Source organism: Panicum virgatum, chromosome 2K, assembly GCF_016808335.1.
Source record: "Panicum virgatum strain AP13 chromosome 2K, P.virgatum_v5, whole genome shotgun sequence".
Classification (NCBI taxonomy): Eukaryota; Viridiplantae; Streptophyta; class Magnoliopsida; order Poales; family Poaceae; genus Panicum; species Panicum virgatum.
This window is the reverse complement of record NC_053137.1, coordinates 1,131,008-1,192,259: the sequence shown is the minus strand read 5'-3', so window position 1 is coordinate 1,192,259 and position 61,252 is coordinate 1,131,008. Positions and strand designations below refer to the sequence as shown.

At 47.4% G+C, this 61,252-nt stretch overlaps 3 protein-coding genes and 1 long non-coding RNA gene across 4 annotated transcripts; 2 read left to right on the top strand and 2 right to left on the bottom strand.

Annotated features, from left to right (window-relative positions):
• The first annotated feature begins 9,971 nt into the window (after positions 1-9,971).
• LOC120660438 lies at positions 9,972-21,546 on the top strand. Its single transcript, XR_005669599.1, has 2 exons — positions 9,972-10,194; positions 20,160-21,546. It is a non-coding gene; the product is annotated as an uncharacterized LOC120660438 (long non-coding RNA).
• Positions 21,547-23,115: 1,569 nt separating this feature from the next.
• On the top strand, positions 23,116-30,929 carry LOC120660428 (mitogen-activated protein kinase kinase kinase 5-like). Its single transcript, XM_039938968.1, is given in 13 exon segments — positions 23,116-23,165; positions 23,167-23,224; positions 23,227-23,753; positions 24,586-25,233; positions 25,315-25,402; positions 25,792-25,854; positions 25,930-26,093; positions 26,698-26,773; positions 26,847-26,906; positions 29,264-29,383; positions 29,677-29,886; positions 29,971-30,047; positions 30,144-30,929. Coding segments are annotated over 13 exon segments (2,340 nt in total). The 5' UTR covers positions 23,116-23,130; the 3' UTR covers positions 30,358-30,929.
• Positions 30,930-33,263: 2,334 nt separating this feature from the next.
• Positions 33,264-37,501, bottom strand: LOC120660421 (F-box/LRR-repeat protein 13-like). The gene is made up of 3 exons (XM_039938955.1): positions 35,814-37,501; positions 35,501-35,680; positions 33,264-33,758 (listed from the first exon to the last, which is right to left on the bottom strand). Exons 1-3 carry the CDS (start codon positions 36,759-36,761, stop codon positions 33,447-33,449), a joined length of 1,440 nt encoding a protein of 479 aa, XP_039794889.1. The 5' UTR covers positions 36,762-37,501; the 3' UTR covers positions 33,264-33,446.
• A 5,740-nt stretch (positions 37,502-43,241) lies between these two features.
• LOC120660413 (disease resistance protein PIK6-NP-like) lies at positions 43,242-59,084 on the bottom strand. The gene is made up of 3 exons (XM_039938945.1): positions 58,144-59,084; positions 43,717-45,742; positions 43,242-43,589 (listed from the first exon to the last, which is right to left on the bottom strand). The coding sequence occupies exons 1-2, from the start codon at positions 58,971-58,973 to the stop codon at positions 43,768-43,770; spliced, it is 2,805 nt and encodes a 934-aa protein (XP_039794879.1). The 5' UTR covers positions 58,974-59,084; the 3' UTR covers positions 43,242-43,589; positions 43,717-43,767.
• Positions 59,085-61,252: the final 2,168 nt, after the last annotated feature.

Below are 61,252 nucleotides of genomic sequence, written 5' to 3'. Positions count from 1 at the left end.
AGAGAGAGTGGAAATATTCTCTTGGTGTGGACCATACATTGCGAGATGCTTTCTTGGACCTATGCGACGGGTTAGGAATGGGCAGAGGAGAGAAGATTCCGTTTCCGATGGCAATCCTGTGGTTTCGGTGGGAGCCCAGGGGCATCGTCGTCACATTTGAGTGGACACCTCACGCGCACTCGGCTCGCCACGTACCTAAAAGCTAGGGTGTGTTTAGATCCGCGAAAATTTAGTAGAAAAGGTTACATCGGACACTGTAGTATATTGTATCACTTTTCGTTTGTTTGTGATAAATATTATTCTATTATAGGCTAACTAGGCTCAAAATATTCGTCTCGCAACGTATATCAAAACTATGCAATTAATTTTTTTATTTACCTATATTTAGTACTCCATATATGGGTCATTTGCTATATTTAATGTTTCGATGTGATGCAAAGTTTGGAAAGTTTGTGGGAGGTGAACACAGCCCTACTAGCACAGCGCAAGGCCACTTTGCAACTCCGTTCCGTGCACCATGCAGCTACAAGCCTACAACCAAGTGATACTAGCTTGTAGGCCCGTCACGCTACGGGATACAGAGGATATTTCCATTTTCCTCTCCCTAAAATTAGAGCAGAGCGAATGGGCAAAAGTCAAAGATAAAACGATTATTGTGCACGAGGAAAATAGTGCAATAAATTAATAATAAGCTATAAGTACTAGTGTATACTCCATCCTTGCTCGAGTTGCTACAGACATCGAGGAAGTTTCGATAAAGATTTCGAGGAAGTTTCAACATATAGAAATGAAATCCGAGAAATGAATAACTAATGATGAATGAACTCGTAAATAACGGACCGCGCCCTCTAAGTATACTAGATGAATATCCTGCACGTTGCTGCGACATTTTTTAAGCAAAATTTTAAGGTGAAATTTAAAAGTAGAAACAGTAAGGTGATTATTGCATGGCAATATTATTTTTGCAAACGACGTTATACATGAAGACATGTTCATTTTGTTGAGAGAACGGAACGGCTCAATGATTGATCCTCCATGTATTTCTACTGTGAGAATTTTGTAGCGTGTGGTACTCGCAAAGACCAATAAATTATATGCATGGGACCTAGTGGATGGTGATGTGGCGTCTGATGTTACTGGATTCCTATATGACGTGGATAGCTTGTAAGTTGAGAGAAATAGAATTAATGACTCTTAGTTGAGTGCATCTATATAGGTATGAGGCGATTTCTCAATGCAAACCGAACACTCTCTTAGCCGATTCCACAATCCAAGGTCGATTATTGAAGAATATATATATGAAATTAGCAAATAATGAGGCAATTTCTCACACAAGGAATTGGCCGTAGTTATTCGTCGTCGTATATATGTATGGATCGGAGTATATATATCAGTAGCATGTTGCATGTATATGTACGTACGAGCTGAGGGCGGCCGGACGCCCCAGCAGTAGTAGCTACGTATACGTACAGAGTCTGTTGCGAATAAATTAAATGATCCAGCGTCGTACGATGCGATAAGATCACGCATGAGATCTCTTGTCAACTCGGCCCCAGCCCCACTCGTACATTTTTTTTATTATTTTGGATTGGAGGCGTAGCTAGTACAGTACAGATTGTAGTACGAAGTACCTTGTGCATGGCAGGTACGTACGAGGCCATATATTCATCTTCATCACTTCCTGCGTGTCCACCAAATTATATTATATGTCGTTTGTTTTGTTTGACTCTAAGTTTGACCACTCGTTTTATTTAAAAATTTATGCAAAATATTAGTTCTTTATTGTGAGTTGCTTTGCCAATATAAGATCTTCAAGAATGCTTTAAATTTGACAAGTTGCTTTGCCAATATAAGATCTTCAAGAATGCTTTAAATTTGGCAATATTTGCACAAAATTTTTAAATAAGACGAGTGATCAAATTTAAGATCGTAAAAAAAGTCAAATGAGCTATAATTTAGAATAGAGATAGTATTATTATATACATATATACACATACAGTTCGTCCACGCACTACTCCGATCCAGGGCGCCCCCCATCTCGAGGTCATCAAACTTGCAAATAATCCTGCCCATCGCATTCGCAAGGTCAAATTAATTAATTCTGCACACCAGGGCCAAATAATATCATGGGCGGCAAAATTCCGCATAGCTTAGCACGGCGTGCGTTTAAGTCAAGATCCACACATCCTGACGCTGCAACACGCGTTGAACGAGAGGCTACCGTTTTGAGACGGGTGGCGATCTCTCGCATCTCAGTGGTAGTGAGTATGGAGGCAATCCCCCCGCCCCCCAAAAAAACAGAGTATGGAGGCAATTTTCAAAGAGCATCTCCTGCATGATCCTATTTAGCCCATACTCAATAAGTAGGATTTGAGAGAACAAAAATCTACTCCAGCAGGACATCTACTCAGATGCCTAGAGTAGGGAGACACCAAAATCCCCCCTCTCCAGCCTCATGTCCCACATGTGGCCAGGGAGCCCCTACTTTTTCTTAGCCTCGCACGCTCCCGGATGCGGCACCCCCTCTCCCAAGTTTCGGCACCCCCTGCCGCCGTCATCCAGCTCGAGCACTTGTGCCACTGCTCGAGCTACGGCACCACAACGCCACCCTCGAGCTCGAGTACCGCATCACCGCTCCCGAGCTCGATCATAGCACCGCCAATCATGTCTTGACTCCTTGTGCGCCTATTCAAGGAGTATGGAGTCGGGTAGCTAGGCCATGGGCCGCATCGACCTTGGGTCGCACTGGCGCTGCGCATCGGACGCAATCAGCGCCAGGCAGCCGGGAGCGCGGGTCGCAGTCGCGAGCTTGTGGCATCTCGACGGAGGGAGGACGAGAGGAGGAGGGGCAACTGGCTGGAGGAATAGATGAAGGGGGTGGACGAACGGACGGCGGGAGGAATGGAGGAAGGGGCGGCGGCGCACAGGGTCGTCTCAGGGTCAGGGAGGAGCCTGAGCGGCACAAGGAGGAGGAGCGAGGGGAGGGGCCGAGCCGCTAAAGGAAAAAGTAAAAGGAAAATGGAAAAAAGAAAAAAAAGATCACTTACAGGTGGGTCCCACCCGTCATAAATAAAGAAGAGGCCAAGATGTAGGGAGTGTTGCTGGAGTTGTGAATAAAATTTAGAGTTCCAGAAAATTGGGGCAGCCCCGGCTCAGAAAGTAGAGGCAACCCCGACTCAGAAAGTAGGGGCTTTGAAGTAGGGATAATCGATGAAGTTGCTCTAAAACATGCATGCGTCTTAACACATATCCATTTACCTTTTTTTTTGAATCCACCACTGAAGATTACTCCACCTGTCCCCAAAAATTTTAGTTTTATTCCAAGTCATTTCTTTAAATTTAACTGATTTTGTAGAGCAAAGCAGCATCGACCATAATGGCACGGATTAAAAAATGGGTTTTTAACAAGGAAGTATATACGACCTTATGGATTGCTGAAAACTGCCTTGTTCGGCTGGCTGGTTCAGCCAGCCAGCAACAGTGTTTTTCTCTCACGCTAAATCAGCCCAGCCACCAGCCAGCCAGCCATCCAGCAGTGTTTTCCTCTCACGCCAGATCAGCCCAGCCATCAGCCACCAGCCAGCCGAACGAGACGCCACACGGATCATAGAGTATACTGTACTGTTACAGCAATTTATTTGCTCACTCACCAGCAAATATATTTATTCTTCCACACGGAAGTTTAAAAAAAATTGATGACACGATGATGCACTGGTGGCTGGGGGCGTCGGCAACCTATAAATATAATATATAGGTAGCTCGATCGTGCCAGCGTGGCGACACGACGCAGCGCGTGCATCGCCACGACGAGGAAGGAGAGTGTGCGTGTGCATGTGGGCCCTGTGCGATGCGATGCGATGCAATACTGCTGCTGGCGTGGCGCTCCGACCCGGCCCTCGCTCCCACCCTCCGTGACGTGGACGCCGGGGAGGCGCGGGCGTGTCCGGCCAGCGCGGCCACGTGATCCAAGACCAAGAGGGGACGCCGCACCCGCGCAGGGAGCGCGGTTCGCCGCGTCGTCTGTCCTCTTGCTTACCGAGGTGGTTTGCTGCCTGATTGATAGCATCTGCGCATTGGCAGCCTCCTCCCCCTCTCCTTCCCTTACTATCATCCGCCATCCCTCTCCACGGTGGAAGGCTAAATCGGCGGTGAAAATGGGTTTAGTGTCGTCTGTCCTCTTGCTCATGCCGCCCGGACCCAGAGGTACCAATGAGCTACTAGGCAGTGTATATAAAAGTGAACTTAGAAATTAACCTCGCTCGGAAAAGGTTAAACACGCAGATGCCCGCTTTGAGAGTTGATAGCAGATCGACTTGTATAATTATTAGGTGACACGCTTGAGAAAAAATCTATCCTAATTTTACTAGCTCTTTTATTTATTTCCCGCTCATCAGGGAGTGCTCATATATATGATATGATTGAGGCCCGGACAACATCAATCTCCTCATCTCGATCCATCAGACAAGCTTTCCTAATTCCTATAGCTAGCAGCTAGCAGGGATGGTGGGCATCTCACTCCTTCAATGTTCCTCGCTTCATTCTTGAGACAGGTACTTCCTACTAAGAAAGAGAAGGGTCCGGAGGACACGACAGGCCATCATCATGCCTGCACGGCTGCACTGCCTTATCCACACACCCAGGACGACGATGTGGACATTGCTATCATCAATCAGGACATGGTTGCTCAGGTCATACGTGTATGTCATCTTCAAGTAAAAAAAAAAGGGAGAGAGAGATTGCCATGGACCATGGTATTGATGCAAAACTAAGGGGGAAGCGTATATTATTTGCTTTTCAAATAAATAAATAAATATACATTTAATTTAGCATGACAAATAAAGGCGTATATGTTATTGCTTAGAAAAAACAACACACTCTTTTTTTTTATATATATAAAAAACTTTGAGGAAAAATACTGCCCTTACTTTCAACTCACTGTTCTAACAAAGACATGCATGTTCTCCAAAGGACATCGACTGCATTTTATTCTATTGTGCGATTGATTGTAGAAGAAGAAGAGCAAGTTGCCGCCGTGTTGGAATATGGAGTATATATAAACATTAGTACCTCTGTGATTCAAAAATTTGTTTTTAATGTATCCCAGTCTTGAAGTCAATTAATTAAAATCCGATGTGTTCCCATTAAAAAATTCAATGCCACAAAACATGTTGATGAGGGGGGGGGTAAAGAAATTGGAAGGCTACTATTTATGAATTAAAAACCGCAATATTGACCCAGTTTGGGTGTCTCCCAACCAAAAGAGAGAATCCTGGACAAGATGATGGTATCTTTTGCCACCTTTCAAAGTGGTGGATTCTAAGGCAAGCAAGGATGCCAGAGGATATCAGCACTTTAGAAAATGGATGTGTGCACTTGCTGAGGAATCTCTCCCATCCCACCACCCAAAAGGAAGCCATTTGCAAGGAGAAAGCCACCATCAAGCAGCAGGGCACACTGCATATATGCATGTGTGGACTGTGCCCACAGGAAGCAGGCAGGAAAGCAAAAGCAACACACACCATTAGACGAGATAGACTAGTGGTGAATTAGATTCCCACTGCTGGTCAGGATGTAAAAAAGGCACCTTTCCGTGATGCCAGTTGCAGTGGTGCATGGCAGAGGACTGGCTAGGAGCCAGTGGTTTTTTATGCCCTTCCTTCGTGGCGATGGCAACCCCTGGGCTGCACTGGTTGGTGTCTTTGTTGCTGCCAGTGCAGCGGGGGATTCGATCCCCCTGTCTCTTCCACCCACATGCATGATGCTCTGCCTCTCATGCAATGGTGAGGCCAAAGAGACAAACCTGTATGGATTTGTTGCAATTATTGACACTGAATTGATCAGATCTTCCGTCGCAAGCATGTCGCCACTCAACTGATGGATTATTCCAGTCCTGTCCTGATAAAGTATATATACTCCATGGAAACATGTACATTATCATCTATGTGTTGAGTTTGATGCATCGAAGGACAAAAATAAAATTGTGACTTTGACATGATACTGAAATCTTTGAGCGCGGAATAAATTAAAAAAACACTTCATGTATACACGGAAATAGTAAACTGTGTGAATTTTATCCGCGGAGGTGTAGCCCTCGCTCATCTTTTTTCTTTTCTTTTTTCCTTTTTTCTCGAATACGTAGAAAAGCTGTGCATCACTGAGAATAAAATTTTGTTTACAACCCGCAAAGCACAGAGTTCCCGGAACACATTAGGCACTAACCTAGTGCTAAAAAGCAAACACCCTATAGGGCCAACCCATGACAGACTACTCGCACTTAGCCCTCGCACATCCTTAACTTCCAACCGAAAACTTTAATTTGTTCGTGGCGATACTGATTGCACGATGGATTTTTGTTGCCTGATTTTTTTTTAATGCGGGCGATTTTTGTTGCCTGATGGAGAAACATATGGCTCAATACTAACCCAATAATTGAGGCACTGAGGAGCCCCCAGAATTTTTTTTGAAAATAACTTCCCCGGAATATTCATACTGAGTGAATCATTCTTCCTTCACGAGGGACCTCAAAAATAAATATAGAAAATAATCCAAGGAATATTATGCATGGATGCTAGCTGCCAGTCCAGGAGGCGTGGTTGTTGGCAGCTGCACACAGAAACGTTGGGCAGGGCTGGCCGGTCAGGTTAATTAGGTTAGAGGTCCACATGATTATTGCAAACGGCTCCTCGGCGCCTCGAGGAGGCAGAGGTATCTTTGAGTATCTGACCCCTCCACGTCGCCAAAATTGTATCTAGTACGATTTGTACTCATCTCTTTGTTAATTTCTTCTCTCTCTGTCCTCTCTCTCTCTCTCTCCTCGTTTGTCTTGATTGCCTCCTGCATGCGTCGTGTTCCACAATTGAACCACTCTTCCAATGAGATGAGGAGAGAAGATTCTCCTTGACAGCTATAGCTTTGATCATGATAGTTTATTGTTGTTATCACTCTTGCACTCTTTGTTCCAGGACCTAATTAATTACGCCTTTTTGTGATGTACTTTGTAGAAATTTGCAGTTAGAGTACGTACAGATCCCACTTATCATCTAGCTATCGACTCATGTTGCAATCTGTTGGATATTTTTCGATCGCATTTAATATGATAGGAACAAACTCACGATACTCCATCCGAGATTAAAAAAAAAGAACAGAGAATAATAAACATAAAATCAGCTAGTGGTTGTATCATGTTGGGCAACAATATTTTTCCTTAATTTTCTCTTAATTAAGAGAGAAAACACTGAAAATTAATAAAAAATATTTAATAGAGTCGTTTTAACAAAGGCGGACGAGGAGTAAATTTAGTAGTATTTTGCACCTCATCATCGAATTGGTTTGGTTTGACGATTATCAGGGCACTTGGTACTGAATAAGCAATCTTAAGAGGACTAGTAGGTTAGAACTTAAATTAAAGTCTACTTGGCACTGGTTGCTGATTGGCCCCCAGCTGCCCCAGAACCAGAATCCTTAGCTTCCACGTTGGAAGCTACCCATGGGCACATGCTCCGGACGATCCGAGACACAAATGCCTCTTGTGCACTATTTTAGCCCCATCAGCAGCTTGAAGTGGCCTTTAGAAACCATTTGAGTCATTCTCTCTTTGGAATTTCGGATGGTTGTGTTGACCCGGATGCTCGCTGCATTGTTAAACAGATGATCTCGATGCGAGATTCTGCACAGCGACAAGGCGATAATCTAGAATTTTGCGGCCTAGAATCATGGGAATATCTTGTCGAGATTCGACCGATGGCCAGCGAATTTTTATTCATATCGGAGGATGATGATGAAGCATCATGCCTTGTTTATCTGATCAAGAAAGTCTGGCTCTTTGACCAGGCTCCACACATTTTCCTTCTATATACTTCTCGGATCTCTGAACTTGCTAGTACTATGAATGAAAATAAAAAGTAAAAAAAGTTTAGTGGTTAAACCACTCTTGTTAATTGCCTGCCGGTGACACGTGTGAGCATGACCTTTGTTATATTAGCATTTCTTGGTTTCTTCAATTAGATGTCCTTCGGAGATGCGTATCTCCGAAATGATTTCGATTTCTTGATGCGCGAGTGAATACCGAATCAGCAAGGATACATAAATAATTTTTAAGGGCGGCTCTTTTCTGATAAGCTTTGAGTGATGCTACAAATAAATCGGATTATTACCATAAACATGTGTGGTGACCAACTGGGAAGTGGTATACTTAAGGGATAAGCAGGTTGCATGCATCACGTATTTAACCATTTTGCATCCATGTTCATCTCTGTTCCTCTTGTTCGCATCGAACTGAATATACAACTCTAAAGGAGCTTGCAAAAGAGAGCAATGAAAAACACATAATCCTTCCAGCATGGCCACATACGGCCATGTCAACACCTAATTGTTGCACAATGCATGCATATTGCAGTTAATTAGCTGGATTAGTGTAAAAAAACAAAACTAAGGAACAAGGATGCATTCCTCATGAACCTAACCCTCTTTCACATCCATGTTCATCATCGCATCACAAAAAAAAAAAAACCCCTCACCTCCCTTCACAAGGCGCCTGCTACCCTTGTCCTAAACTAGTAGTACCATCTAAACAAAGTTTTTGACCTAGAAACAAAAAGATTTGACTTTGCACAACACACAATTGACTTTGCCTACACTGTCACAATTTTAGTAATTCGTGAACCATCCCCAAGACCCCAACCCAACATTTTACGATCTTCAAAGTCAATTGACTTTGCCTACATTGTCACCAGAATCGAAGTACGTCCATAACAGGCAGTGGCCCTAGCCTGAAAAGTCTGAAGATGAAAAAGAACCGCCCGTTTCTCCTTGTGCTGCAAGTGGAGTGGGGAGGAAACTGAATGAAGGCGCTTCTGTTTTCTTTTCAGACCCCTTTTGATCCAGAGGCTCCCTTTTGGCTTTTGCAGGCCTGAAAACGCCACCAAATCTCCACAGCGCAACCAGAGTACCAGGCCAGAAAGCCGCCACCTTTGTCAGTCATGTCTCATGTGTCCTGCTGAACTGAACTCTCCCAGCTGCTGCTGCCTGCTGCTGCCGCCGTACTAGAAGATATTTACCTACTCCGAGTAGGGAGAGTAGACTCCGACGTGTGACCTTCTCCTCCTACCGCTGAACACGGCCACATCTCACTTTCTAGTTTCTACTATCTGATTGTTTCTTGGGAGGCAGCGGAGGCCTGCTCCTTGGTGTGATGAGTTATTACCAACACGTGGAGTGGACTAACTATGTGTAGTTGTGACTCTGTGGAGATTGCGCCAGTTTTTGGTCTGTGGTGGGCAGGTACACGGATGACGCGGTGGCAGCGAGATGGTTTGGACAAGAGCGAGGCGCGTGCCGATGGACCATGCGGTGGCGTTGCGGTGGCAGGGAGCTCGACGACCATGCGGAGGCGGGAGACCTTGCGGTGGCGTTGGAGGCCCGACCGGATGACTGTGCGGTGGAGAAGGGCAGCCCAGATGCTTGGGCCACTGCTGGGCCGTGTTGCGATCCACTCCTGGCGCCAAGGCGGGACGACGTAGAGTTTGTTGGTAGCTCGGGAAAAACCAACGGCTGGGATGCGTCGACGTCGGCCGAGTCGGAGAGAGATGGCGATGGCGTCAGGGATGACGAAGGCGCTAGGGTTCCGGCGGGAGGTCGGACAAGTGGCGACATCGGGCTTGGCGGGTGTGCCCGGAAACATCGCGCGGGAAGGTTTCGCGGTTCCTCCAAAACCGCCCCGAACTCGGTTTCGGCAGTTTTCCCAAAACTGCCCCTGTGAAGATTCCAGAAGGACGCGTGGCGACATCAGAGGAATTGCGTCGGGTCGAAGCAAACTTCTCCAAGTCGTCGCAGCCGTCGGTTGGTCTTCATTGTATCTTTTCCGTTTTACCCCTAAGGGCCTTCTAGTTTAATTCTAGTACTTAGGGGTAATTTAGTCTTTAGAGAAAGGCTAGGAGGAGAAGCAAAGGGGGGAGGGAGTGGGTGCGCTGCGCGGCTGGCAAAAAGGAGGCGCCCTCCTCCCTGGAGTGGTGGCCCTGGTATTTGGCGCTGAACACAGAGAAAGATACAGCCAGGCGCCCTCCCTCTCTTCTCCCTCCATGTTCTTCCTCCCTCATCTCTTCTAGGTATGATTTTAGCCATGGATTTGTGAGACTCTTGTACTGAATTCACGTGGGAAAGGAGGCCCCTCCCTCCTTGTGCCCTCTGGGAATTTGAGTAAGTTTTCAATCTCATACGCCTCATGCTTTGGTTGTGACGTTTTTTGATTTTGTTTGTTTGATCATGAAGTGTGAGATTGGTGTAGTACTTTGAGCTCTTTGACGTGATTCTACCCCTTCTTGCCTAGTGCAAATCCTCTGGAAATCACGAGCTCGTTAGGATCGTAGTTCTTGAGTTTTTCACGTTTTTGAGAAAACCCCATTCTTGCTCAGTAAACTTGCGATTCCTCCCAAACCATGGAGTGATTCGTCAATTCCTTATGTGGACGTGTTCACAAGCCCTTTGTGATCATGCCTACAAAATTTGGTAAGGTTTGGACTTGATTTGATCCCTTGAACCTTGTGTTTTGGATCGAGCCGAGAGGAAAACAGAGTTTCTGCGCTCGGGCTGAATTTCTACCTAACACCGGTCAAACCGACGCTCGAGTTCGAGGTCGTCGGTTCAACCGGTGAGTTGGTTTCTCGCTCATTGGGGTTTTCTGCGTGTTGTTGGATTGCACCGGTGCTTTCCCTCTCTAGTGCATCGGTTCATCCGGTGTTACTTCTGTGTGTGCCTCTTTGGCTTGTTTAACCGGCGTATCGAATTTTCTTAGCACCGGTTGAACCGGTGTTCTGCACTCGGCTTTGACAGTTGTTGCACGTCGGTTTAACCGGTGCTCACAACACGGTTTTGGTGCGTTTTGTTGCCCCTCTGGACAACTGCACCGACGTCTGGGTGTGATTTTGTCGGTTCATCCGGCGTCTGATCGTCGGTTCAACCGACGCCCTTTGAATTGCATCGTCGGTTCAACCGGTGTTTGCTTCTTACTGCTGCAGGCTCTGTACACCGGTTAGACCGACGCATTGCCCCTGTGCACGTCAGTTCAACCGGTGTATATACCGTGCGTTGCTTTGTGCGCCGTTTTCGTGTGTATGCTTCCGCGCTTGTTCACGTTTATTCCTAGGCTTGTTTTGTGTTAGTGTAGCTCCTTCGTAGCTGCTCTGCACTTCACCTAGGACTTTAGGGTTGGGGTGTGCTTTTGGATCTTGAGCCAAAGCTTTCGATCGCTATAATTTTAAAAGGCTCTCATTCACCCCCCTCTGGTCGCATTTCTCGGTCCTACAATTGGTATCAGAGCCGGGACGGTTTCGCTATAGCCTTCTCCGGTTCGAAACCGTTGTGCGACCATGGGTTCACCGGGCAAACCCCCGATCTTCGATGGATCCGATTACGACTATTGGAAGGTGCACATGCGTGCCTATCTTTTGAGTCTAGGTTCCGAGGTCTGGGAGATTTGCGTGGACCCTGATTATGTGAACCTTGTGGTCCGCACGACCGAGCTTCAGGTTAGGAGACATGAGGTCAATAGCAAGGCGTACAACGCTCTCATAGCCTGTCTCTCTCGTCCTGAGTTCGATCGTGTCAGCGACCTTCTCACAGCCCGGGAGATCTGGACACGGTTGGCCAATTTCCATGAAGGAACCAACCATGTCAAGTTGAGGCTGTATGAGACTCACCGGCGGGAGTACGAGAACTTTTCTCAGTTGCCGGGTGAGAGCATCGACACCATGTTCAGTCGTTTTCAGTCGATTGTGAACAAGGTGCGTGCGAACCAGCCACAGGGCACCCAGGCCTACTCCGATCATGAGAAGGCTATGAAGCTTCTCTATGCTCTTGATCGCAAGGTCTGGGAGGTGAAGGTCCAGACTATCATAGAGTCTGCTAGCTATGAGACCCTCACCGTGGATGAGCTGTTCAGTAAGCTCAAGGCTTCGGAGGTGGAGAAGCTCTCTCGAGCTAAGATGGAAGGCAATCAAGGTGATGCCTCCGCCTCCAAGTCTATGGCCCTGGTAGGCAACTCTGGAGCTAACTCTGACCCCCTCTCTTGGAGGTTTTTGCTTGTCTTCACTTGTGTCTGTGACAGATGAGCAGTTGGAGGTGCTTGGGAACGAGGAGCTTGCATTGATCATCCACAAGTTCCAGCGTGCCTTCAACAACAGACAAGCACGAGCGAAGACCTGCTTCAACTGCGGCAAGACCGGCCACTTCGCCGCCAAGTGCCCCAAGAAGAAGAGTTCCAGGGATGATGATGACCGCTCCAGGCACGAGGAGTACCGCGAGCACCGCCACAAAGCACAAGAGTGGGGACTCCCACAAGAAGAAGGGCGGACACTCCAAGAGGCACCACGAGCGGAAGAAGAAGAACGTCGGCAAGTACAAGAGCAAGCAGGCGTTCATCGCCCAGAGTGAGGATTACTCCTCCACCAGTCAGAGCTCGACGTCTTCGTCTTCATCCAGCTCCAGCGACTCCAACTCACACCACCGCGGCGAGAAGAAGCGGAGCTCCAAGAAGAAGGCCACGGAGGGCTTCACTGGCCTTTGCCTCCACACTAGGAAGGCGGCCGGTTTCTGCACCATGGCCATCGACTCCGACGCCGACGGAACTTCTTCCACCACTGCAGAGCCTGCAACTCAGCCAGAGCCAAGCTCTGAGGTACGTCCTGAGCACCCCACTCCTGAGGAGTTGGAGGATCTTTACACTGCTCTAGATAATCAGGACTTGATCATTAAGGATGCAAAGAGGCAGTTTAGAGCTTTGAGACAGGAGCTGAAGGAAGCTAAGCTAGCTCTTGAAATTGCTCAGTCTGCACCTATTGTGGAGGATTGTGTTGAGGAGGATGAGTGCAGTTAGTGCATCAGGTTGATGTCTGACCTGTCCGAGCTTAGGAGCAAGTATGATGAGAACTTGCTCAAGCTCGAGGAGGGCAAGAAGGCCTTGGACGAGCTCAAGTCTCGGCCTACCCTCTTGGGTGCTTGTAAGGCGTGCCCAGTGTTTAGAGAAGAGCTTAAGGAGAAGAATGCTGCTTTGAGAAAGTTGGAGAAATCCGCAGTCCCTAGCTCTTGCTCTGCTGATTGTACTGTGTGCCCAAGCCTGATCTCTGAGCTTGACGAGGCACGGAAGGACAAGACCCGGATGGAGGAGGAGAACTCCCACCTTCGGGAGATTCTCAGTTGGGTGTCCGCCCGTGAGCCTCAGTTGGGCATGATGGTTCAGCAGTTTAAGCGTCCTGATGGTGTTGGGGTTGGTTTTGCTTTTACTCCTGCTGACTTTGTCCAACCCTATGGCAAGATTGGTGAGATGCTTGAGCCGAGTGTGAGTGCACTTTCTTCTTCCACAGCTCCACCAGTCTCCAAGCAAGCACCAGTTAAGGATGGAATCCTCACTGAGCCACCCAAAGCTCCACCTAAGAAACCAGTGTGGGTTCCCAAACCTAACCACCTCAAGAACCCACTAGATACACTCCCTCCTAGTGGCAAGCCTATTCCTAAGCCCAAGGCGAGGACTCAGCCCCCCCAGAGTGCCTCAGAGAGCCCCAGCTCCTACACCACGGCCTACACACAGGAGAGAGACTTACCAGTGTGAGTGGTGTGAAAGGGAGGGTCACTTGGCAGAATTTTGCTTTCGGAGGATGAGGTTTGAACGCAGGCAGCCTGAGAGGCGCGCTCCGGAGATGTTCCACCAGCCTATGGGAGGACACGCTCCAGCTCGACGTGGACAGAGGCGGGATGCCAGGCCACATCGTGTAGGTGGAGGAGGGGGAGGCGGTCGTGGATACCGCGCTCCTGGTGGTGGTTTTACTGGCCCTGTTCCACACCGTGCCTTCGGTGGTGGTCAGCGTGGCCGAGGCTTTGGTGGCGGAGGTGCACCACGTTTTCCTCAGCGTAGTGGTCGCCAGCCACAGTTTTCGTTTGAGGATTCTTACCCTGCTTTCGAGCAGATGGCACGACACTGGTTTGCTTCCTTCTGTGCTAACCCCAGTGTCGGGTCATTTGCCCGCTCTTTTTCCTCTTACTGAGCAGGACACTCGAGGCTTGGAGAACATATGGCTCATGGACTCTGGTTGTTCGCGCCACATGACCGGAAGTCACAGATGGTTCTCCAGTCTCACCCCGATGAAGGACAAAGAGTACATCACCTTCGGGGATAACAGCAGAGGAAAGGTACGTGGAGTTGGCGCTATTCGGATTTCAGACGATTTCACCTTGAGAGAAGTTGCTCTTGTTGATAAGCTGGGTTTTAATCTGCTCTCTGTTTCGCAACTTCTTGATGATGGGTTTGAAGTGAGTTTCAAGAGAGGCTGCTCGCGTGTTCTTGATTCCAGAGGAGAGTTTGTGTGCGGCATTGTTCCTCTTGGCCGTGTTTTTCGCATTGACTTTTCTGGATCTTCTTCTAGCACCTCTCACTGTCTGTGACTGGTCAGTCTTCTGAGCTCTGGAAGTGGCATAGGAGGCTTGGTCACTTGAGTTTTGACCTACTAGTTAGGCTCAGCTCACTTGATTTTATCCGAGGATTGCCCAAGCTCAAGTTGGACAAGGACCTTGTTTGTCACCCGTGTCGTCACGGGAAGATGGTTTCCCTTCCGCACCCACCTGTGAATCAGGTGATGACATCGTACCCAGGCGAGCTTCTTCACATGGACACCGTTGGTCCTGCTCGTGTGCGCTCTGTCGGTGGGAAGTGGTACACTCTTGTGATCGTTGACGACTTCTCTCGATACTCTTGGGTTTTCTTCTTGGAGACTAAGGATGAGGCTTTTCAGTACTTTCGAGACCTTGCTTTGAGGTTACAGAACGAGCTTCCACAGGCCATGAGGGCTATTCGCAGTGATAATGGTACTGAATTTAAGAATGCTCGTTTTGATGACTTCTGTCGTAGCTTTGGTCTCGATCACCAGTACTCCTCTCCTTATGTTCCTCCACAGAATGGCGTGGTTGAACGCAAGAACCGAACCCTAGTGGAGATGGCCAGGACGATGCTCGATGAGCATAGGACTCCTAGGCGTTTTTGGGCCGAGGCGATCAACACCGCATGCTATGTTGCCAACCGCATCTTTCTTCGCTCTTTCATGAAAAAGACTTCTTATGAGTTGCGGTTTGGTCGACAGCCCAGAGTGTCCCACCTGCGTGCTTTCGGTTGCAGATGCTTTGTTCTGAAGGAGGGAAATCTTGATAAGTTCGAGTCTAGGAGCTCTGATGGCATTCTGCTTGGCTATGCTCTTCAATCTAGAGGCTATCGTGTTCTTATTCTTGAGACTAACCGGATCATCGAAACTTGTAATGTAACCTTCGACGAGTCCATTCCTTCTTTGTCTGCTTCTTTGGAATGTGCAGGTGATGATGAGTTTGGCCAGGACATCTTCGAGGATGAGGATGAGCCTGAGGCCTTTGAGGGTGATGGTGGTGTCCCTACGCCGGCTGCAGGCCCACTTCCTGGAGGTTCGAGTTCTGACGACGATGGCGGCCCCGCTCCCCACAGCTTCGACTACGGCCGATCCACGTCCAGCTCAAGGTTCTTCCTTCGGGACCCATGTTGAGGGCGGTGGCGAGGCGACTTCGTCAAGAGAAGCACCACGACACATTCAGCGTCGTCATCCACCTCAACAAATGTTAGGTGACCTCAACAAGCGAACCACGAGGTCCAAGGTAACAAGTATCGCTGGCTTTGCTCATTCAGCGTTTGTTGCCTCCTTTGAGCCCAAAGATATTGGACATGCTTTATCTGATTCTAACTGGGTCAATGCCATGCATGAGGAGCTAGAAAACTTTGAGCGAAACCAAGTCTGGGTCCTTGTAGAGCCTCCACCAGATTGGTACCAAATGGGTTTTCAAGAACAAACAGGGTGAGGATCGGATGGTTGTGAGGAACAAGGCTAGGTTAGTAGCTCAGGGTTACAGCCAGCAGGAGGGGATAGATTATGAGGAGACCTTTGCACCTGTAGCTCGTTTAGAGGCCATCAGGATCCTTTTAGCCTTTGCAGCTTCGAAGGGGTTCAAGCTGTATCAGATGGATGTTAAGAGTGCCTTTTTGAACGGGTTTATAGAGGAGGAGGTCTATGTGAAGCAGCCTCCTGACTTTGAGAGTCCCAAGTTTCCAGATCGAGTCTTCAAGCTTCAGAAGGCTTTGTATGGTCTGAAGCAAGCCCCTAGAGCCTGGTATGCGAGATTGAGAGCCTTTTTGCTTAAACAGGGGTTTGTCATGGGATCGGTAGATAAGACGTTGTTTCTCCTCAGGCGTGGCGCTGATTTTCTTTTGGTACAGATTTACGTGGATGATATTATCTTTGGTGGCTCCTCTCACTCTCTTGTTTCTAGCTTTTCTGATGATATGAGCAGGGAGTTTGAGATGTCTATGATGGGTGAGCTTCAGTTCTTCCTCGGGTTGCACATCAAGCAAACCCGGGATGGCACCTTCGTCCACCAGGCCAAGTACACCAAGGACATGCTCAAGAAGTTCGACTTCGGGGACCTCAGTCCCAAGCCGACTCCTATGAGCACTTCTACGGCGCTGGATGAGGACACTGAAGGTGTTGCTGTGGACCAGAAGGAGTATAGGAGCATGATCGGCTCGCTCCTGTATTTGACGTCCACCAGACCCGACATCCAGTTCGCGGTCTGCCTCTGCGCGAGGTTCCAGGCTTCTCCGCGCACTTCTCACAGGAACGCTGTGAAGAGGATTTTCAGGTACCTTCGATACACTCCTGAGTTTGGCTTATGGTACTCTGCTTCCTCTTCTCTTGCGTTGGTTGGCTTTTCTGATGCTGATCATGGTGGGTGTCAGATTGATCGCAAGTCGACTTCAGGCACCTGTCAGTTTCTTGGAACTTCTCTTGTGTCTTGGTCTGCCCGCAAGCAAACTAGTGTAGCTCTTTCCACCACAGAAGCCGAATACATAGCTGCTGCTAGTTGCTGCTCCCAGTTCCTTTGGATGAGACACACTCTCAGCGATTTTGGCCTAACCTATGGCAGAGTTCCCATTTTCATTGACAGCACCTCAGCCATTAGCTTAGCCAAGAACTCCATCCTGCACTCTCGCTCCAAGCATATAGACGTGAGGTTCCACTTCCTGAGAGATCACTATGAGAAGGGTGATGTCGAGCTGACCCATGTGTCCACTGACAATCAAGTAGCCGACATCTTGACCAAGCCCCTAGAACAAGCCACCTATGCTCGCTTGCGGGGAGAGCTTGGCGTGTGCTACCCATTTTGAGTTGGGTAGTTGTTTTTGTAGTTTAGGATTTGTTTTTCCTTCTTTTTGCTTTTTCTTACATTTTGTGTACATACCATCTTGCATTGCATTTGCTCATATGCATTACACTTGCACTAAGCTTCTCATGTATGATATCTGCATTTGCTTGTGCATTGTGCTATGCTATGAGTTGTATATATGCTTTGACCATGTGTAGCTAGCTCCTTTGAATATGTTGTATATTGGCTCTGAGCTTAGCTATTTTATTTTTTGAAAATCATAAAACATGGTTACCTTCTGGATCTGCTACTAGCATGTGTAGGCTTGTATGCATATGCTATCTTTTTCATGCTTAGTGGGTAGGTCCTTGTTTCATGCAACATGATGCCCTTTTTCCTGTTGGAATAGTTTAATTGGTATCTAATTTCAAAAAGTCCAACAATCTGGTATATCTTGGGTTGCTTTGAGTGAAAAGATCCAGGTGGGATTGCTTGCACCACTGTTCTTGATCCGAGACTGCTCCTCTGGAGAACTTGGACAAGGCTGTGGATGACTGAGAGTGGTGTCTTAAGCTTCTGATGGTCTTTGACCTAGGCTTGGCACATTTGCTAAGTTAAGCACTTGCAAGTTTTCAACCCCTGGCACCAATTCTTTGTGTTTGAGAAATTTTCAATTGGCATCAATGTTGGTTGAGTGGCGGTTGCTATGATATGCTTTGGATAGCTCACCGGTATGTTCTTGATAGCACCAGCATGCTTGCTTACCTTCTAGTATGCTAAGTCCTTTATGGTGATGCTTTTCTTTTACAAATGACAAATGCTTGCTCATGATCTGTATAGATATATTCTTATGAGCTTCTTCATGCATTGTCTTTGTATATGCACCCTCATATGCTGTGCTGTTTCGACCCTTGCAAATGCTTCTGTTCTGTACCTGGAAGCTTTTAGGCACGCATGCACTGCACTTCATGGCATATTTTCAGGGGGAGCATCTAGCCAGGGGGAGTTTCCTTGACGTGTGCCTTGTCAACAAGGGGGAGAGATTGTTATTTGGTGTCTCACCTTAGGTTGTTGGTTGGTGTCTCACCTTAGGGGTTAGGGGGAGAATTTCTTGATCCTTGTCCTAAGGGGGAGAGATTGTTTGTTTGGTCTCAGGGAGAGATTCAGACTTTGAGTGTGCACACATCGGGGGAGAGTCGCATAGTGAGGGGGAGGTGCATTTCAGGGGGAGTTTTTGAGCTTTCTCATGCTCTTTGCTGGTTGCGTTGAGTTTTGCCTCTTTCTGGAGGGACCAGCTTTGCACATGCTTGGTTGTGTTGAGCCTTGCCTCTTTCTTGAGGGGTCAAGCATGTTTTGGAGTCAGTGCGTCGAGCCGTTGCCCTTGTCTTAGGGGCTGACTCTTTTGGCTTTGCTATCTCCAAGTGATCTTTTCTAGCTTTCATTCGCCTTTAATCACTTGAGTTAGCTCTCTTTGTTTTCTATTTCTTTTTTGTTATCCTTTTCTTTCACCAGTGCCCGTGTGGGGTGTGGTGTTGACAATGCACTCATCAAGGGGGAGATTGAGAGGCAGCGGAGGCCTGCTCCTTGGTGTGATGAGTGATTGCCAACACATGGAGTGAACTAACTGTGTGTAGTCGCGACTCTGTGGAGATTGCGCCAGTTCTTGGTCTGTGGTGTGCAGGTACACGGATGGCGCGGTGGCAGCGAGATGGTTTAGACAAGAGCGAGACCCGTGCTGATGGATCATGCGGCGGCGTTGCGGTGGCAGGGAGCTCGACGACCATACGGAGGCGGGAGACCTTGCGGTGGCGTTGGAGGCCCGACCGGATGACCGTGCGGTGGAGAAGGGCAGCCCAGATGCTTGGGCCACTGCTGGGCCGTGTTGCGATCCACTCCTGGCGCCAAGGCGGGACGGCGTGGAGTTTGTTGGTAGCTCGGGAAAAACCAACGGCTGGGATGCGTCGACGTCGGCCGAGTCGGAGAGAGATGGTGATGGCGTCAGGGATGACGAAGGCGCTAGGGTTCCGGCGGGAGGTCGGACACGTGGCGACATCGGGCTTGGCGGGTGTGCCCGGAAACATCGCGCGGGAAGGTTTCGCGGTTCCTCCAAAACCGCCCCCGAACTCGGTTTCGGCAGTTTTCCCAAAACTGCCCCTGTGAAGATTCCAGAAGGAAGCGTGGCGACATCAGAGGAATTGCGTCGGGTCGAAGCAAACTTCTCCAAGTCGTCGCAGCCGTCGGTTGGTCTTCAATGTATCTTTTTCGTTTTGCCCCTAAGGGCCTTCTAGTTTAATTCTAGTACTTAGGGGTAATTTAGTCTTTAGAGAAAGGCTTGGAGGAGAAGCAAAGGGGGGAGGGAGTGGGTGCGCTGCGCGGCTGGCAAAAAGGAGGCGCCCTCGGTTTAACCGGCGTATCGAATTTTCTTAGCACCGGTTGAACCGGTGTTCTGCACTCGGCTTTGACAGTTGTTGCACGTCGGTTTAACCGGTGCTCACAGCACGGTTTTGGTGCGTTTTGTTGCCCCTCTGGACAACTGCACCGACGTCTGGGTGTGATTTTGTCGATTCATCCGGCGTCTGATCGTCGGTTCAACCGACGCCCTTTGAATTGCGTCGTCGGTTCAACCGGCGTTTGCTTCTTACTGCTGCAGGCTCTGTACACCGGTTAGACCAACGCATTGCCCCTGTGCGCGTCGGTTCAACCGGTGTATATACCGTGCGTTGCTTTGTGCGCCGTTTTCGTGTGTATGCTTCCGCGCTTGTTCACGTTTACTCCTAGGCTTGTTTTTTTGTTAGTGTAGCTCATTCGTAGCTGCTCTGCACTTCACCTAGGACTTTAGGGTTGGAGTGTGCTTTTGGATCTTGAGCCAAAGCTTTCGATGCTATAATTTTAAAAGCCTCACATTCACCCCCTCTGGTCGCATTTCTCAGTCCTACATTTCTTCTGGTCCGCTGCAGGGCCAGGCCAGTGTTTCTGTTTTGGATGGCACCCCGGCACAAACTTTGTGATGCATCCGTGCATGCATGGACTCCAGCTGCCGCTACCCTACATTTGTAGCTGCTGGAAATGCCAGCGGCAGCAGTGTCAACATGTGTGTGTGTGTCATAGAGAAACGCGCCGGCCCATGGCTGGATCATGGCACATTGATATTGGCATGGGTGGATCAACAGAACTCTTATCAGAAACGTGCAGGCTGTGGAGCCACATGTTTGTTTCAGGCAAAAAGTTTGCAGATGCTAGCTAGGTGACTGAATTGAGTTTTGTGGTAGATGCCATTCAGTTATGCAGTGAGGTTCCTCTCCTCCCTCCGGTTTCATGGTAGATTGGGACAATGCAATGCAAGTAAGAGATTGAAGAACCTGTTGGTTTGTGCACGCGAGTCGTTTTCGCTGTAAAATTGGGCAGCAAGAATCAGCAACAGTGCAAAAAAAAATGGCAGGTTCAGAAATCGACAGCGTCGTAGAATAGGATCAGATGCAGGTAGGTAGCTTGAAGAACCGATTTGAGAGACTGATCGATCATGAACCTGTTCGATCTCTGCACAAGAGTCGTTTCCTTTCACTTTCAGCGTAAAAGATGGGCGCCCAAGAACAAGAATCCGCAGCTCTGCAAATAGCAGAACATGTACTTATAGCAGAAGGCATCACTAGGACACACAATTTGGTCCAATAATGAAGAAGCAAACAATCCATGGCTGGAACGGGAATAATGCTACTGAGTACTAGTGCTGACGGCCAAAATCTTAATCGCGGGACACTTAATTGGACGGCCGCAGCGAGCTGAGCGGTCGCTCTTGCAGGCTGCAACTGGAGGATCGGAGCGAGCGAGCGAGCGATGGATTCTCCACTGGATCTTGTGCTTCCCATTTCCCCTTTTTATTTTCTCGTGACGGATAGCAGGTAGGGGGCATCGTCAGGCATTATTCACGTTCTGGAGGCTGGAGATGCGATGGTGGGATATTGGAATCCGGTCCACAATCTCCGGCGACATGGACGGCCAATAGCTAGAATCCAGCCGCTGCTGCTGCTCTTCACTGTCACAGCGACCTGATCACAACGTTGTCCTCCTCCTGATCATCATGAATGATCTCCCAATCCACCTGATCACCGGCATGGAATCAAATTCTAGCTTGGGTCTCGCCTGACTAAACCTTGTTCAGTGAAGTCAGTACTCACTGATCAGTAGCAGGTTTCCTTTATGGGCCGAAATTCACTGAAACTCCCTTCTATCCTTACAGTCTGATAAAATTAGATATCAGTCAAATGTTTTCTACTTCTATGCAGACATTCCAAATTCACCCGCACGATAATCATGTACTCATAATGTTCTATTCTTATTTTTATCTGTGAACAAGTGATGTTTAATAGTTTATAAAAGGTTTAAATTCAAATTTTACGATTTTTTTTCGAAACATTTTGATTTTTTTTGAATTTGATCTGATATTTCCAATATATTTTCTTTTTATCCATGATAAATTTTTATTTCCGATAATGAAAACCTTGACCATCCCTCCCTAGCTCGTTTAATTTGGACATGGCCAGCAGCATTTCGAGCTGGGCACCCAAAATACTCTTGGGCGGAATGGAGGAGAAGAAAGAAAGGACCCGGCCCCACATCACGTGGCGCCGACAGCACCCGCTTCGTCCTGTCCGTCCGGACCTTGCCTATCTGCATCCATCCATCCGTGACAATGGCGGCCGGGCCGGGGAACGACGACGACGACGGCCAACTCGCAGTCGACAACGACTCGCCGCGGCACCATCCACTGCTGCTGACTGCTGTGCTGCAAGAACCAGAAGCTGATTTGGGCCCAGGTGGGATGTCTGGCCCATCCGCAGCCTGCTAAGAATTCTCCATGCGGAATCTGACCCAAGTACAAAGCAGCCCACTAAGTTTGGATGGTTCCTTCGTTGGAGCGTCCTGGGGGGGGGGGGGGGGGGCCTACCCTGCTCGGCCCATATGGAAAAGACAGGATCCCAAATGCAAACAACTGCTCCCTCCGTCCAAAAAAAATGTAAATTTCATTTTTTTAGGAGTTAAACAATTTAAATTTTAATTAAATTTATAAAAACAGTTACTAACATTTGTATCTATGAATAGATGTAGTATAGAAATATATTACCCGATTAATCTAAAAATATTTATATTATAACACAAATATATTACCTGATTAATCTAAATTTGGCTTTGATAAATTTTGAGTACAAATCAAATACACCCTTGTTCGTTTCAACAGCGGCGTTTCCGAATAGTATGCTTTTAAAAACTTTTCTTTTTTTTCACACCGAACTAGTTTGAACACAAAGACATTGGAGATTTTGAAAATGCTGAAAGACGTGTGAACGCGACAGGAAGTGAAGGTGAGAGTTATTAAAAGACCAAGAATGAGGCAGTGTTTAGATGGTTTGCAAAAAAAAATTTGCGATGGAATCTTGCTAATTTGAAGTACTAAATGAAGTCTATTTATAAAATTTTTTACACAGATGGGTTGTAAATCGCGAGACGAATATAATGATGCTAATTAATTCATAATTAATTAATAATTAGCAAATAGTTATTGTAGCATCAATGTTGCAAATCATGGATTAAGTAGGCTCATTAGATTCGTTTCGCGATTTACAGCCCATTCATGCAAAAAGTTTTATAAATAGACTTCATTTAGTACTCCATGTATGTGTCGAAATATTCGATGTGACGTTTTTTTTTACGTTTACGAGTTTATGGAGTGGTAACTAAACAAACAGGGCCCGAATGTCTTGAATGAGCACAGGTGTTTGACTGGTTTGACTTGCTTTAGGCACGCCGCGTGAAATGTCAGCCGTCCTAACGGAACCCCGCGAAACCAACGACCGCCTCCCAAAACGACAAAAAAGGTTATTATTAATTAAAAAAGAAAAAAAAGGGGAAAAAAGGAGGCGCGCCCCCCAAATGGAGGAGGAGGTCGTCGTCGCCGTCGCCGTCCACCCCCTCCGCCTCCAATGCCATTAACCCTACGCGCACGGCGGCTAGGGTTTCGTCCCCTCCTCCTCCTCCTCCCGCGCCCCCGCGACCCGCGTGACGATGCCGTCGTGGTGGAAGCGCTCCAAGTCCGCGTTCCACCGCTCCTCGGTCACGCCGGCCACCTCCACGCCGGCCTCCCCCGCGCGGGCCTCCACCTCGCGCGCGCAGCCCGGCGGCCGCCGCGGCGCCGACAGGGAGAGGGACCTCCTCGTCGCGCCGCCCAAGCTCACGCGCCAGCGGAAGCTGCGCCACGTCGACGCCATCGACGTCGCGCTCGGGGACCTCGTCGTCGCCGAGGCCGGCCGCAGGGCCTCGTCCTCGCCCCCGCTGCAGAGGGGCCGCGCCTCCGAGGCTGTCGTAATCCCGGGCTCCACCCCGGTGTCCAGGTCCTCCAGCACCAGGGAGGCCGTCGCGCAGCCGCCCAGGTCCGCGTCCTCGCCCGTGCTGCACCCGCTGCCGCTGCCGTCGCCGAGGCCCGCGGACCTGGACCCGCAGGACGCGCCCGGGGTCGCCGACGGGTGCGGCGACAGGACGACGACGTACGCGCCCAGGTGCGTCAATCTCCTTTCTTCAGACAGAGTCCGTTTCTTCCTTGGCCCAAATTCATCTGAAACTATTGATTCTTCCTCGGAGATTGTTGCTATTTACGGGTAATTGTGATTGTCTGCCAATTTAACCGTTCGTTGGTGAGGAAGGTGCTACATTTGCTATCAATTTGCATCTCGCATTTTACCATGGCAATACTGTGCGGCGTAGTTTCTGTACGATTAAGCAAATACTGAAGACATCAGTATTCAGTTGTTCCAACCAACAGGTGGAAATGTTGCTTTCAGTAGTTGATAGGTTTCCTATGATTACTCCGGGCATTTATTGTGGTGTGGAAATGTAGGAACAGGGGATCAGAATGGCCTCTGTACTAGAATGTTTGCCCGAACTGAACTTTCAACAGGATTGCGAGCACTTGATAACTGCTCAAAATGGACATCCATCCTCTTGTCCCACGTTTCATTTGTCCTGGACAGGAGTTAATGAAAGAGCACTTGTGATGGCATTTGCAGTTTCTATAAATTGATTTAGCTCAGTTGTACATAGAGACACTTGACTGAATCTTCTTCTTAATGCAAAGATACACAGTTCTCCTGCGTGTTCGAGAAAAAAAAAGACACTGATCTCAAAAAAAAAAGACACTTGACAGAAGAAAAATAGCGCTGCACCACCTGATTGTCCCTTTTCTGACTAATCCTTTTCCTTTCCATGTATAATCGGCACTTGTTTTCATATATTCAAAATGGATAATTTGTATATATGTACTTGAGCTCAGCAGAATCTATTTTTTCATTACTTTGAGTTATTTCCTGATGCTTATGAGTTTTGTGGTTATAGGTTCACAAGCCAAACTGTGCAAAAGTTTCCTGAGCAAAATGAACTACTACCAAATGGAACAAAGCGGGCTACATTTAGTCACCACAGGAATGCATTCCGTGAGAAATTCCAGGATAAGAGCTCAGCAGAAATGAACTTCCGGTTGAACATTCCAGCTAAAAGTGCTCCAAGCAGTGGCTTTTCAAGTCCTGTGTGCAGCCCTCGACGATTGAGCTATGCTGACTTCTCATCTACTGTGGCACCTCCTCAAGAACAACTTGCATGGTCTGCTCCATCTATCCGACATACAGATTTTATTGGAGCTTCATCCCCTCGAACTTCACCTGAAAAATATGCAGGGTTTCCAGACCCATATTCTTACTCTAGTGCATTGAGAAGTCCTATTCTTATGCCAAGGAATACCAGTGCCCCTCCGTCACCTATGCACTCTAAATTGCACCCAGATAACAATATTTCACGCATTGAGGGAAATGGGGCTGTCAGCTTTCACCCATTACCACTCCCTCCTGGCGCTTTAAATCCAACGCAAACAGGTTTCAGCAATCAGCCTGCTCCAAAAGTTGAAATGCCCTCAGTGGCTGGTCAGTGGCAAAAAGGAAGACTTCTAGGTAGTGGCACATTTGGCTGTGTGTATGAAGCTACCAACAGGTATGTAAGTGTATTTGGTATATCACAGTGGCTAGCATGTCATGTTAAACTCTGATGGTTGTTACTGCCATTTACTTGCAGGAATACTGGAGCTCTCTGTGCCATGAAAGAAGTCAATATAATTCCTGATGATGCTAAATCTGCTGAGTCCTTGAAGCAGCTAGAGCAGGTTACTAAATTTGACAGTATATCTTACATAATACCCATACTTTTCGATGGCAGAAATGAGTAATATTTATTTTTTTATAGGCGCCTTTTGTTCCCTATCAGAATAGTTTTCTATGTTATTATTCCTGCTGAGTGTTTTTCTTTATGCCTTGAAGCCTCTAGCTGTTTGAGTATATTGCGTCTTTTAAATATTACCCGCAGCATCTGTATGGTATGTCTAGACAACTCCACTCAGACCATCCATATGAGAGTGTCCTCTTAATTCTCCTTGTAAATTTCAATAGTGGTTTAGTGAAACCCCGTTTTCCTCCTCTGTAATGAGTTAATGACTAATGACCTACATGCAAGCTTTGAAGTAGTCTTTCCTGACATACATTCATATTGTTTCAGGAAATAAAGTTCTTAAGCCAATTTAAGCATGAAAACATAGTGCAGTATTATGGCAGTGACATTGTAAGTTTCCCACTGTAATCTGAGTTCAGTAACTCTGCTTGTTAGTTCATCATGTAATTTTGCAGTGTCTTGCAGATTGAAGATCGTTTTTACATTTACCTGGAATACGTTCATCCGGGTTCAATTAATAAGTATGTCAAACAACATTATGGAGCAATGACTGAATCAGTTGTTCGCAACTTCACCCGCCATATTCTAAGGGGCCTAGCATTTTTGCATGGCCAAAAGATTATGCATAGGTGTGCAAATCTCTGTCATTGTTCAAAAGCATTTTCTTTTAATACCATGCCTACTTGGGAGCTTCCAGTAAACTTTCTCTATTTTAGATTTTCCCACATAAAACTTTTGTAGGAAAAAGTTTCCTTCGAAAATCCATTTTTATTGAAATTTTCTCACATGAGTCTTCATACTCTATCTGCCTCCTTTAGTTCATATCAGTATGTTCTGTCTGATGTATGCAAATTGTTTATTGCATATGAGATCAACTATGTATCGCTTATCATGAGACCTTGTAATTTCCCTTGTCATTTGAACATAAAGGATGGGAGATGGAGGAACTATGATCTGAAATCCTTTTTTTACTCCTGAAAGTACATAAAGATAGGAACTTTGTTGAAAGTGTCTAGGACAACATGAGCAGAAATAAATGTCAAGCCTGCTTGTTGGATGCCTTTGCTCACCTAGGAAAATATTTTGAAAAGGTGGAGTGCATGGGTCATGTATCAAAGTTGAGCAACCTCATACTAATCAAAGCTTTCAATAGAGTAAAAATGAGTGAACCTCTCAGAATTGTTTTGACTGCTATACATTCCTTGAAAGGTAAATAAAAATCTACACTCGCAGGGATATCAAAGGAGCAAATCTACTAGTTGATGTTCAAGGTGTAGTCAAATTGGCTGACTTTGGAATGGCCAAACATGTAAGTCGCCTCATATGGAGTTCAGGAACATTTTTCATGTGGCACTGTTGACAGTATTTTGTCCTTTTATCAGTTAAGTACTGCAGCCCCAAATCTTTCACTGAAGGGAACTCCATATTGGATGGCTCCAGAGGTATTCTGCGATATTCCTTGTATTATGACCAACTTCTCATGTGACCAACTACCAATTTTCTATGCAAAACATGTACAAAAAAGTACCTTTGATTCTGTATAGTGTTGTAATGTTGCATAGTACAGTAATACTATGATTCTTATCTAACCTTGCACTTTTTTTTTAACACTGTCTGTTAGAGGAGTCAAGGGCCTATTGGGCCTTAGCCCATTAGGGTTAATTAGTCGCTTGCTTAGGGGTCAAGTATACCTCTCTATATAAGGAGAGGAGATGTATCAATCTAATCAATCAAGAGATTAGAAGGAAATCCTTTCTCTCTTGCCGGCCGTGGACGAAGCCCCGCGGCCGGCTTCCCCCGGCGCCCAAAACCCTAGCAATCGCCCCCTCTCCCTCTCTCACGATCTCAGCCCAGCAGCCTCCATAATAATTTGGTATCAGAGATCAGGCCTCGATCTGCCCACTCTGCTGCCTCTGCTGCGCCGTCCATGTTCCCCACCACAGCGGCCATGGCTTGCCCTGGTTCACCCGCCATGCCGCCAGTTTTCAACACCGCCACGGCCACCACGCCACCGCTGCCTGCGCAGCAGTCTACGCCTCCCACGGGCGCTCTCAACACGCTGACAGCGGCCCTCTACAGCATGCAACGCCAGATGGACGACCTCTCAGCGCATCTGGCGGCGCTCGCAGGCAGGCCATCGCCCTCCGCGCAGCCATGGGTCCGGGGCGTCCCGGCCTTTCCGGCGGCAGTTCCGGTCGTGCCGGAGAGTTTCTCCGCGCCACGGGTCCTTCCTGCGAGTTCGGCGCCCGTCTCCTTCCCATCATTCACCGCCCACAGCCCCGTGCCACCACAGCAGCACTGCGAGGGCCTCTTCTACTAGGGCGTGGATGGCATCCAGGTAGCGGCGGCGCAGCTGCAGGCAGCGGCGAGCTGCTGGCGTCAAGTCGTCCCTGCAGCAGTAGCCTTGCCGCCGCTCGGGAAGAAGAAGGAGTTTGCACAAGAGGATGTCTGCCATGTGTCTGCGGCGGTGCGGCTGCAGGCTGCAGCACGCAGCCTCCTAGCGCGGCGTCGGCTGCAGGATATGCGTCGGCAGATGCACGAGGTGGCCTTGACGGCAGTCGACCTCGGCAAAAGGGGGCGTGTCCTCGCCCCGTCAGACGGCCACCAGCAATCGTGCCAATCTGCTGCTGTCTTCATGCGTGAGCAAGGTGTTGTTTCCACGACCGGTGAACTCCAACTCTGCGGCAGCAGCGATAGGGGAGGCAGTTTCCTCTTTGTCACAGGCGGGGACGCACTGCCTAGCGCCACCGCTTTTCGCTACCGGCCGCCGCGAGGACGTCTCTGCTGGTCACAGTCCCGATTAATTCCAGGTGGCCGTACCCGTGCAACCCTCTCGTTCCGATGGTCTCCATGGGATCCAGGCGGCTACATACGTGCAGGTCCAGCACGCGGAGGGTGTCCGCCTTATCTTCAGGAGTCAATAATAAAGAGTCGCAGTTTATTTAAAATAAGCCGAGATGTAAAAGGCCTGTTCTTAGGTGTTCGGTTTGCGTCTAGTGGAGTCATTGTTAGCGTCATCGTTAGGTTGCAGCTCGAGGACGAGCTGCATGTCCAGGTGGGGTGTAGTGTTAGAGGAGTCAAGGGCCTATTGGGTCTTAGCCCATTAGGGTTAATTAGTCGCTTGCTTAGGGGTCAAGTATACCTCTCTATATAAGGAGAGGAGATGTATCAATCTAATCAAGTAAGAGATTAGAAGGAAATCCCTTCTCTCTTGCCGGCCGTGGGCAAAACCCCGCGGCTGGCCTCCCCCAGCGCTCAAAACCCTAGCAATCGTCCCCTCTCCCTCTCTCACGATCTCAGCCCAGCAGCCTCCATAACACTGTCCTTCCGATTGCAGTGTGAGCCCACTGTTTTTTTTTTTTGAAGCTCTGTACTTACTGAAACTGCAAAGTACAGTGGAAGCCCACAGCTGCATGGGCGACTTAAAGTCAGTGTGTGTAACTTAGGAATAGGAACATATATTAAGAAGTTGGGATATAAACTTTTTATCATGTACAAAATGAATTAAGCTTTGCAATCATATAGTACTGTTTGGTACACGGATTCACAACTGGACAGTTACGCATGCAGCAACAGATACAAAATAAAACAACAGCACTTCATTTCTGCAGTTCACAGCTTGGATGGCAGTTATTTTTTTAATTGTCCTTAATCAAAAGTCAGTTTGTCCTTTCACAAATGAGCCTATCACACTATTTTTCCACTTCATGTTTTAATTTTCAGATCAAATTTAGTTAACATGCTTGTGGCTGTAAATTTAGCTGCAATGTTGTGTTGACGGAATTTGTTTATTCTTCAGATGGTTCGGGCTACACTAATGAAAGATGTAGGCTATGATCTCGCTGTTGATATATGGAGTCTTGGCTGCACCATCATAGAAATGTTCGATGGAAAGCCTCCTTGGAGTGATCTTGAAGGGGTAATAAGTTGAAGCATGCTTGTATTTACAATAAATTCTAGCACGCATTGCATGAGTTAAGTCTTCCTAGCGTGCTTAAGCCCCCTTGAAATGGAGCACTTCCCCTGTGATATGCAGGATGCTGTGGTACTGTTACCTTCATGTGATGTTCAACAATAAAATTATTCACTTCATGTCGTGCTGCATTCTATCTATTACCTTGCATGCTTTTATTTGTCACTGGTATTCTTGGTATTAACAATTAACTTTGATTCTAAAGTTCCTTATTATATATTTTCCTCCTTGTCCTACAGCCTGCCGCTATGTTTAAGGTTTTACATAAGGATCCACCAATTCCAGAAAATCTGTCCCATGAGGGCAGAGAATTTCTACAATGCTGTTTCAGGAGGAATCCAGCAGAGAGGCCAACTGCAAGCGAGCTGTTGGACCATCCATTCATCCGCAATTCAAGTCACTACAACAAGCATGGCTCCATACATTCATTTGCAGGGATTAAAGTCAATGTAAGTACCTTTTTTTTTCTCTCGATGACCAATGAGGGGTAAAAAGAAACCTGGGAATTATATGATGCCAATGCTGTATTGCAGGATATTGCTCACAGTTCAAGAGACAACAAACCAATCTCGAAGAGTGACTCGAGCATGAAAGGAAAAAGTACCAATATGTCAGTAGTTTCCTTTGAATTATCGTTGTGCTATCACGGTTAAAAGAACTGTTAGTTTTTCATCGCTAGATCTGAACAAGTTCTTTTTGTTGCCAGGGAGCTAAGCAGGGCTGCTAGGTCTTCTGAATCAACTTTTCGATTGGCTCCACTAACAATCCAGGAAACTACTCAAAATTTGTCACCTCGGCCTTTAGGTTTCAACAACAATCTGGGTTCAACGACAAATTTTGTGAACACCATGCATTTTCCAAGTGCAAACCCTCAGCCTAGTCCATTGCCAAGGCCTAACGGGAAGGAAGTTTTGTTCTAATTGTGGATGGTGCTGCATGCTATGTAGATTGCCATTATTGCTACAGATGCAGTTCCAGTCTAAACATGCCTTGGAGAATCCTCCACAGTTAGGGTGTTGACTGCTCAGAGAGCACTGCAATCCAGAAGAACTCAGCTAACAGCCTGGTGAAGGAGCTTCTATGGCGTTTCACCTGCAGGATGCAGCTTCTCTGAACTAACCATTTTTTTAGCAAGGATACATAACCATATGAATTTGTACAGTTTACCAGGGTTTTGTATGAGAGATCCGTGAAAGCACAGATGTAAATTATATCCAGAAATTGTTGATGGAACTTTTTGTGTAACATAGAATTAGGACTAGCTGTATGTAAAACTGTAAGTTCCCCATTTTTCGGTCAATAGGAATTAGGTGCAGCTCTGTTGCTTTTGCCGCTCCCCTGTAATCATATTTTCGCTGTATCATTGATTATTCATTTCTGGCCAAAATATCAGCGGCACACAGGCTTATCTGTGTCAGATTTTGTAATTTTTACATTTGTGTAAATGTGTAAATATTTTTATCTGTGCTATAAATTACCAAGAGATTGTTTATGTTTGTAAAATGTAAACAGCAAACCAGAGCACAGAATCACTGGATAGATTGACAAAATAAAGATCTGCTAGCATTTCTCAGGCTGTGCACTTCATACCAAGAAAACACAAACGATAAGTGCTTAAACTAAAGCGACAACCTAGGCACCGGGTGCACTAGTCCTCAGGCACATATACTACCTTCCTAGATTTCCTATAGATATAAAATGTCATGCGTATTCCCGGCCTAGAGAAGCTCCAAAGCATTTGGTACGATTCCTTGGCCTTGATTTCAGGGATTTTATAGTAGAAAGTTACTTCCATCTGTTTTAGCACTGCCGCCCAACTGAAAAACCGCTTAACAAAAGCAACTTCATGGTCAGATCCTCTCAGGTCACGGACTTCAAATTCTTCGAGGTGACTCAATGATAATTCCTCGGTTTTCCACTCTCCTGGCTGATCACAAATGCAACCTGATGGGCATACAGTTTGTGCCTAACACAAGGAGCATATCAAATTAATAAGATTAACAGATTATGAATGCCAAAAACAGAGGAAATATTAAATTGACGAGGACAAATTCCTTGGTACTGTTGAGATATGCCAATGTCATCAACTGGTTGTGGGAGAGAAGATAGCACAAACGGCCATATTTCTTTTATAAAATCACAATATTCCCAGGTACCACCATAACATTCAATCAGTAGCCGAAATTCAAGGAGATTTCCAATTAACCTTATTAAGGCATATGTTATCAATGGATGCAAGGAACATTAGCTATAACATGTAAGGATATTTTCAAAAAAAAAACATATTCAACTTTCTGTGAACTCCAAATTATCTCTTAACTACTATTTATAGCTGCTATACTTCCATTCAGCAACACATTCAACTTCCTGACCACTGCCACATATTTCAAACGGGCTGACAAAACAACTAATTAGGTCCCAAATTGAATATCGCTCAGTTAAAACTTAGAAAGCGTCATTATTAGGAGATAAATAGGCCATATACATACCACAGATACATCAAGCATGGGGAGAAAAAGTGAAATTCCAAAAAAAAAATCCAATACAATTTAGATGTACGTTGCGAGATGAATTTTTTGAGCCTAGTTAGCCCATAATACGACAATATTTATCACATACAAACGAAAAGTGCTACATTGTTTTTTAACTTCACTTTTCACATCTAAACACAGCCTTCGTTCCTTGGTGCAGGGAGTGCTGGCGCGCCAGTCCGGCGGCGCCCCCTCCCGAGGATTGAATAGGGTCTTGTACCAAGTTAAGGCCTGACAGATGGACGCGTGGCGGGTTTGGGACCCCTTGTGAAACACTTAATGTACTTTAGGGACCCAGATGGACGATTTGAGAGTTTGGGGATCTAAGCAGAACTTCGCTACAAGTTCGGGGACCTGAGATGCAATTTACTCTATTCGAAACTACAAGTCTTATATAGTATAGTTTCATGCATACTCCACAGTGCATGTACCACGGATCGAAGTTTATTAAGGTTCCAACACTCCGGCTCGCTTTAGTCTTCAAGTGCATGTAACACTTTATTATTGTTATGATAACTAGAGTCCATGCATACTCCTGGTGTAGAAAAGCTTTTTGACATCTGGCACAACTCTTTGGCCTTTTGCTTTCGATTGGTACATCGAAAGTTACTGTCACCAGTGATGTCACCCAATCAATAAATAGTGATCACTTCACAAAAGAAACTTCATGGTCACATCGTCTCAACTCTTGGATTTTGATTTCTCGAAGGTTAACCAAAATAAGTCCCTCGGTTTTCCAATCTGGGTGTTCATCACAAATACAACCTAGTGGGATTTCAGCAGCCGGATAGTATTAAGGAGAAAGATAATGGGTGGGCTCGATCTTGAAGAGAGACTAGAAATGAAATTAAGAAGGCAAAAAAGTCATTTTACCCCTCCTTTCAGCCACGAATGTTTAGTTTATTTGGTGCGGTGTGTGTTCCGAACACAAACACTCATTTTAATTATGCACTGTGTTGCACACACACAAAAAATATTAGAGGGGATTGTGTTTTACACAAAATCGCACTTACTGACTCTCCAGTCTCCTTCCTTGTAATATAAGATGTAATTAAGTCTTCAGCCATGAGGGAATCTAAGCTTCTTATTCTTCGACACGAACAAATTTTTCTTTGACAAGAACACTTTGGTCTCTAAAGGGACCAAGTTCATCTTGGTCAGAGGCGACAAGTTCTTTTCCTCCGTAGGGAATGAGAACTATTCTCAAAGGATCCGGTAGACGCGAGTTCCCTAAACCCATACACACATCAATCTAGTCCAAAGAACACTTAACTTCATGTGTAAGAAACAAAATGGACCAATTTAAAACTTCAGGATAATGGTTCCATGCAACATGTTTGAACGATTAGCTAGCAATCATGTTCGCATTCACTGCAGCAGGTACCGAGATGAAAATTACAAGTCTTGTATATGTGTTGCATACTCCATAGTGCATACACCACAAATAGAAGCTTATTAAAGTTTCGAACTCCGCTGCCCTAGTCTTGAGGTGCATGTAACACTTTATTATTGTTATGATACCTGAAGTCCATGCACACCCCTGGTGTAGAGAAGCTCAACGTCTGGCACAACTCTTTAGCCTTGCTTTCAGTGACTGATGCATCGAAGGTTACTGTCACCTTCTTCAGTAATGTTGCCCAATCAAACAGTCGCTTCACAAAAGAAACTTCATGGTCAGATCCTCGCAACTCTTGAATTTTTATTTCGTGAAGGTTAACCAAAAGAAGTCCCTCGGTTTTCCAATCTGGATGTTCATTGCAGATACAACCCGGTGGGCATGGAGTTGGTACCTGACACAACATAGACAACATATTAACATGAGAAGACCAACTAATAATCTTAGATACCATAAAATTAGAGGAAACTTAACAAAAATGTATCAGACTACCTTAATGCTTTGAGATACATATGTCAACAAGACATCAACAACATTTGTGAAAATGCCCCCTAGAAACTAATTTATTTGACTGCAGCAATATGATTATGTTGTTGCAAATCAAATTGACATTGCCATATAATTTAAGCCGACTCAATAATTCAAAAAAGACAAATATTTCCAGTATCTCGAAGGAAGCTGTGTGTGTGCGCGCGCGTGTGAGTGACAGGTTTGGCGTGTGTGCGTGTGCGCGCGCGTGGGTGGGGGTGGGGGTTGCCCAAATTGAATCCCCTAGATATGTACCCCTTTCATACAATGGAGTAATCTCCATTGACCTGCAACGGTGGCCAAGCAGCCTACCTGGTCACTTGGCCTCGCAGCGCAGATGTGCGATGCCCTGAGCAGCCTACCTGGTCACTTGACCTGAGCTGCTTGCTCACTTGGCCTCGCAGCGCAGATGTGCGATGCCCTGAGCTGCCCCCTTGCCTGCTAGCGCATGCGTGACGCCCTGCAGCTGGCCTCACGAGCTGCCCTGGAGCCTGGTTGTGTGCGAGCCACAGCTGCCACCCACTAGGGATTGGACATATGCACTGATCTGGTGGGGGAAAGGAATGGCCTGGGTCCGTGATTCCGTGGGGGACTAGGACTAGAAGGCAAGGTTTTATGGGCGGGCCCGGTTGGTCAGTTTATTAGGGAGAGAAATTGCCATTTCACTCGACAGCAGTACGTGCCTCTCCCATCAGCATTATGTGCAAAAAAAGAGATGGAAGCTAATAGATGTGCATTGAGGTGATAAAAATTTGAAACAATAGCACACTAGAGGAAGTTCAAGAAATCCATGGCACTGAGGTAGGCTATGTAAATTCTGATAGCACCGAGGGGCTTCAATTTGCACTCAAGAAGCAACAACAGGGTGATGGCGGCAAAATAATTAAAACACTCAAGAAGCAATAACATGGGAGACTAGGACTAGAGGCAAGGTTTCATATATAGGAGATGGCAAAATAAAAGAAAGAGCCTCTCGTTCTGAGTCACTCCATGGGAGACACTAGGACTAGACGGCAAGCTAGGATTCATAGGTGGGCTTGGTTGATCAGGTTATTACGGAGCAAAATTGCCACTCGACAGCCGCGCGCGCCTCTCCCATCAGCATTATGTGCAAAAAAGGAGATGGGATGTGGCATCAAGGATAAAAAATTTGAAACAATGGCACTAAAAGGAAGTTCAAGAAATCTATGGCACTAAGGTAAGCTATGTAAATTTTGATGGCACCAAGGGAATTGGCGAAAGAGTCGAGCATGCGCCAAGGGACTGAAAGCTACTCACCACCATGAAATAAAGCACACTTCATTAGGCACCCGGAATGAACTAGTCTATGTAATCGATACACCAAGCGATTGAAAGCTATTAAGGATGCTACTCACCACCATCAAAGCATGCATCATTAGGCACCGAGAACCAATCCATATAATCGATACACCCCTAATAAACAAGCTCCAGGGACCTAATTTGGGCATTTCACAACATAGGTGACTAGGCTATAGCAAGTAGCAACGACCACGCAGGTTGTGTTACCATGGATGCAAATTTGCTCCTCTTTTAACTAGAGAGAGCATTAGATAAATAAACAAAAAGATACATACAAATAATCTTTACCTCTGAGATGGAAGGAAGAGATAATTCCAGCACCAGCTCCCTTATACCAGTACACATCTTGAGAACATGGAATGCGCTGGCCCCAAAGTCATGCCCATTTGCAGTCACAATCAGGTGCAGAATTGTCAGGTCGGGGAGCACGTTCATTTCTTCCATCAAGTATTGGCAGGTGTTTATCGGCTGTATGTACATGTGTCCATATGTAGGAAATCAGACCAAAATAGGGATCACACGCATTTTGAAAAGAGTACATCTTACAAAAACCATATCTCTAAAAAAAGATGAAGCAATGCAAGGTAAGTGAAGTCATCACCTTCAGGTAGTTCAGCATTAGCCTGAGAGTTTCGATGACTCGAAACCGCTGCAAGAACTGCACACAGGCTCTATTGTACAAGAAGTTAGGAAGCCCATAGACAAAAAATGCCAGGCTTCCCAGGGACCGGAGCTGCGGCATCTCGCCGAGCTGCACAGACTCCATTTCACCAGCCGAATATTTCCACTCGAGAGACTCCAATCGAGGAGCAGAGATGGTGGCGACCGGATCATCGAGGAGGCAGTGCACCACGCTGAGCTCCTTGAGCTCCGGCGCCTCCACGGTGAGCTCCCAGAAGTCATGGAGCGACTCCAGCTCCATTTTCACAAGGGTTTGGGAGCGTATAGTGAGCCCTTCCAGCCCACGGGTGTCGAAGAGCCTGAGCTCCTGCAGGCACGGGCACCGCGGCGAGGAGATGGCGTCGCCGAGATCGCCGTGGAGCCGGACGCGGCCCAGATTGAGGCTGGTGAGGCGGGCGAACACGCCGGCGGGCGCCACGGCGAGGCCGAGTTGCCGTAGGCGGATCACGATGGCGGAGGCCTCCGGGAAGCATGGCAGCTCGACAAAGTCGTCGTCGTCGACGGCTTCCTCCTGCTGCCCTCCGGACCCGTTGATGAGGACGAAGTGGCCGGAGACGCGCGCCGCGGCGGCGGGGAGCCAGATCGCGAGGGACTCGGTGTCGGCGCCGCCATCGCGGGCCCAGACCTGGAGGAAGCGGAGGCGCACCTGGTGGGCGGCGAGGGCGTCGCGGAAGCGGCTGGGCTCCGGGAAGAAGAAGAAGCGGAGCTCCGGGAGGAACTCCCACACGCGGCGCCAGCGACGGGAGACGAGGCTGGTCCGGACGGCGTCGGGGGTGGGGAGGGGCCCGAGGATCTGGGCGAGGATGTCGTCGGGGAGCGTGCTGAGCCTGTCCTCGCCCGCGGCCGCGAGATCGCCGCCGGGGTCCATGGGGATGGAGGTGGGGATTTTTTTTCTGCCCTAGTCAGTCAGGCCTTAGGGCTGGGCTCACTCTCAGTCTTTGTAGGCCCAGGCCACACGGTAAGAATCTCACACTGAAGCGTGACTGACTGAGCCATCACTGGCCGTTGGATGCTTATCCAACGGTTGTGATCCGACTGGCAGGAGACTGTGGAGATGCTGGATGCTGTTTGTGAGGAAGCTAGGCTATCACGGATGGCCTTTGGTTGCATGGTGATTCTTTTTTTGAAGAAGTTGCATGGTGATTCTACGTCAGGGGTCTCATGGTCATTTCTCCGGCCCATTCCGACTTGCGTATCAAGTACTATCGTTTCTAGTAGTTATATATTAATAATTTGCGTTATGGAAGCATTCGCCAATGTTGTCCACGCTTCGGCGCCTCACTTTTATTGTTGCCATCATTGAGATCTCCGCCCGCCTTTAGCGGGCAGTAGGTGACAACGATCAAACCGGTATGCTTTTCGGGCCCACACCACTGGCAGAGCTACGGCCAGGCCAAACTGGGCCATGACTCACTGCCATGCAAATTTCCATTAGTTAAATAGTAATTTTAACACTGCAACATTTTAAGTGCTCGGGACTGCACCTGAAAAATATTTTTCTAAGGCCCTGATTTTAGTGCTATTTGCACGGCCTTCTTTTTCTTTTTTGAAAATGCTACTCAGCACCCATTGAAAATGTTACATCAAAAGCTTTCATTTGTATCAAAGACAATGTGATCCATTCAGCGCGCCCTCTGCAGAAACCATATATATATAGATGCATGCCGTGTGATCCGGGCCGCCGTGGTTTCACCAACACTATATGGATTGACCAACAAGCAGGTGCCTTTTGGCTAACACTCATCAAGTTCTAATTCTAACCCATAATAATCCAATTTACTATGCAACAAACCAGGAATGTCGCGACGGTATGGAGATGAGTTGATGTTTCAGAAAATAGCACAACGCAATAAAACAAAAGAAAAGGTAAATAGTGGTAATAGATGTTTCAATGAAAGATTTTTCATGGCAGTAAGCCAGTAAAACCATTCAAAGCGCCCAATGTTTGGCCTTTTACCATTTTAGTTGCCACCCACTTTTCTACTTTCTAAGATAGCTAGTTTAGGAGAATACCACTCGATATATCCTTGCGTGCCACCAATACCATCCAAAGTGCCTACTGTTTTCTTATACTTTATGGCTAGTGGCTTCTTTGTTTGGGCTAAGGCTTTTTTTTCAAAAAGTTGCCTTTTCCATTTTGATGTACCTAATGCCACCAAAATAATTTGTTTGTCACCAATACCATCCCAAATAATTTGTTTGCCTATTCGGTTTGGATAGAAGCCAGCGCTGGCTGGGCTGATTAGCACTATAGATAGTGTTTCATGCTGACAACGGTCACCAGCCATCAGCCCCAATGGTCACAAGCAGCAGTCATTTCAGCCCAGCTGAACAGTTAGTACCTTTTTGTTTAGGCCAAGGCTTTTCTCAAAAGCTACTTTGAGAAAAGCTGTTTTTGTCTTTTAACTCTCGATTGCGACTAATTAATGCCATTGAAAGATATGTATACCACTCGCAGAGGTATAATTTGTTCATGTTGAATACACTAGGTGTTCATGTTGAATATATTTGTTCTTTTCATACTAATTTTAATAATTGTGTTGTTAATATTATCGTTAAATATAACGTGAGGCACACATGAGGCCACAAAGCCGAAATTAATAGGTAGCATGGAGATATCAAGCTGTTATGAACAAATAGAAAGGGTTCCTACTTATATACAAGAACGTGATAAGGTACAGTTGAGGACCAATGGTGGTCATCTTTGGATGATGAGTGATTGACAACATTGTGTGAATTTGATGTATCTCTTGACTCGTGATGTGCAGGTGTAGGATGCGCCATGGCGGTCGACGGTGCGTGGTGAAGGTCAGGCGAAAGATTCATGCTGAAGGACCGTGGTGAAGGATGGACACGAGTAGGCTCAGAGAAGCGAAAGGTTTATGCCGAGGGACCAAGACGGTGAAGGGTGAATGCGAGTAGGCCTAGACTGAGGGACCCGAGGAGGCCGTGCGGAGCCATGGGCGGTCCACATGGTGCACGAAAGAGCAAGAGTATATGGTGATGAAGATGGCATCAGCCAAGTCGGCGAGGACGATGGCGAGTCAAGTAGGCGGCCAGTGCGGCGGGTGCGCGCGAACGACTCGAAGGCGTCAAGGCTCGGCGGGAGATCGGATACGTGTTGACATCGGCGGTTTGACCGGTTTGACCTCAAAACCGAGGAGTCAGTCACGTCATGCGGTGGCGTGCGAGAGGGTTTGATCGGTTTGGCCTCAAAACCGGGGGAAGACGGGTTTGACCGGTTTGGGCCTCAAAACCAGGGTCAGACTTGGCACGGTCAAGGTCCGGCGGAGGGCACATGGTGTCATCGCGAAGGTTGCGTCGAGGCGAAGCGAAGTCGTGAAGGTGGCGTGTCTGTCCGGGGCTCCAGTAAAAGGATGGACAAATTTGCCTCTGCGTGGGCGGTTATTATAAATAATAGCATAGGGGTATTTCTATCTTCTGGAGGAGATTTGAAGGATAAGAAGAGGGGATGGACAGCCATTCTAGTCGACCAGTTTCAGTCGCCTCATCCTTCTCCCTCTCAGTTACTCTATTTTCTCTCATCCCCTTCTCCACATAGGGTTAGGGATTGAGATGGATTTGTGAGATTTTGTACAAGAGATTTGATGGAAACAGAGGCCCTTCTCTCCTGTGCCCTCCGGGGATTTTGATTTAGTTTAAATCGTGCTGTTTTGTTGCTGGATTTTCGCTTCCCCCGTTGGTTCTTCTCTTTTCTTCTGCGCAGGGAAGAAAGGTGCCAGGCTAGGCAGGCCGCGGGTGCTGGGCTCTGCGCGGGCAGCAGCTCACGGCGCTTGGCAGGCGAGGCGGCGTGCTGCAGGCGAGAGCGCTCGGGGCACAGGGGAGCCAAGCCAGCAGGTGGACAGGAGTCAACGGCGGCACATCTCGTTGCGGCAGCTCGGCGTGTCCCACCGGCGGCAGCAGCACCAAGGTGGCCAGCGGCAGTGGCAAGCAGTGGTGCCGGCAGCAATTGCTTGTTTTCTATGTGCAGGGCAGCAGGCGTGCGTGCGTGGGATGTACAGGTTGGTTTCTTGTTGATTTGCAGGAAGCACATCATTGCCCACAGCTTGTTCGACGAATTGCCGCACCAGCAGACAGCTGCAAGCGACCGCGAGCGAGTTCAGGAGCAGGCCAGCAGCAGCACATGCTGGTTATTAATTTACTGCTCCATCTCTTTTATGCAATAGTGAACCATCTTTGACTTGGCTTTGTTTATTTACTGCTTGCTTGCTTGGTCGGGTAGATTGAAAAATGAATTAGCTTTTCACAGAATGAATTTGAGCTCGTGTACTTGATCTATTAGATGTTGAGCTGAACTTGTTGCTTGCCGACTTGCTTATATGCATTGTTAAATCATTTACTGCTAGCCTTTGCATGCTTATTTGTTGTCACTCATACTTGTTAGGTTTAGCTTTCATTCGAGTAAGCTTCAATCGGTTTTTGCACTTGATTGGTTCTAGTATTCTTGGTGCGACTCTAATTGGCTTTTGAACAAGCTTTGTTTTAGCCTGTTTTGAGCTTTGCTATTTATTGTTGAATCCTTGTATGCTCATTGAAGAAAGCTCTTTTGCGAGTCTGGTTTGAAAAGCTTTTTCGGCGCTTTGGTAAATTATTTGCTTCCGCTTAGACTCGTGTTTTCAGCGCTTTGATTAATCTTTCGCTTCCGCTTTGCTTTGAGCTTTTCCTAACCGTTTCTAGGGTGAACTTGTCACGTTGGCTTGTGTCACCATTGACGGTTAGAAGAGAGGTGCGTCGGGTTGAATTCGGGACATAGGCCTTGTTCTCTTGGAGAATTTTAAAGGCTCCCATTCACCCCCCTCTGGTCGCCTGTGCGGTCCTTCAATAGTATAACAGTATGCCATCTGGGACCGCTCAGGCCTCAACCGTTAATCAGTGACAAAGTTCTATGGGATCTCCAGCACGTGAAATGCACCGCATGCAGTTTGTTTTCAGCTATGGTAACAGATTCTCCTGAACTGTGTAAATGGGATTTGAGCACTGTCCACAAGCAGTAAAAAGAAATGTCTAGAAACCCGAGGACCTAGCCAGTAGGAGAAACAGTTGAGTGTTGCAGTCAGTGGTGAGATTTGAGCACCTGCAGCATGCTTCAAATGGAAGCCCACCAACTGCTCAATGATATGCCGGCCAGATCTCTATCTAAACCAGCCCTAGCTATTATCAAATTAACTTCCTGATACTACAGAAAGGCAATATAATAGACCATAGACAAAGCTTGTAACTAAAAGAAATATTTAATTATCAAAGGTAAACATTCACAAAATTAAAGGGAGAAAACACCATATGGATTGTAGGATTGCAACAGATTATGATGATATATATGACCTGCAGCAATGTACACAGTCCATAAGAAAATTACAAGATAAAAGCATTGTTGTAAGCCTGTAGAAATAATAAATTAAAAACAGTCAGATCATAAGAGTCACACCCCGGTGTGACGACCTTGGTTTTCTGTAGCAGCTAGCCATGTGAAAATTCTACGTCTCTAGTCTAATTAAGGAACATTCATAAAATTCGACGCAACTCCTTTTGCTCGGGCGCAGCTACTCAAGCGAACCGAGGGGAAGTTACGAAATGTCCAAAGATAGTTACGGAATGTAGCGTGCTGAATTTTGGCTTTCTAGGATTTTTATCATTTCTCTAATTTATCTTTGTTTTCTAATATAATACTACTAGTTTTGGGATATGTACCATCAAAAGAAAAACAATAAGTGATGGCATGCATGCTTGTTTTAGCTTCATTCCGAACTATATAATGCCACAGTTTGGTTTCTATATATATATATATATATATATATATATATATATATATATATATATATATATATATATATATATATACCACTATATAATGCCACGATGTGTCGTGTTAGTTTCATTCCGAAATATGTCCTAAAGAATCTTGGTTTGCCGCCCAAAGATACCATTCAAGATGCCCACCGTACGTTTGGCTGTGCTTTACAAGTAATGGCATGCATGCTTGTTTTAGCTTAGGCATTTGAAAGCGATCGGGTGCTCTAGCCTAAGAGGGGGAGATGATGAATTAGGCAAGTTAAAAACATTAACATATGACTCCAACTAGTTTGCACAAAATTTAAACTAAACCAAGCTATCTAGATGTGCAACTACGGTTCACCTTAGTGTAAAACCCTCATCCCAAAAGAGTTTAGCAACCTATGGCCAATCCTATCAAAATACTACTCTAAGAAACTAAAGACACACAAGTTGCAATATGAAATGCGGAAGCTTAAGGAGAGGGATGAGAGGAAGCGAACTCTCGACACGAGAATTTATCCCGTGGTTCGGATTGCCACAAAGGCGCCCCTACGTCCACGTTGTTGAAGCACTCACGAAGAGTATCGCTTCCCGGCAATTAAGTCTCTTCCGTGAACACAATTACGGTCACTTTGATCCCGATCTTCACTAAGGGAGATTGCCCACGAAGGAGGGGTCTCCGTCCCCCGCACAATGTTGTCGACGTCGCTCCACACCAAGCCGGAGGGTCGTTGACTTGCCGGCGAGCCACCAAAGCTCCAAGAAGGCCGGCGCATCGAGATACAAGTTTGGTTCACTTTAGAACCACAGCACAAGGATCTAAACCTTACTTGATCACTCACTCAAGAGTTAACCTAGCACTAACACTCACAAAGCTTGTGCTAAGGACTAAGAATTTGATCTCTATGCTCTTGGATGGCTTGGAGGTGTTTTTGGATGTGTGTATGATGTCTTGGGACTCCAGCAATCTTCAAATGGCCGGGGGAGCTCATATATAGGCCACACACTTGAACTAGCTGTTTAGAGCCGTTGGGCACTTTTTTGCGTAGGCATCGGAACTTTCGGTGCTAGGGCATCGGTTCTTCCGGTCTCTCTGCGCTCTGAAGTAGCCGTTGGCTTTCCTGACACAGTTGCAGCGACTCTAGGGACCATCAGTTAAACACAGGCCATTTACACACATGGTAATTAAATGAGTTAGTTAGAGGTAGGTTTATCACAAGAATTCCACAGATGCTCAAGTTGGTACAGTGCATGGAATAAGATTAGCTTCTGCAGAATATACAACACATATCCTCATGTTCGCACCAGAAAGGTTTCTTTTTACATGGATAACAAAAGGATTTCAAAGCAACATGCCTGACGTAGGGGTGGTAAAGGGGCCGGGCTCTAATCCTATATAATGTTGAGCTAAAAAAATTGAAGAGGCCGGGCTCTAATCTTATATAATTTTGAGCTAAAAAATTTGAAGAGCCAAGTTAGACTGTGAAGTGACCACTAGGCGATGGCCCGTTACCACCGTGATATGCGCAACCATGTCAATGATAAGATAACCATGTAGGAAAATCACAGTGGACACCTCAACTAATAATCTATCACTTAGTCTGTCTGTTGGCAAATTACAATATTCTAGGAACAGAGATACCAAATGTCAAAACGTTGCAAACAAGTGAGTGATCAAGTTCCGTTAAAACAGTATTGCTTATTCAAGAACTATAAAAGCGGAGCAACTAAACAACTCTCATAGAGCATGAATAATGAAATTCTGCAAATGGTATGAATGAAATTAAACAAGTACATATAGTAGTGAACAAAAACATGCTGGTGGCCTTGATGCCCTCCTCCTCACAGCTAGTAAGCAGGACCGCACCAAGTAACCAAAAGACTGGTCGACCAGCATCTTGCTCTGTTCACCAAAAACACAATAGCAACTTTTTACTATCAACGGAGCAGGTAATAATAAATTAAGGAACGAAGAGGAACAGGAAATAAATCTGGGAAACTGATGAGGCTTATTAGGAACAATTAATTACCTTGCTATCCTTAAGCTCCTGTGACTTTGGAGGAACAATTAATATAATTATTCATTGTTCCCACCTTCCTCGATAGAGATTGCTCTTGGTAAAGAATGAATTGAAGGTTAGCGTGGGACGATTGGGATGAGCATCAAGAAATCTCCGGGTTTCGGCCTCTAGAGCTTGGACGCCTTCTCTATTGTTACGCCAGGCCTTGACCAACATTTCGACCTTGCTGAGGCTAGCGAGGTGCTGGATGCCGAGATCAATGTTACTACCCCAGGTATAGGTGAGTCCTTTGATGTCAAGGTGTTTCAGGTTAGGCATAGACCCAGGCATAAACAGCAGTTGGTAGAGCTTGTGGACCCTGAATGATTTGAGACGCTGGAATGCTCCACTGACGATGGTGAAAGGACCTCCATAACGGTCAACGTCTAGGACAAGAGTCTCGAGAGCCGGCATATCTCCAAGCGGTCGCAGATCCTCCAGAGTAAAATTACAAATATGGAGCTGTAACAGCTCGACATTGGCTAGTGTACCCATCCAGATAGGGACAGTGCTGATGAGGCCTATGGAAAATGCCCGGAGCCTTGGCAAAGCAGGGAACGATGAATCCATGGGGATGGGGTTCTTAATCTCGTACATTGTCATGCTAAAATCTAGAGAGTGAAGTTTATGGCTACCCAATGCACGGAGCGAAGAGGTGAAAATCCCCCACTCGCTACCTTCATAATAGTTCTCATCCATGCCCGCCCACAATGCTTCAAGGATTCTCAGGTTGGTAAGCTCCCCTAGCTCTTTCAGAAAGCCATGTGGTTGCCCCCGGATCGAGAAACATGCTAGTTGTTCCAGACCTTTCATCCTGCTGATGCCTTCTGCTGGGAACATGACCTTTGAACTGACGAAAAGACGTGCCAGCTTTTCAAGTAGAACAATAGTCGACGGCAATTGGTCCACATCAGTGTCTCTTATATCTAATGTCTCCAAACGTTGGGCTTGTCCAATTCCAGCAGGGAGCTCACTGACCCTTGTTCTTCTAATGCTCAGGTACCGCAACTGAAGTAACATTTCGATGTTTGCAAGGTGGACATTTCTCAATGACCCACAGTTTTCCAGGTCTAACATGCGTACAGCTTCAAATTCCGTAAGAGGATGCAATTCTTTGCTGTCCACACAACATGCAAGTGATCGGACATGAGGCTTGATCGACTTCATCCAACATTGCTCTTGGTTGTTAGTATTCTGGAGAGAGAGGCGGCGAACCTTGCTATGCGGAGAAGAAGGTGGGAGGAACCCGGATGGGTCCAGCAAGTTTAGAAAGTTTTCCTCCAATGATTTGGATGCAAGGAAATTGAGGATGACATCATGGACTCGACAGCTCAGCACCACGCCGCCCTTGTCCTCTTTCCATGGTTGGATCAAGCTCCGGTTTATCAGAACGTTGAAATACCTTAGCCCTGCTTCATAGGGACTCTCTCCTGGTTCTGGATCAACAAACCCTTCTGCAACCCATCTGCATACCGGACGATCCCTTTCAATTTCGCAGTCCTCCGGAAATGCACTCAAGTACAGCAGGCAAGTTCTCAGATGGTGTGGAAGATTAAAGTAGCTGAGTGACAATACTGATTTCATTGTATCGATAGGCTTATTTCTTCCGGGGAGTGGAGAACTGATAGATTCTTTCACCTTGTTCCAGTGATCAGGTGACTGTGGTACATCAACTGCCAAGAAGCTGGATATCGAAATGATTGCGAGTGGTATTCCGGTACACTTTTTCAGTATATCTTTAGAAGCACTTTCCAGTTCATGCGGACACTTGTCTTCAGAGTCAAAAATTCTTTTGAAAAACAACCTTTTGGAGTTGTGGTCGTCAAGAGGTTTCATATCATAAACACGGCCACCATGAGAAGAACAGCATGATTGGGCCACATCTTTCAGACGTGTTGTGATGATTATTATGCTTCCAGGGCTTGTTTTGACCAATGCTTGTCCAATGATCTCCCATGGATCGGAGTGCCATATGTCATCCACTACAACAATGTACCTGCCACGAATATGCTTATAAAACTGATGTATATGGTAAGGGAGAAACTATGCGTATGTATGTACTGCTGCATGCATTATTCTTGATCTAGTGGAATACGTAGACTCTTGGAGTTGCTCGGGAGCGCAATAGAATAGCCCACGAGCTAGCCCAATTAGCGAAACCAACCAAACACTCAGCGGTGTGGATGTTCAGGTCGCCTGGTTGCATCGAGCAGATTATTGCTCACGAATGTAACTCTTATTCTGAGTAATGATATAGCTCCTTTATTTTTTTTAAAAAAAAAGAAAAAAGGATTGTTCCAATACATCAGAATTTTAATTATTATCATACCACAATCAACTTGCTGCACGCACCTGGCGCCATGCAGGCATTGTTACAGCAACTCTAACAGACTGGTAAAAATCCTAGCTAAATGAAGAGGTAAAATACTAAGTAATAAAATAAAGGGAAAAATCCAGTTTACATAATCGAACTATCACAAAAATCCGATTTCCAACCTTCAGCTACAAATCCAGATAACAAACACCATTCAACTACTAAAACCGGGCAAATTTGGCTCCTTAGGTAGTTTCGAAGGGGGTTTTTTATTTTGTGAGAATTTAAAATATTAAAATTCAAACTAAAAAATTCATAAGTAATTTATTTTAAATAAAAAAAATACAAAATGGGTATCAAAAGTTTCCTAAAAATGTAACCTATCTGTTGGCACGATACTTTTTAGTTATTTAGATCAATTTTTTATTTTACACTATTTGGTTGCTCGTAGTTAAGTCTATTATTTTTGGATAACTAAGATTCAAATAGAGCAATAATAGATAGGTTCCAGTTTTAGAAAAATATTGATATTAGTTTTATATTTTCTGATTTAGAATGAATTAGTTTTGATTTTTTTAGATCTGGTTAAAAAATTTTATTTTTTAAAAAATACAAAACCATCCCAAGGGTCAATTTTTTTCGGTTTCGACAGTTAGATGGCCTATGTGAGGAATGAGCAGTACTCACTCCTGACTGTGATGAGTGAATTGTCAACCGTGCGGTGTGATCGTGTGCTTGATCTTTGGTTGTAGGTACACGGGCGTCGAGTGTCGACGGTGAGCTGTCGTGGAGGTGCTGTGGCCGATGGACCGTGCGGTGGACGGCGGTGAAGGGCAGCCAGGACCGGAGCTCGGGTCGGGCAGCAGCTGTGGCGACCACTCCTGGATCGAGGGCGCAAGCACCGGTGGATGGCGGGTTTCTTGGTTTGCGCCACAAAGCCAAGCTGGCGGAGGGCGGTTGAAGACGCCAAGTCGTGGAGGCACGGGCGTCGGTCTCGGGACTGGTGGAGGAACGGGCGTCGACGGCGTCTAGGGCCTCGCTGCGGGCGAGGAGGTGACGGGCGTCGGGCGGCGTCTGGGGCCGTCAGGAGGCCGAGGCGGGAACGGCGTCCAGGGCCACGGCGTGGAGGCGGGAATCTTCCCGCGCGTGGAGTTTTGGCGGCTTTCACAAAACCAGCCACCTCACCGGGTTTCGCGGACCCCTCAAAACCGCGGATCAGATCTGCATCGACATGGCGGCATCGCGGAGAAGGCTTCGAGTCGAAGAAAGAAACTCCGCCGTCGGATCAGATCTTGTACCCTTTCCGGTTTTGCCCCTACGGGCGTTTTAGTGTACGAGTCAGGGTGGAGGTCATTTCTGGGAAGGGACCGGTCTGACCGGTCGCCCCCGAGGTCGTATAAATACATCTCACCTGCCCCCTTGGACAGGTGAGCCTCCAAGCCACGAGTCTTTTCTGTTTTTTCCTTGCTCCTCTCTCTGTTCTAGGGTTAGGCCGAGGTCTCCATGGCAAAGTGGTCTAGATTATAGCTAGGTCCACAAATTTGAGAGGGTGGATGAATGGGTGGAGGTCTAGCTCTTGTATAGGTGAATTCCTCTGTAAATCACGATGAATTTGAATGAAATCGAGGACCCTTTTGAGCAGCTCTCTTGTGTTCCCGTTCATCTTTTGTTCTTGGATTGATTTCCTCTCTTTTGGTGGTTTTTGGGATCAAAGCTTTCTCTTGGTGGGTTTAGGGACTCCGTGATTTGCATCTCGACCATCTAGCCTAGAACTAAACCCCCGAGAATCACGAGTCCCTCGGATTGAGGTTTTTGGAGTTTTTGGAAAACCCTCTTTTGCCTCTTTCCCCCTCAAAATTCTAGTGATCCTTTGCGTTTTGGGTTAATTCTTTTTGTGGAGAGGTTCGTCTCTATCCCAGGAACCTCCCCGAAAATTTTGAGACCATTTAGTGATGATTTGAACGAGTAATCTTGAAATCACCTCGAGTTCGCGAGCTGGAATTCTGTTCTGGGCAGAAGCGGTCTGACCGGTCGCAGAAACCGGTCTGACCGGTCTGGAATTTCAAATCCAACCCGACCGGTATGACCGCCCAGAGCGAGCGGTCTGACCGGTCCCTGACTGTGAGGTCTGCAGTTTTTCTCGATAGCTTCCGTGTTTTCTCTCGCTCGTTCCTAGGGGTGATTTGTGTTGGTTTAGCTCTTCTATAGCTACTCCACACCTCATCTAGGATTTGAGGGTTTGTGGTGATTTTCGGGATATAGGCCGACGGATCGATTTCGAAAGAAATTTTGATCAGCTCCCATTCACCCCCCTCTGGTTGCCAGTTTCGGTCCCTCAATTGGTATCAGAGCTTGGTTAAGGTTTTCATTACCCTAATCGGTTCGAAAACCATTTGGCGACCAGGCCGAGTCTTGGTAAGATCCTTGTGTTTACCGGCGAGGACTATAGCTACCACTACGGCGATCCGAACCACTTCGTCGCCGACTGCCCCAAGAAGTCCGGCGGTGGCCAGAACAACAACCTCGACTACTACCGCCATCGCGACCGCGATGAGGGAGACTCCAACAAGGAGCGTCGGCGCCACAAGCACCGCAGTCGTGACCGGGGAGGGCGCTTCGACAAGGAGTTGCTCAAGAAGCGCTTCCAGTACAAGGCCAAGAAGTGGGAGAAGGCTTTCCTGGTGCAGCTCAGCGATCTCGACAAGAGCTCCGACACCGACCGCTCTTCTTCACCGACCTCCGGCGACGATGACAAGAAGAAGAAGAAGCGGGACAAGGAAGCCACAGGCTTCATCGGCCTTTGCTTGGCGGTCGGTCGACGCAAGAGCTTCTGCACCATGGCGGGTGAGGCCAATGGTGCTCATGCGTCTCCAGGTGGACATGCTACACCGACGCACGACGACTCTTCTCCTGGATTCGAGAGCGATTCAGAGGTAAACTCCACTATCGACCTGCTTGATACTGAGGTTAGGGAGTTGTACGCCGCTCTCGACAATCAGAAAAGGCTGCTTAAGGAAGCAGCTAGAGAGCGAAAGAAGCTTAGGGCTGAGCTGGCTTGTGCTAGAGAGAAATCTGGTGAGGATGAGTGCGCTGGCTGCATATCTCACATGAATGATCTTGTTTCTCTCCGTGTCAAGCATGATGAGAACGTTGCGAACTTGGATGTTGCCAAGACTTCGCTTGCTGACGTGTCTCACGAGCTTGCTAGGGCCAAGCATGAACTTGAACTGGCCAAGGACGCTCCTATTGTTAGTGATGTGCTTGAATGTGATGAGTGCTGCATCTTTAAGTCTAATCTTTCTTCTTTGCAGTCTAAGTTTGCTACTGTTGTGTGTGAGCTAGAGGAGCTTAGATCTAGGCCTGTTCTGCTTGGTGATTGTAAGCTTTGTCCCACGCTTAGGTCGGAGCTAGATGAGAAGAATGCCTTGATTAAGTCTTTGGGAAAGACTAAGGTCGTGGAGTCTAGCCCACCTATTGATTGTCATGTTTGCCCTGGTCTGATTTCTGATCTGGATAATCTTGCGGTAGAGAAAGCCAACTTGGAGAATGAGAACACATACCTTAGGGCGATTCTTAGTTGGGTTTCTAGTAGTGAGCCACAATTGGGTATGATGATCAAGCAGTTTAAGCGTGGTGATGGATTTGGGGTCGGTTACACCTACACGAAGTCAGACTTTGACAAGCTGTATGGTAAGATCGGCAAGGCTGCTGGAGTTCCTAGTGCTCTAAACACTGCTAGTACGAGCACGCTGCCTTCGCTTGTCAACCCCGTGGATGGTGTGCTTAAAGAACCATCAAAAGCACCTCCACAGAAGCAGGTTTGGATTCCAAATCCCAATGAGCAGAGGAATCCCCTCGATACGCTCCCTGCTGCGCAGCCCAAGTTGCCCCGAAGAAGGGGGCTGCTCCTCCCCGTCCAAAGGTGGGGCCTCCACCTTCCAAGAGAGAGGTGAGTTACCACTTTGAGTTCTGTGACAGAGATGGTCACTTGGAGGAGTTTTGCTTCAGGAGGAAGCGGGCTGTGAGGCGTTAGCAGGAGAGACGCAACTCGGACATGTACTCTGCTCGGGTGCATGGTCCTCCTCGGCGTGGTGGTAGGCAAGATGCTAGGGCGCGCCGTGTAGGTGGAGGACAGGGAGACGGTGGTGGTTACCATGCTCCAGCGGGTGGTCGCTTTGCCGGTCGCTCTCCTGGTCGTCCTCAGTACGGCTATGGGCCACGGGACCGAGGCTTTGGAGGAGGTTACGATGCACCACACTTTCCTCGCGATGGTGGTCGTCAGCCTCGTGGTAAACGGGACATGGGATACGCTTTTACTGATTTTGCTAACCCTTCTGTAAAGTAAATGGCTCGACACTGGTTTGCTTCACACTTTGCTAACCCCAGTGTTGAAACATTTGCTCACCCTTTGTCTCACTACTGATGTGCAGGTTGGAGGCTTGGAGAACAGGTGGATCATGGACTCCGATTGTTCGCGCCATATGACCGGGAATGACAAATGATTCTCCAGCCTCACCCCAACGCGCCACAAAGAATACATCATATTTGGGGATAATGTTAAGGGCAAGGTACGTGGTGTTGGCGCTGTTAGAGTTTCTGATCGCTTTACCCTGAGAGAAGTTGTTTTGGTTTCAAATCTTGGGTTCAATTTGCTCTGTGTCTCGCAACTTCTTGATGAGGGATTTGAAGTTTGCTTCAAGGAGGGTTGTTCTCGAGTTTTGGATTCCAGAGGAGACCTGGTTTGCCGGATCGTTCCTCGTGACCGAGTTTTCTTGGTCGATTTCTCTGGAACTCCTTTTGGCCCTTTGTGCTGCTTGTTGGCTGGTCCTTCTTCTGATTTGTGGAAGTGGCATAGGAGACTTGGACATTTGAGCTTTGACTTGCTGACGAGACTCAGCTCACTTGGCCTGATCCGAGGATTGCCCAAATTGAAGTTTCAAAAGGACCTTGTTTGCCACCCGTGTCGCCACGGGAAGATGGTTGCCACCTCCCATCCACCTGTTAATCAAGTGATGACCACTCACCCTGGAGAGTTGCTATACATGGACACAGTCGGTCCTTCTCGGGTGATGTCGGTTGGTGGGAAGTGGTACGTTCTTGTGATCGTGGATGACTTTTCTCGCTATTCTTGGGTCTTTTTTATGAGAACCAAGGATGAGGCTTTCGAGTTTGTTCGAAACTTGATCTTGAGGTTGAAAAACGAGCTACCCCAGGCCCTGAGAGCGATTCGCAGTGACAATGGCACAGAATTCAAAAATGCTCGTTTTGACAGCTTTTGCAGTGATTTGCCCTGGGCATGAAATACCGAATACCGAGTACCGAACCGAATTTACCGAGAACCGAACCGAAAGTACCGAAACCGAAATATTCGGTTCCCTGTTCGGTTCCTAGTTCTGGGGAACCGAATTTACCGAGGTATATTCGGTTTTGTATCTCGGTAAACCGAAGTACCGAACTAGTACCGAATTACGCAAGTAGCAGCTCATGTTACGTATTTGTTATGTATTTATGGACAACTTTGTTACATATTTACAGTAATCTACTCATGTAGTATTGTGGCCTTTTATATGTATGATTTTTATACTATTATTCTCTATGGAATCATGTTGAATTTGTGTCAAAGTTGGCTATTGAAACTTGATATTGCATGTCATTGTAGTCTGTTCGGTTCTTTCGGTAAATACCGGAACCGAACCGAAAGTACCGATACCGAATTTCCTCGGTACCGAGTTTCTGCGGGAACCGATCGGTACCGACTTACTGAGGAACCGAATTTGTATGGGTACCAAAGAACCGAACCGATCGGTTCGGTATTACCGAATGCCCAGGGTGAGCAGTGATCAAGGTCTTGAACACCAGTATTCTTCTCCCTACACTCCACAGCAGAATGGAGTTGTAGAGCGGAATAATCGGACGCTGGTGGAGATGGCTAGGACGATGCTCGATGAGCATAGGACTCCTAGAAAGTACTAGGCTGAGGCGGTTAACACCGCTTGTTATGTGTCAAATCGTATTTTCTTACGTGCTTTCATGCACAAGACCTCTTATGAGTTGCGATTTGGACGACAGCCCCGTATTGGCCATCTCAGAGTTTTCGGTTGCTGGTGCTTTGTGCTGAAGGAAGGAAATATGGATAAGTTTGTGTCTCGATCGTCTGACGGTATTTTTGTCAGTTATGCTTATCACTCTAGAGCTTACCGTGTGTTGATTATTGATACTAACATCGTCAGAGAGACTTATGAAGTCACTTTCGACGAGACTGCACCGTGCAATTCTTCTGTCTTTGAGGTTGCAGGAGATGATGAGCTCGGCACCCCCATCTTTGAAGATGAGGAGGAAGAAGCTGCGGAGGGTGATGCTGAGGGTACCACGCGTGCGGTGGACCCAGCCGTCTCCGCCACGAGCTCGGACGATGATGACGGCCCCGACCCGACTACATCTACTTCCCGGGGGCAGATCGAGCAGGTGACTCAGCCTTCCCCAGCTGCACATGAGGAGACACCAGCTTTGGTTGAGAAGGAAGCGACTTCGACAAGGGAAGCACCGTGACACATTCAGCGTCGTCATCCACCTCAACAGATGCTAGGTGATCTCAACGAGCGAGTCACACGGTCCAAGGTAACAAGTATCGCTGGTTTTGCCAATTCTGCATTTGTTGCCTCTTTCGAGCCCAAAGATGTTGGACACACTCTTTCTGACTCCAATTGGGTCAATGCCATGCATGAGGAACTTGAAAATTTTGAAAGGAATCAGGTTTGGGTTTTGGTTGAGCCTCCGCCTGCTTGTAATCCCATTGGAACCAAATGGGTTTTCAAGAACAAGCAAGGTGAAGATGGGTTGGTAGTGAGGAACAAGGCTCGGCTTGTAGCCCAGGAGTTTTGTCAAAAAAAAGGTATTGATTATGAGGAAACTTTTGCCCCGGTAGCACGCTTAGAGGCGATTCGAATCTTTCTTGCATTTGCTACTTCCAAGGGTTTTAAAGTATTTCAAATGGATGTGAAATCTGCCTTCTTGAATGGTTTTATTGAAGAAGAAGTTTATGTGAAACAACCCCCTGGTTTTGAAAATCACAAGTTTCCAAACCGAGTTTACAAACTTCAGAAAGCTCTTTACGGTTTGAAACAGGCGCCTAGAGCTTGGTATGATAGGCTTAAAAACTTCTTGCTTGCTCAAAGTTTGAAAATGGGATGTGTTGATAAAACTTTATTTCTCATGCGCTCTGGCTCTGACTTTTCGTTGGTTCAGATTTACGTGGATGATATCATCTTTGGTGGCTCTTCTCACGCTCTTGTTTTCAAGTTTTCTGAGCAGATGTCCAGGGAGTTCGAGATGAGCATGATGGGTGAGCTGCAGTTCTTCCTCGGGCTGCAGATCAAGCAAACTTCCCATGGCACGTTCGTCCATCAAGCCAAGAACACAAGGGACTTACTGCGGAAGTTCGACATGAGTGACTTGTCTCCTCAGCCGACTCCGATCATCACATCGACGGCACTTGATGAGAACTTGGACGGTGAGGCGGTGGACCAGAGGGAGTACAGGAGCATGATCGGCTCCCTCCTGTACCTGACGGTGACGCGGCCGGACATTCAGTTCGGTGTCGGCCTCTGTGCGCGGTATCAGGCAGGTGGTGAAACGCATCTTCAGGTACCTCAAATTCACCCCTGAGTTTGGTCTTTGGTACTCTGCGGATTCTTCTCTGGTTTTGGTGGGCTTTTTTGATGCTGATTTCGGTTGGTGTCGGTTGGATCGCAAGTCGACATCCGGCACTTGTCAATTTCTCGGTACATCTTTGGTGTCTTGGTCCTCTCGCAAGCAGGCTAGCGTAGCACTTTATTCCACAAAAGCTGAGTATGTTGCCGCTGTTAGCTGTTGCTCCCAGATCCTTTGGATGAAATAGACCTTGCAAGATTTTGGATTGAGTTTTGGTAGGGTTCCCCTCTTTGTAGACAACATGTCCGCCATTAGCATTGCAAAGAACCCTGTCCTACACTCCAGAACCAAACACATAGATATCCGGTTCCACTTCCTGCGAGATAACCATGAGAAAGACCACATAGACTTGAACCATGTTCCTTCAGAGAGGCAAACCGCAGATATCCTCACCAAACCACTTGATCAGGACACCTTTGCTCGCTTGCGAGGGGAGCTTGGGGTTTGTTACCCCTTTTGATCGCTGACTTCTCTTTGGTTAGTTTTTTTGTAGGTCTTTGTTTTTGTTTCTCTTCGCTTTCTAGCTTCTGATAGATGCATTTGCATTGTACATGTTTGTATTTTGCATTGCTTCACTACACTGGCATTCTTGTATACACTGTTATGATCCTCTAGTGCTTGCTAGTGTAGTTTCTTAGACTTGATCATGTATAGCTTGCTCTTCAGTATATGTCATATCATCTGAGTTAAGTTATTTTGATTTGAAAATCAGAAAACATGATCACCCTGTCTTGGCTACTGGCATGTTAGGTTGTATTGATACGATTTGCTATCCTATTCATGCTAGTGTGGCTTTTAATCTTTGACATGAGCTAAAATTGTTAAAATTATTTAATATATGCCTGATATGGAATGAAAAGATCAGGTGGGATTGCTTGTCGCACTGATCGAGCTTTCGGGACGGCTCACATAGCACTAGTGAGAACCCGGGCAAGGCTGTGCATGACTGAAGCGAGTGCTTTAAGCTTCTGACTGCCGTTGGCATAGGCTTGGTCTCGCTGCTAAGTAAAGCATGACAAGCTTTCAACCCCTGGCAGAATCACTTGCTTGATATAACCTGTTAACTTTTCGTTCAAATGCAAGTGTTGAGATGCAGGATTGATTCATGATAAAATATGTTGGCTGCTTTGGATCACCATGTATGAGTTTGGCTAGCACTGCTTTCTTTCTCCTACTTGCTGTTGCTAGATCATGGGTGATACTTTTATTCTTGCTGAACTGAACTTGCTAGCTCTAGACTTGATTGATATACCCTGTTGAGCTAGATTCAGTTCATGTTTATGAAGCACACATGCATGTCACTAGATGATCATATCTTTGTATGCCTGAATGTTTCACTTACACCCTCTGCACGACATTCATTGCATTGCATGATTTCAGGGGGAGGTTTAGGCATATTTTAGGCTTGATGTGTGCATGTGCCAACAAGGGGGAGAAGTTTTGGGGGGAGGGAAGTGATCGAACAAGGGGGTGTTTGATTTTTGAACTTGTTGTGCACAGGGCTTTGAGAGTGCATCATTTTGTGAGAGTTGCATGTGTGAGGGGGAAATACATTTCAGGGGGGGTTTCAGCTTTGTTTGGCTCCTGGTTTCCTCGTTTCCTCATCATTTATGCATGACTGTGTCGAGCCCTGCCTCTGTCTTTGAGGAGTCATGTTTTGTCTTTTGATCGATTGCGTCGAGCCGTTGCCCTTGTCTTAGGGAATCGATCTTTGATTGAGTAAGTGACTGTTCATGCATTTCTGAGCTTTTTGTCACTTGCTTGAGTTCTTTACCTTCTTCTTGTCACTTTTTATTTTTCACTTCTCTGCTTACAGGTGGTGTGTTGACAATGCACTCATCAAGGGGGAGATTGAGGAATGAGCAGTACTCACTCCTGGCTGTGATGAGTGAATTGTCAACCGTGCGGTGTGATCGTGTGCTTGGTCTTTGGTTGTAGGTACACGGGCGTCGAGTGTCGACGGTAAGCTGCCGTGGAGGTGCTGTGGCCGATGGACCGTGCGGTGGACGGCGGTGAAGGGCAGCCGGGACCGGAGCTCGGGCCGGGCGACAGCTGTGGCGTCCACTCCTGGATCGAGGGCGCAAGCACCGGTGGATGGCGGGTTTCTTGGTTTGCGCCACAAAACCAAGCTGGCGGACGGCGGTTGAAGACTCCAAGTCGTGGAGGCACGGGCGTCGGTCTCGGGACTGGCGAGGAGGTGACGGGCGTCGGGCGGCGTCTGGGGCCGTCAGGAGGCCGAGGCAGGAACGGCGTCTAGGGCCACGGTGTGGAGGCGGGAATCTTCTCGCGCGTGGAGTTTTGGCGGTTTTCACAAAACCGGCCACCTCACCGGGTTTCGCGGACCCCTCAAAACCGCGGATCTGATCTGCATCGACGTGGCGGCAAGGCGGAGAAGGCTTCGAGTTGAAGAAAGAAACTCCACCGTCGGATGAGATCTTGTACCCTTTCCGGTTTTGCCCCTACAGGCGTTTTAGTGTACGAGTCAGGGTGGAGGTCATTTCTGGGAAGGGACCGATCTGACCGGTCTGTGAGACCGGTCTGACCGGTCGCCCTCGAGGTCGTATAAATACATCTCACCTGCCCCCTTGGACAGGTGAGCCTCCAAGCCACGAGTCTTTTCTGTTTTTTCCTTGCTCCTCTCTCTGTTCTAGGGTTAGGCCGAGGTCTCCATGGCAAAGTGGTCTAGATTGTAGCTAGGTCCACAAATTTGAGAGGGTGGATGAATGGGTGGAGGTCTAGCTCTTGTATAGGTGAATTCCTCTGTAAATCACGAAGAATTTGAATGAAATCGAGGACCCTTTTGAGCAGCTCTCTTGTGTTCCCGTTCATCTTTTGTTCTTGGATTGATTTCCTCTCTTTTGGTGGTTTTTGGGATCAAAACTTTCTCTTGGTGGGTTTAGGGACTCCATGATTTGCATCTCGACCATCTAGCCTAGAGCTAAACCCCCGAGAATCACGAGTCCCTCGGATTGAGGTTTTTGGAGTTTTTGGAAAACCCTCTTTTGCCTCTTTCCCCCTCAAAATTCTAGTGATCCTTTGCGTTTTGGGTTAATTCTTTTTGTGGAGAGGTTCGTCTCTATCCCAGAAACCTCCCTGCAAATTTTGAGACCATTTGGTGATGATTTGAACGAGTAATCTTGAAATCACCTCTAGTTCGCGGGCTGGAATTCTGTTCTGGGCAAAAGCGGTCTGACCGGTCGCAGAAACCGGTGTGACCGGTCGGTGAAACCGGTCTGACCGGTCGGAGCAACCGATCTGACCGCCCAGAGCGAGCGGTCTGACCGGTCCCTGACTGTGAGGTCTGCAGTTTGTTTCGATAGCTTCCGTGTTTTCTCTCGCTCGTTCCTAGGAGTGATTTGTGTTGGTTTAGCTCTTCTATAGCTACTCCACACCTCATCTAGGATTTGTGGGTTTGTGGTGATTTTTGAGATATAGGCCGACGGATCGATTTCGAAAGAAATTTTGATCGGCTCCCATTCACCCCCTTTCTCTGGTCGCCAGTTTCGGTCCCTCACTATGTTATCAGGTTTTGTCGTTGAATGTTCAAAATCAGACTTCTGCGATAATTCGAAGGTGTAATTCGGACTTTCTCTAAAAATAAAAAGCTTCTCCAAGGGTGGGGAACGAACAACGTCTCCAGATCTTGACTCTACATACTCGAATCATATCCACGTTGGAACTTTTGGTACTCACTCTCTTTGTACCCTACTTACAGGCGTGGGCTCTGGATCCACAACACCAGCCAATCAGAGGACGCCTGCGGTGGGTACTGCGACAGCTACCGGCGAGGCCAGCACCCCCACTAAGAGGAAGGCCGCGCGAATCTAGCTAGGTGGTCGCTGGAGTGGGGCGGCGCCACGGCGGTAGGCAGGGGAAGCCATGGCCAAAGGCATGGAGCTTGCCGGTGGCGCACTGTGGGGAGGGCGGAGGCGAGGTGGAGGCCGGGGGAGGTCAACGAGGTTGTGGCAGTGCTCGGCCGGTCTCGGGGAACCGAATGGTAGGGCTCCGACGCGGACAAATCGACCGGCATCGCAGGACCTCCATGTGACGTCAATGGCAAGCCAGCCATCACGAGGGCCTCCACCAGTGGGATCCATGGCGCTGCTGCCCGGCGACGGCGGGAGGGCTGCAAGTCGCAACAGCGGGAGGGCGACAGCGGGAAGGAGATGGCGAGCGGCGTTGGCTCGAGAAAATGCCAAGCGAGGGGAGTACTTTGGCTAGACGGATAGGCTGTTGGATCGCAGACTCACGGGATTTTTCCAAATTATACCTATACACTGAGTTTTAATTACGGAGCCTCTTGTATATGCTCTTAGTTGTATAGATACCAACCAAAAAAGTGACATATATGGCCAAGGCAAATAAACACACACCTTTTTTTCTGGAGTCTTTCTCTGAGATTGGCGACGAGAATGAGCTCATCATCCGCCATGCTGGCGGTTGCTCCAACTTGAGAACAGATCTTCATCAGCACATCCTTCATGGGAGGATTTTGGGATACCGATACAAAGGCGCTGCACTCAAATTCTCCTTTAATCTTTTGGTAGACCTGATTGGCGAGAGTGGTCTTGCCCAGGCCTGCACACCCAACGATGGACAGAGTCCTGACCTGCTGCCAGGGCTCCTGCTCCTCTCCCTCCGGCATCAGGCAGCTGATGATCTCATCCCTGGGTCCGTCGACCCCGACGAGCTTCTCCGTCTCCACCCATAGCGCGCACATCCGGAGGTCAACCTTGTTGTTGCTAGGCGAAGCACCGACCAGGCGGCCGTCGAGCTTGTATCTCTTCTGCCTCTTGCTCTCCTCGACGGCACGATCCTTGAGCTCTTTGATCTGGTGAGCGACCTGGAGGGACACTCTGATCTTCTTGATCTTGCGCACCAGCTTCTTGGCACCGAGGCGACCTGCTGCTCTGGCATCGTCAGCACCACCACCGAGCCGGGCGACGGAGAGATCGATGCAATCCTCGACGTCGTAGGCCAGCTCCCGCACCCGGTCGCGCCACCCCTTGTTGATGGCGTCGAGCTCCTCGACCTCCGCCAGCACGTACAGCAGGTCGTTCATGGCGCTCAGCTCCGACCTCAGGAACTCGATGTCCTTGCGGACGCCCTTGGCGAGCTTGTACTCCTCGTGGAGCAGATCTGCCAGCTTCCCGAGGACGGAGCTCATTACTCCGGTCGCTGCGCTCACAAACGCTCTCTCCATGGCTGTTCTTGCTTGTTCTTCAGACTACTCTACCTTGCTTGCTTAAGAGATGGATCATATCGGACTAGCTAGTACCCGGTTGGTGAGTGATGAGGTGACTACTCCTCCCTCGGAGTCGGATCGATCCCAAATGCAAGGGCAGCTATAGTTGATGCAGATCCCACCACTATCGCTAATTTTTTACTGCCAAGTTGAATGACGTGGTGTTTCTTTACGCCGGCAGACGGCTGATCCACTAGATGTGTTTAGTTGGTGAAAAAATTTGAGTTTAGATACTGTAATACATTTCGTTGTTATTTTATAATTAATATTCAATCATGAATTAATTAGATTTAAAAATTCATTTCATCATAATCAGTTAAACTGTATATTTAATTATTTTTTTAACTATATTTAGTGCTTATGTGTTCAAAAATTGAATATAACGAGTACTGTAGAATTTTTTTGAAAACTAAATAAGGCCTAGCTCTGCTCAGAGAGACACCGGAGCTAGCAGACAAAGCGCCAGTCACGCGCCGGCCGAGCATGACACCTTTGGAGGTAGCAACACACTAGCTAGAAAGTAAAGTTTAATTAAGTTAATCATCACATGATTCCCAATACATAGTGCTAATATATTTAATGCTGCTATTATTTCGATGTAGTGACTATATAATAGTAAATCTCTATCCATGTCCTAAACAATATACTCTGAGAACGGACAGGAGCAACTAGCTGGCATCATGTCGCTCCAAGGCTTCCAGCTGCTTGCAAGAGTTTGGGCGGCTTCAAACTCCAAGGTAACAAGTAAAAAGTAATAACCTATACATCTCGATCAGGGTACCATCGTCAAAGCAAATTAAAGCAGCCTTCTGAGTAACGATTAATGAAATAACAACTGGGTTGGTCATCCGACACTGCCAGAAAACTACACATTTATTCCTACACATTAGTATCGGGCGCACTTTGATCCAGCCTTGGGCGGTACGCACAAATGCTCTCTCCATAATGCATGAATGAATTCCAATGGAGCTTGGTGCCTAGGTGGATGATGGCTGTTAAACTTGTTCTTGAGACTAGTCTATCGTACCTTAGCCAGCATCAACTAACAGTATTTTTCTCTCATCCTAAACCAACACCAGCCACAGCCAGCCGAATAAAGTGTAAGAGATGGACATGTACTACTAGAGTAGGTGAGTGAGATGACCTACTCTCTCTGAGTCGGATCGATCTCAAATGCAAGAGCAGCTATAGTATAAAGAGCCACACGTCAGTTCCACTTGTATTGTAGCCGCCAATACACAGCTGGGGAAGGGAGAATCAAGAGAGAGAAGAGCAAGTATAGTAATGCCAATTAGGCATGCTGGGAGCGTCACACGTCAAAAAAAAATCCTCACGGGCGCAAATTGAATCGAGGAGAGACAATGAGACGAGCGATTCGCAAATCGCAGGCACAAAGCGCGCATTACGGTTATGTTAGGGGTCGTCAGTCGCCACCACTGCTTCTCTCATTTTCATTGGCTTTCTATCGCTGTTGGATTAGAGTGAGCACCGAATGTTGATGTAGGCCCAACCACGCTACCGCTAATTTTTTACTGCCCAGCTGGATGACGTGGTGTTTCTTTATGCCGGCGGCCCGCTGATCCATTGGCCCTGTTTGGTTTGTTTTTTTCCCCGCTAGGAATAGTAATATTTTGACCGCTAATTACGGTGTCAAATAAAGTCAGTTTACAAAACCAACTTCAGTACCTCTATGCTAGGAACTCTAAAAAAATCTAATGAGGCTTTTGAATTAGAGGATGGTTACTGTAGAATAACTCACTACTACAAAATTCTATTTACGAGACACTAAAAAATGAGCTCGGCGGGCACAAAAAAAAACCGCCGAGCCCAACAGCCCATCTCGATCCGATATGTTACTCGTAGTATATAACCCGGACTTAGGGTTTTACTCGCCCTCACTCTTTCCTCTCTCCCTTCTCTCCCAGACCGGCGGCTGCACCCCTCCCGGATCCCGTGGGCGGAGGCTCCCCTCCCCGGCGGCGCCCCCAGCCCGGCGGCGCCCCTCCTCGGCGATGGCGCCCCTCCCCGGCAGCGCCCCCAGCCCGGCGGCACCCCTCCCCGGCGGCGCCCGCAGCCCGCGGCGGCGCCCCTCCCCGGCGATGGCGCCCCTTCCCGGCGGCTCCTCTCCCCCGCGATGGCGCCCCTCCCCGGCGGCTCTCCTCCCCGGCGGCGCCCGGAGCCCGCGGCAGCTCCCCTCCCCCCGCGATGGCGCCCCTCCCCGGTGGCGCCCGGAGCCC

What these genes read in the sequence shown, in the direction of transcription:
- LOC120660421 (XM_039938955.1), bottom strand. Translation starts at nt 36,761, where the DNA reads ATGGACCCCGGCGGCGATCTCGCGGCCGCGGGCGAGGACAGGCTCAGC. An exon ending in TAATGCTGAACTACCTGAAG is followed by an intron (nt 35,681 to 35,813) that starts GTGATGACTTCA and finishes ATGTACATACAG; the next exon opens with CCGATAAACACCTGCCAATA. An exon ending in CTCTTCCTTCCATCTCAGAG is followed by an intron (nt 33,759 to 35,500) that starts GTAAAGATTATT and finishes ATGTTGTGTCAG; the next exon opens with GTACCAACTCCATGCCCACC.
- LOC120660413 (XM_039938945.1), bottom strand. Translation starts at nt 58,973, where the DNA reads ATGGAGAGAGCGTTTGTGAGCGCAGCGACCGGAGTAATGAGCTCCGTC. An exon ending in GAAAGACTCCAGAAAAAAAG is followed by an intron (nt 45,743 to 58,143) that starts GTGTGTGTTTAT and finishes TATTCGTGGCAG; the next exon opens with GTACATTGTTGTAGTGGATG.